The sequence below is a fragment of the Anser cygnoides genome, chromosome 3 (genome assembly GCF_040182565.1).
Source record: "Anser cygnoides isolate HZ-2024a breed goose chromosome 3, Taihu_goose_T2T_genome, whole genome shotgun sequence".
Taxonomy (NCBI): domain Eukaryota; kingdom Metazoa; phylum Chordata; class Aves; order Anseriformes; family Anatidae; genus Anser; species Anser cygnoides.
In genome coordinates this window covers 61306331-61378419 of record NC_089875.1, presented here as the reverse complement: position 1 = coordinate 61378419, position 72089 = coordinate 61306331, and the positions used below count along the sequence as shown (strand labels likewise).

Sequence of the window (72089 nt, the reverse complement as noted above, 5' to 3'; positions counted from 1 at the left end):
CTAAGCATGTTCGTGGGGGGAAAAAATCAGAAAACCTCAGATGAAATAGAGATTTAAATTATCATGAGGCATAAAAGGCAAGAAAAAAAAAAAAAAAAGAAAAAAAAAGTAGCTATGAATGTATTAGAAAAAGAGGAAAACAATTCATAGATCCATTGCTTTATGTAAGAGGAAAGCAAATGTGCCTTCACACACACAGACACAGAAGATAAGTTGCAATCAAGACATTTGTCTGAAAATATATTTTAACAAAGACAGAAAAATACTGGGCAGAGCACAGAAAGAGCAAGTTTATTCTTTCCAAAGAAGATTTAGATAAGTGACTTGCATTGTAGCTGGCAGAGCAAGATGAAAATTACTCTAGAAGAAAACTAGCAAAACTTGGAAGTAACCAGGCTAGCTGATATTGGAACTAACAAAGACACTTTCCCAGATATGAGTGATTTCCTTTGATAACCTGGGGAGGACAAAGGAGGCTCCAGAAAATGAGAAAGGACATACACCTTTTAAAGAAGGGAAAAGGAAGATGTGAAGATGCCAGGCATTATGAACTAATCAGTCTATAAAAATCCTGGAACAAATTACTAAACAATCCATGTAAAGTGCCTTGAAGATAATAAAGTGATAAAAACAGGCAACAAGGGTGTGTCAAGAACAGCTCACTTCAAACCAAAGTAAATTATTTCTTTGATAGGTTAACAGACTTAGCACATAGGGGAGAAAGAGAAGATATGCTGTATCTCAACCACAATAGTTTTGTCATTGTCTATGTGGTGTTTTCATACGGAAGTAGAATCTAGATACAGTGACCATCAGGTAGATCAGACTGGCTGAAAAGTTAGTTTCAAATCTAGTTACCAGCAATTCCCCAGCAAAGAAAGAAAGTATCTCAAGTAGATTCTGCCATGGTTCTTCCAAATCTAGATGTATTTAATATTTCCGTAATGACATGCGCAGTATAAAGGAAATCCAACCTAAAGAAATTTGTGGGCAGCCACAAGTAGGATCACAATTCACACTGATCTTTTTAAATGGGAAGAATGGTGAAAATTTAGTGAACCAAAATTCAAACAAGAAACCTGCCCAATGCTACACAGAAGCAGAACACCACAAACACAAAAGGAGGAACTATCTTGGCAGTGTGGCAGACCAGAAACTGGAGGAGAGACAACAACATCACATGGCTAGGACAGAAAGCAAATCTTGGTTTACTCTCTGCTAGGGAGACTTCTGACAGTGCCCTATCTGTGCTTATATTATGGGCTCCCAAAAGTGTCTTAGCCACATCCAGAGCACACAGTAGATGTATTGTCTGTCTCAATCCTCCTGCAAATCCTGGGAGCCATCCTACTTCTCTTGTTAAATAAGAGGTTGAAGGATATTGCCTGTGCTGGAGAGGTTTGATGAGGCATATTGTATTGTGAAGTTGACAAATGCTACAGATCTGACTTAAAGGCCACTTCAGTTAATACATTTGATTATGTGCTGGTACGAAGATGGATGGTAAAGTCTTTTGGGCATATTCCAGAAGACTTTAGTTACTTCACTGCCAGAGCGATGGGTGTATTTCAAGAGCAGGTTGGACAATAATCTGACAACTACACTTGTTTCTACTTCACTGACAATAGACTTTTGGGGATGGCACCAGGCTTCCATCATTCATTTACCCTCTGTTAGTTTAGAAACAGTAGTCCAGATGCTCGGAGAGGGAAAAATATCTATAACCCTACTTGAGAAAAATAAGTTTGCCAGATTTATAAGCTGGTTTGTGGTCTGGCCCCAACTGTTCAAGTGTTAATATGATAGTCAGTAGTATGTGAGTATTGTTAGAATTGTTGGTGATATTCTGTTTGGAGTATTTTTGAGTTTTATTGTCTCTTAAAAAAAGAGAAAAATATACATTTCTGTTTTATATGTCATCTTTTATCAAAAAAAAGTAAAATTAAAATTAAAAAAAAATATATATGTTAATCAATAAAGTTGGTTTTGGTTTTGGTTTTTACCAAACATTGGTACATATCCCGTTCTTAGGGCTTTATATCAGACCAACATCTACTGAAGTCAAGCTGAGGGGCAGGATCTCCATTAAGCACTGAATCATACCCATGCTTTTTGTCAACTTCACAGTCAAATTACATTTAGTTCTGCATCTCTTTATTTTTCTCTTACAGGTTATACAGAAAAAGACGAGGCTTATTCATGGACACCAAGGTGCCATAAAGATTGATCAAACATAATAAACTCAAATGGTAAGCACAAAGTTTCTGCATCAAAGACTCAAAAGCCTGCTCAGGCAAAACACACCTACATCTTAGCTGAGTACAAACCTTTCCAAATAGCAAGATACTGTCTTTAAATTCAAATACAGATCAACTGAATCTTAAAAATTAGTCTCATGCTATCTGGCCTAAACCCTGGATGACTGAACAAGATAAGGGAAGGTAGATTAACTTCCATGTTAGCTGGTGAGTATCACTGGGACTCTGCCTCTGTGGATATCACTTCAGCAAATGTCATTTATTTTTCATAGCAACCACAGCTTGTATGTGCAAGAACAGGATTAAAGGGGGGAAAAAGAAAGCAATATTTACAGTTGATCTTTTTTTTCACCTAGCTCACACACAGAAGTGATTCATTTTTACCAACAGGGAAAGTAAGGGCACCCCTTTCATGAGTCAGATTCTTTTTCTTGTGGAGTTCTCTGTTTTCAATATTTTATTTCTTGATTTTGCTTTTAATTCCATGTGACAATGATGAGCTTAGCACTGAAAATCAGTAACAATCAAATATGCTTTCTTCTCATTATATCATCCCTAGTAATTTCGATTTAAGTTGCAATTCAGGACTCCTTGTTGGTAATAACAGTCACAAGTGATAAGTCGTAAGTCTTAAGGTTGACTTCAGTCTTTAACTGAAGTGCCTAAAGTTACGGAAGCTAAAAAACGTGCCTTGTTCATCTGTGGTCAACAGAGCCACAGAACCTCATCCAAGCAGGCCATATTTCATAGGCAGATAGACGAGTGCATTTGAGTGCATTTACCTGTAGTCCTTACGGTTTAAAAATCTTGATCAGCTTAAAAAAAAAAAAAACAATATATTTTTCTAATTGTTAACTTGTATTTTACAATTCAGCCCTGATGTAACTCATCTGGGCCTCCCAAATCATACCAGAAATTAATCAGCCATATAGAGGTCAGGCTGAAAGGGCTCAAAAGTATTCACTGACTTTGCATGCCTCTGTTTACGGTTGTCTGGCTTTAAACACTTACCAGCAGGTGTCTAAATTAGGCTATCTAAAAAAAGAAGAACCCAAAATGTGGGGGACTTTTTAGAAAAGATTTCCCCAAGTGCCTTGTTCAAGGATTTTAAGTGAGACAGTGCTTAGTTCAGAAAAGGAAACCAAGGGCCTGATCCAAAATTTACTGAAGGGCACAGTAGGCTGGTACAACTCTGAAGTCTGTGGAAGTGACAATCACAACATATTCCGGATCATGTAATATAAAGCATATATTACAGGGTGCTGCTGCAGAGAGATGGTCATTTTCATATTGAAACTATATATTGCTTTTCTATGCACCTGCCTAGTTACTGAGTATACAGACCTTGTCTTCTCTAAAAAGGAATAGATACACACAAAAAAGTGAAGGCTGTTTTTAATCCAGTTCATTCATGATCTATGCTACAATCCCAAAACCAAGGAAAGTATAATCTTTAATCTTTCTCAGGCAGTCAACAAGTGCCCAAGGAACCTACTGCAATCATTTTGACTGGTATCTAGGAAGTGTACCTATTCCTTTTTTGAATTTTCTTGGACTTTCTGGAGCTTAAAAATATCTGGCAAACCAGCGTCACTTGGATACCAGCCATTCAAGTGTTCTGATGCCAGACTTCTACCTCAGTTTTAATCTCTGTCAAAGACTTACTTCATAAGATTTAAATACTCAAAACATCTTAAACTGTTTTTGTATGTACAGCTCTGTTAAAATCCCTAGCTCCTCCTCACTGGTTAAAAGGGCTTAAACACTCCAATTGTCTTGTCTTCCTCAAGATTTTATCAAAGATTAATTAGCATGGGTTGAAATGTATCCCTTTTTTAATAAAAGAAAGGCTGTTTTTTTTCTTTTTTATGTTATTACTAGGAGATTCAGGATATGAAAATAAAAGATTTTAATGATACAGACAGAAAGACAGTTTTGGAGAAGTTAGACTAACCACCTGATAGTGGCAAAGTGCAAAGAGAGATAAGCAAGGAGGTCAAATGTACATCAGTTAATTACACCTGTGAAAAAGGAGGTGTGGAGAATAGTTCACTTAAGAAACACCGGGGAAATGTAAAAGTCCATAAAACACTGAAAACAGATTGTGGAGCTCCCATCCTTCCTCAGCCATCGTCTTGGAGAAAAAAAAAAAAAAAAAAAAAAAAAAAAAAAGACAGTGTTTGCCTATCTTTTAGTAAAGAAAATCAGGGAAGAAATAACAGGTTATCTGACTCTTTGCAAAGGTTTAAGTAGAGGAAGAGAACTCCAAGACCTTGGTTGCTCTATGTATTTAAATAAGTACAGAATTGACCTAACATTTATCTTTGTAGGAGAAAAAAAATATTTTCTTACTTTCATGAAATCTTTTCTAAAACAAGGTAGCACCTGACTTACAACCACTGGTGAAATCCAGTAACTACACACTTGAAAGGTAAAAAAGTACTGTCATCCTCCTTTCTAGATGGAGAGCTGAGATACAGAGCACTCTAAGGTTGGGTACAAAAAGGGACATAGCTGAGCATCTAAGCACCTAATTCCCACCCTACGGCTACGTTAGCAAGCAGAGCAGCTCAACGGGAATGAATTAACTGCATGAGAAGGTTGAAGGTGGGGACCCCATGTCCAACCGGTGAGCGTTTCAGAAGGATTTAATCGAGAGCAGCTGTAGTCTGGCACCACACACGAAAGGTCCTCAGCACAGCAGTGCATTAGATGTGCTCCTGCTGCACGCACCCAGGTTGCTTCCACCTGGAAGGAAGAACCCAGCTTGTGCTCTCCCGGGACACTCTGCAGCACAAACGGGAGCAGAGGACATGGGGCTGGGTGATGGGGGGAGACACACAGGAAAGGGCCTCACGCTTCATCTTCCTGAAGGCTGGAGCAGCACCTCAGCTGTGGGGGTGCCACTTGAAGCCCCTCGGAGCTGCGGCAGGCACCCCTCACAGGGGACTCAGCCCAGTGGGCTGGCGGCAGGTGAGCCTGCCAAGCAGACTGCGTCCCCAGCGGGAGATGGGTGGAGAAGTGCCAAGGCTTTTTTGGCCAGGCAGGCTCAGGCACAAGCCAGACATCGAGCTGTTCGGTCATGTCCACACTGCAGTATTTTTTTACACAAGCAGACAGAAACAAAAATTTAGGGGCCTGATGAATTTCAGACCACAACCAGCTAAAGTAAGGGTTTCAGGGCCGTGTCTTTTAAAGTGTTTTCTGTTGCCTAATTACCATTTTAGGGGCTTGTACAGCATATTAAATAATTTGTCCGAGGCCACTACAGCCATTTGTGGCAGAAGCAGGAAATACACCTTCATCCCCAGAGGCTCTGGCTAACACCATAACCACACGAGCATCCTTCCTCTTTTGTCCTTCCTCCTGGCTGGTCAGAATCAGCTTACATTCACATAACAGGGATGTTTTTTGATCACAGAGAGATGGCAGCCCACAAGACATCACAATAAGACAGCCTTTGCCGGGAGTGAGAAAATTTTATCACCATGTGGCACACGGTCTATCGAGTATGAAAAGGCCATGGCTGTATGAAACACAAGAAGTCTGTGGAGATGCACAGGGAAGAGAAATGGTGAGGTAAAAGGAACAGCTAAGGAAGGTGTGTGTTTATTCAAAAGTAAAAGAAAATAAAATTCCTAGCTATCCCCCTATTTCACTCAATAGTAAAATTTCCATTGGGTTCAGCAAGACAACTTGTTGACAAGCCAGACATATGACTAAAGAAAGTGGGACATCAATGTGCAACTTGGTGCTGTCACCCCATGAGGCTCTGAGATGCCAACATTTTTTTTCATTCCTAAACAGGAGGAAAATTTAATCTGAAAACAGTTTGATTTAATTGAACAAGCACTACAAGATTTCCACCCAACTTTCCATTCATTATTTTTTACAAGCTGTACTTGCATGAACAGGAATTTCAATCTCAAAATATAAGGCTTGAATTTTCAAAACTCAGGCAAGTTACTATGTTCAAAATCTGCTCCTGATAGAGGAGTCTTGCCAATTAGTTTTAATGAAACTGTGATATCACCTATAACCTCTCACAAGCCTTGAATCAGACCCTTGGTGAAAAAATAATTACATCTTTCATCATAGTAAAAATATCAAGAGATATAAATTAATCAAAAATAATTGATTTTTTTTTCTCAAGGACCGTTCTAACTTGTTGTTTAGTTCATGTTAGTCAAACACTTCATTTGTAATACTCTATTTACTCTGTGCAAAAACAGTGAAAAACAATAATGAAAAATAAATTAAAATTTTTCTCTGTATTTAGAAAAAGCTCTTCAACAGCTCACATTTTCCAATGACAGTGCTAGAGAAATATGTTGTATGTTTTCATTGCATATGCAGGAGTAGCATGTATATGTGCATTGCTACCAACTATTGTGAAGCATACATTTTCTTGTGGTATGTTTGCATAATTACTACAAGGGCTCATTGAATTATTCATCTTCCATTCTTTCCCTCATACTAATATGTCATAAAAATAAATAAATAAGATACCATCTCACCAAAATTATATCAATAAGATGTGGCCTTGGCTTGCTTCAACTGTCTAGGTTTTTTATCAGTATCCTGGCATCTAAGCTTCTACAGAAGGAGAAAAATGTTTCTACTCTCATCCCAGACTGTTGAGCAACTGCACAGGGAAGAGGCTTGGGCTGATCTTGGTTTTACAGCTGTAGCATTAGGATGGGAATGAGTGGGTAAGAGGAATGAAAATGAGACAAGAAGCATGTCTGATCTCATATGCACCCCATGAAAACTGAGAAGAAAATGGTGCTGATTAGCATCTTATTGCCAGGTAAAAAGAAATTGCATTTCTAAATCTGGGGCTAATAGTCAAAATAATGAGGTTTGCTGTATAAAACAAATTCCAAAAGGTTTCTGTAGAAACACCAAAACAATTGTACTGAAACACTAAATATTAGAGTTTCTGATACGTGATGTCAGTTTGACAATATGTGTTATTATTCTTTCTTTTATTGTTAAACACAATACAGACAGCCTATTAGCATTAATGTAAAATTAAAAAAAAAAATGAATGAAGTAAAAATGAAATAGCACAAGAAAACTGAAATAACATATAAAAGCTGATACTGCCAGTAAGGTTCAAACTATTAAATAAATAAAATACCTTGTAAAATATTTGTATTTTGACAGCAGAATGGTATTGTCTGATAAAAATGTCCTGATATTTTGAAGGAATACAATAATTAGGATCATAAGGAAGTGATATATTTGGCTCTAGCTTGTCCTTTCCAATATTTTTTTTTGTCATTTTGGTTTTTGGACAACAAAATGTGCAATTGGAGATACTAATATCTAGTTCCTCTTGTATAATGGAGAAAGGACAAGCAAGGATAGAGTTTTAAAGTATTTTTTCCCTGTGAAGCATATTCATTCCAATATAATACCATGCAATTGCCCATTCCTCTTACAGTCAACAATTCCCTACTAAAGAGAGAAATGGGAGAAAGTATTCAGGGGAAGACCGAGCCACAAGGAGCAGCTTACGCTGGCCCCTGCCCCACTCAGTGCCCCTCTCATGCGCTGCCACCGATGCTGAGCGAGGCGAGAGGACTTCATCTGTCTGCTGCAACCTGAAGGGTCTTCACTCCTGTGTCCTCACTGCAGCTTGGGATGCAGGAGAAAAGGACACCAAGTAGGAAGTTGCTTGCAATCACTCTGCCACTTTTTATGAGATTAAACGTGGGGATTTCCCATCAAGGTGAGGAAGACAGCACACCTGTAAAGGCTGAACATCAGCAGTAATTTGGCATGGCCTCCTTCCTGTTCTGAAACTTGCTGGAACATTTTTCACTTTTTTCAAACTCTCTTTTGTGTTACAGCTGAATAACAATATAAAATTTTAAAGCTGTGAAGCTGTACTTTCCCACCTGCTCAGGTCTTAACATGACTGGACTATTTTTGTTTTAGAAAAACTGAAGAACTGCTTTCATACCTCTCTACCTCCTCGTCTTCCAGTCTCCCTCTGTGATTTATTTTCCCCCGCTCTTTCTGTCTCCCCTCCCTTTCTCTCTCGCGTGTCATGTTGATGCTCCCTAAAAGCTGCCGCTCCCTCCGCACTTCGCTAGCGGAACAGCCTGGGCTTCTCCTGGGCTTGGATCGCTCGCTTGGATGTCACTCTGCTGATAGAAGCCCGGAGTGCACAAAGGAGATAAAACCCATTTCTCTCATATGAAATAACGGTTGGACAAGAGTTGACCAGAATGTGTTCTGAAAGGGCCTGATCTAGTATCCACTGCAATCAATGGAAGTCCTTAACTGACTGCAGTAGGTCTCAGATAAGGACCCATGTTAATATTGTTGCTATTATCATTTGTAACGGAGGCTCTGAGTATTGCTGTACAACATGTTCTGTAAGAATAAAAAAATATGGCATGGTATGTTTCTCCCTGCTGTTTTAAAAGAGCATATACTTCATGCAAATTTTTGCCTGCTTTGTTTTCTTCCTGCTTTTATAGATCAGACTTTCCCTTGTTAGCAATCCTCCTTGCGTTTTGAGCTCCCTCAAGCCTCAGAAGAAAGATAAGAATATTAAAAATGAACAAGGAAGTTTTTCTCACAAATAGTCTAGGCATTTGTGGTGATTAAGTGTTATGGAAAATAGATTTTGGAATAATTCAGATGAAAAAAAGTCCCACCTTATTTAATCGGGTCTCACTTGTATGGGTGACACTGATACCATTATCCTCCATGTTGCATTGTCTTCCAGGAAGAAACAGACCTAAATATCTGATATAAAAACCCAAGCTGAACTTTCTCAGGCCAAAGATGTAGAAGGCTTTAAAAAAGGCATAAGTATTGCTCCCCTTTTAGAAAATTGCCTAGCTGCTATTTAATAAAAATGTGTAAAGATCACAAAAGTCAATACAGCTGTGTCTGCCCCTGCTGACCTGTGTGGAAAGAAGGAAGTGGAGCAGGAGAAACTGTTCTAAAAGAAAGATATTTCTCAGAGAACTTTTTGCTTCAGTAACTTTCCATTTGATTTATATCATGATCATTTCAGTGACTCTCATGAACTTTAGTGGACTAACTTTTGCAACGTCCTCTAAGGAATGGAAAAGTTATTACCACTTGTAGCAGTCCAAAAGCTGGACACGCTTAAGGTAGGTGACGTGCTTTGCGTCATGCAGCGGGTCCATGGCAGTGTGCAATCCTCTTCACTTAAACTCTTAGCCTCACAAGTGATCTCAGCAACTCCAGGAGTACACTTGAGCACCTGAGGAAGTTGTACCTGTGTAAATTGCTGCTGGCTATTGCTACTGAGGTCATCCCATCTAGAACGGAGCTTCGTGCTTTATATTCTGGGCTTTGTTCTTCTCTACAGAGAAGAGGCAGACGTATGACATCATGAAAACAGCCTGTTAAAGAACTGAGAACTAAATTCAGGCTTGCATCTGAGTCTCAATTCCGTCTGTCTAAACTGATGTATATACTTACACATACTCATATGTACACATATTTTTCTGTTGCTTCTAACAACCTGTTTCTTACCCCACTTAAAACTTTACCTCCTCTCCATGATTTTTTACATATCCTCACCCATCACCTCTGAAACTGCCATGCAAAAGTTTGAGAGCTTTTTAAATTGCAGTTTGCATGCTCAAACCTCAGTACAGGAATGAGGCAACTAATCTACAAACACTGAAGTCAGCTACTTCTTATCTCTGTATCTTGCACCTTCTCCAAGTACTTTGGCTTGTAGCTTTTACTTTATTTTTTTTTATTTTTTTATTTATTTTTTATTTTATTATTATTTTTAAATCACAAATATAATTTTAATTGTAAATAATATTATTTATATATCACCAGTAAGGATTCTCTATATTAAAAGTTATATAGTCTTAAAATTACATTTTCAGTTAAGTTGATGTAGTAAAATCAGTTCAAAGAATGTGCAATTCATATACATTTTATCCAAAATGGATAGTTAAGCTAAATTAATGAGTCACGCTGAACAATATCAATAGCTTTCATACTGCGTTTTGCACTGTTTTCACTAATGTGCTTTCCAGCGTGATTTCAAGCTAAACAATTTTAACAACTTTAACTCTGTAAAGACAAAAACCTAAGTCTGATCTTAGCACTCCAAAGCACTAAAATGCTGACAGTTACTGAATAGCCAGACTGGGAGGAATTCTCACGTGGCTACCAAGTTTTAACACAAGGACAGTTAAAGGTAAAGAAGCAATCCCTTAGTTTGCAATAGGGTAGTAAATGGAGAGCATTGCTTTGCTGATCACAGTTTTCCTAATCAAGGAGGAAAAAAAAAACACATGATGAAAGCCTTGAAAGCCTTAGGAAACTGAATTGTACTGAACTGAATTTATTTTTATGTCCAAATAAAGCTCTAAAAAGTGGTAGTGCAGCCAAAGGGAGGCTGTGAAGTATTTGCCAAGATGTAACTCTGTAAGAACAATTAAAGTTGAGACAACCTGGTAATTGTTATTTCTGAAAAGGTTTGATGGATGGCTTTCTAGTCATACACCATTGGCATCCTAAAGAACACCACTGAGATGACCCTAAGAAATGTCAGGCATTTAGCAAAATATTTGAGACAGACATTAAAAAAGTATTTCCAAGAAATGACACGACACAGAAAAGCATAGCAACCATATATAATCAAAGCAGTAGGCAGTACCTAAAGTCTGATCTTCATCATAGATGTGCTAGAAATGCAAAATGTAGGAAATGCCAGAGGAAAGGTCATTTTTTAGTTGTGTGCCGAACAAAAGGTACTAAGGAGGAGCATGCAGGACATTCTTCTTAGGCTCTATTACTTGCGTTAGTAGCTGATGAAGCCTGGAAAGTGGGCTTCCAAATTCAAGGTAAGTATATGAGCTTTAAACAGTTAAAACTAGTTTCTTTTGTCAGAGCTAGTATACAAGGATCTTCATTACTATCCAAGCTAAAATTCACCAGCATTGCCCTAGATAGGTAAGGGGAGAACCAGCCTTGAACAGGCACTTTAGAAGGGACAACACACATCCCATTCGTTAGGATCCATCATATGGGAAGGCCACAGGGTCACAATCAGTTGAGCTGCACCATCATGACAATACAACTGCTACAGAAGTTCAAAGGGAGCGTTTGAAGAATGCGTGTCTCTCAAAACATGAGGCAAGGACAAAATGCTGGAGAGGTAGCAGTGCTCTGGCAGCAGCGATGCAGAGCACTAGACTTCATTTATTGACAATGTCTGGAAGAACTAGCCCAGAGATCCCGGCACCACAGTAACAGCTCCTGCAGGATGAAGCAACACAGCATACAGGTAGACCAAAGTCAAAGTGGCAAAATCCTGGAAGGAATGCAGTGCATTCAGGTAACCACCCTCCCAAAGCCATCATGCAGATAGATATGTTTCCCCAAGATATGGTATCACAAGTGGACTTGGGTAGGCGTTCCTGCTTGCAAATTCTCAAAATTATTTTCCTACTTCTCCATTTGGCCAATACTTTAAATTTTGAAATTAATCTTTGGTACTGGCAATATTTCCCCACTTTTTGGCACAAGAAGCTAATTCAGGAAGGCCTGAGCCATCTGTACTTCTGTACTGAGTACCAATCTGAAATGCGTGATTAAAGGAGGTCATGAAGGTTTGAGTGTTTCCTTAAGGTTAGTAAGTGCAAAAGTGTTTCCTTGAACAAGGGCCTACATCACCATTACTAATTCAGAGAGAGCAGGAGGTAACTGCAAAGGGAGAATATCTTCCGCCTGCAAAAGGAAGTAGCTAGTGCATTTCATGCTGCTCTCCTGTGAAATGAGACCAGACGAAGACATGTATTCTACAAATGAATCTCTTGTGAGTTTCACTGTTGTCTACAGCAACCCTGAGGTCATCCTCTGCAGTCAGCTCATCTATATCGAATAGGAAAGGAATACAGAGTGATGGGTCTTTTCCAACACCCTACAAGAAAAATGGTGTTTCAGTAACCAAATGCCTTAAAGATGTTTCCTGTAAAACAAAAAGTATTCTTGGTGTTGCTCCTTTCCATGTAAAAGTAGAACAGTCCTCTTTATTTCCTCTTTTGTATGAAATCATGTAAAGTTTCCATGACTAGTTCCTTACACAACATTTCTACTAGTAAGCTATTGGGGTAATATACTCCAAAGTCAGGCATGACATTGTCCTACAAAAAGTGTTCATAACAATGGATATCCCAGCATGTCACCCACTTACAGAAACAAAAATCTAAATATATTTATTCTGTGGAAGAAAGTAAGGCCACCACAAGGTCATGGAAATCTACAAGCCATTGTTCTTTGGGAAAGTCAAAACAAACAAAACTACATTTGCCTGACCAAAACCCGATAAAACAGAGAAGAAAATCTCGAAATACCATGCCTTTTTGAACAGTAGTGAGTCACAAATTACAAGCAAAATTCATATTCCTCTATAGGGTAAGGGTAATCCCTAAAACCTGGAGAGGAAACTGAGAACAGAAGACAGGAAGGCCCTGAGGCTTTTAGAAACTGCTGAAAAAAAAACACAACACTATTTCCATAGTAGGCTGGAACACGTAAAAAAAAAGCCAGAGACTCTCTGAATTCTGACATATGAGTAAGGCAGTACAGAAAGGGTGATTTTCTGATAATGCCAGCTTTGTCTGAGGAAGGCCAGAACAGTGGATGTCAATCATTCTGCACTATAGAGAGACAAATAGCCAGTTGGGCTAGAATATTAGCCAAAATACTTATGAACTGTGTGATTGCCAAGTGCAACTAAAATGTCACTGGAAAGGTTAAGAGTATGTTTTCTTACTGGGGAATTCCAGAGGAACTATTATTAAAAAAAAATGACCATGGTTTATAGGGCAAAGTTTCAAAGCTTTTTTGGCAAGATATAATTTCCACCGCTTTATCACCAGCCTTCAATATCCTCAAGCAAAGGCAGAGACTGGAAGAAATGTGCAGACAAGATGATCCTTCCTTGGCACAGCTACGTACAGATCAGCTCCTGTTATGTCAGCTAAATAAAACAGAATTCACAGGGAAGCACTTGCCTTCTCTGTGACAGACGCTTGAAAAAACTCTCATCTGTCTGTTCATCCATCTATTAGTAGAAGATAGAGGTTGTACAGACTATATTATGACAATGTCCAGTCGTCTCTGAACCATTTAGATTTAGATGGGAATTTAAGATGAGGAGCAAAGGTGAACAATATCTGCAAAATCACAGGAAAATTTGTCTCAGCAAAATCATTAGCATGTTTCCACAGAAAATGCTGAGGTATTATCAGGAGTGCCTACAATTGCACATTTAAACAGAAACAGCAACATTGCAAGGCCCAGAGGTATCTGAAGTCAAAAAATCACATGATTTTCCAACAGAAGGAACCTCTGGTAGTGCAAAATGTAAAAATATGTGTAATACATATCTACTTCAGTTGAAGGTTTTTATCCCTCACAGCTGAACAGTCAAAGGAACCTGTGAAGTATGAACTGGTATGAGATTTCTGCCCATGTTTAAAACATCCTTACAGCAGCTCCAAGCAGTGTAATCAGCTCAGGACACTTATTTGACCAAGCCTGAAAACTAGGGACGCACCATTTAAATATTGTCGTTGACATCAGTTACATTAGAAGCATTCAAAATGTTTCTCAGTTCTGTCCAGATTCCTCCAGAAGCACATTTCTTCTGAGCCAGGGTAAATGCCTTCAGCTTCATTCTGGATCTCTAGAAGATGCTGGTACCAGAGGAGAGAATGTGTGTGTTTGTCTGTGTGTGACTGTGTGTGTATGTTAGCCTACCACACTGAAATTTAGGACATCTGAGGTTAATTCCTGCCCCTTCCTGTATAATTGTACAGTCCTTACATGCCTGTCAAGACGTCATTTGTCATGGATCCATGCTGGCACTTAGTTGGTGTGTTGCCACAGCTGGTTTCTGGTACCTCATCCTAAGAGCTGTCCTACTATCCAGTTATATTTGTGCAGTGTGTGGGGGTATAAGCAGACATTGGCCTCTTCATTGAGTTAAAGCAACATCTGACAAGTTATAGATCAGTAAGGAGGGATGCTTTACTTATTCATATGCACCTCCCAGCAATTTAGCTGGTGCCTTAATTGTCTCATTTAAGAAAAGTGAGTTGCCTCTACTTGCCATATTTCTACCCACTAAGCACTAAGGATCCACCTCATTTTAGCATTGTCAGAGCTACGAAAGTTTTTGCCTCCTTTCTTCCTCCTTTTATTTTGCACAGCTATCACACCCAGTGCAAGACTGCCTTCTCATAGTGACCAGTTTAAAAAGAATCAGATTCTCAAGAAGATGGAATTGTTCTGTAATGTTTGCTTATGTAAAATTGGTGTGTTTAAAAAAAATCGCTCCACAGAGGAACTACCATCATACCTGTCCTTCTCACTGACAAAAGAGAATATCCCTGAAAACTGCATTTTACCTGAAACTGGAATAAACCATTTTAGTGAGAGTTCCATGTGAAAGCATACAGAGAGGTAAGACACTAAAAAATAATATATGATTTAAAGTGAACAAAAAATGAACTCAGCATAATGAAGTTAGTACACTCATGCTTTATTCTTAATGAACAAAGTAGTAAATATTTTATTACAGACTTAAGACTAATAGGTGACTAAGTAAAGGAAATTTTTTCCAATAATAATGTTGCATGACAACTCACTTAGCCAGTTCTCACAGGAAGAAGAGGAAAAAATATCCACCTTTGACCTAAATGTATGGACCAGAAAAGCTGTATATGGCTATATCTGATCTTTATCTAGCAGTCATATCCCCATCAAACTGAAGTCCAAACAATTGCACCCAAAGCAAGTTCACCTCCGAGAAGAAGTTAAGCACTCTCAATGCTCAGTTTCTGTAGCATCTCCAAAAATAACCGAGAAATCAGAACCCAACTGCTGACCTTGTGGTACAACAGGCAGATGATGATCCAGCTCCCTCTTCACAGCTCTTTGTGCTTGACAGTGCTGACAACACTAGAGCTTGTTTTTGTCAATATACTATCCAGATATGACTCAGAAGACATATGGAGAATAGATATGTATACTAGCAAGATTCAATTTTTAAAGTCACTTTTCTGTTCATAACCACACTGAAAAAAAAAAAAAAAAAAAGAAAAAAGGAAGAAAAAAAAAGAACACAACACAAAACCAAACAACAAAAACGTGCAAAACTGACAAAAACTGTCACTAATACTGTCTAAATCATTAGCTGGTCATCTGCTGGCCTTTAACTTCAGTGAGGGTTGGAAAGGGGAAAAGTGCTTAATGTGTGATTCTGGAAAACATCTATTCAGGGAAAATTCTTAGATTAAAAAAAAAAAAATCATTACTTTACAAAAATAAAAAACTGAAAGATTATGACAGTTGAACACATAACTCAAACGTATTGGTTACCACTAAATAAATAGATAAATAGATAGATAAATAAGTAATTCAGTTTGCTATGGAGACTTTTGCATCACAATACCTCTGGAAAATAATAGCTGCATATACATCGGAGAATATGCTTTCCACTTGTGCAGCACACCTTTGAAGCTGTATGCATAATGTGGCCATGTACTGGGCGATCTATAATCCATACTAGAAAGCAACAGTAGATGGCCTACTTTTCACAAAAAGTGAGAGCTAGAGAAAACCACATTGTGCCATAGGGAGGGGAAGCACATGCGTAGCCTTCATTATTAATTGGCATACACAGAAAGAGCAAGCAGAAACAAGACTAGTAAAAGAAAGAAGGGAATTCTCCCTGGAAACATATGGGAAGCACAACACAAAAGTAATAAAACATTAAAGAATAGAGATACAAACACCAGTGTGTCCAGAAAGTGCAATTATTAGCAATGAACATAATAAAAGCACTGGAAGTGTGACTGCAAAAGATAATGGCTTCTCTTACACGTGTGAGCGAGTGCACAGCAAGAGACTAGGGTATCTAAATAAGAACTGTATGAAAGAGTCTTCCAAGTATCGTTTTCTATATAACTCACCACCCTTCACCGAAGGGAGAAGTAAAGGAAAGCACAGAAAATTCCATTTTGACACCTGTCTTCTAAAGCTGTTTTCATTTTCACAATTTATCTTTGTAGTTCCTGCACAACGGAGCTACAAAAAGCAAACACTTGCAGCAAGTCAGTCCTGCAGTAGACCTTCTTTTCCTTTCACTTATGCCACTGGTTTACTGCAGCAACTCCTCTTCAAAATCGGCAGTAAGGCTCAAATCCCTAAAGAAAAACAAGCAACCAGCTTCTGTTTAGGCGCCCTCTGTTCAGGAAGCTGAGCATACTGCCTGTTCAATGCTTTTGACTATCCTTTTCCTATCTGGTTGAGCTCTCAAACCACAAGTTTCCGAGTGCTGTCGATGAACATTTACAGGGTACCTCAGGAAATATTTTTGCAGGTCCCCAAACCATTTGCAACACTGGAAAACCAGTGCATGTGAATGAATGCAGATGCAATGGTGCTCTCAGTTTGAAAATTTACTGCGAAAAAGCACTTTGTGAGTGCGCTTTGAAACAGAATACACAAAGTTTGTTGGCCATGAGTACTCAATAAGAACACAGTGATTGTTTCAGAACAATAGCAATCACCTCCTTAACCACTTAGCCTTACTTCTAGTTAGGATCCAGCACTTCTTTCAAAGCTAATGGTGTGATGCAGGAGAAGTTTAATTGAATGAAATGGAAGTGGTTACGGGCACAAGGAAGTCAGGAAGGAGCACGGCGCTATTTGGATACACAGTGTTACTGCAAACATAATTTGACTAGCTCTTAAACAGCAGTGGGTAACAAGGGTTGCAAGATATAAAAGGGAGGTAATTAATTTCGCCTTGACCTGAAATGATTACTTTTCTTGCCAATCTTTTGGCACCTCCTACTGACTAATATAGAAAGGAGTGACATTGGGCCTGAGGATGTAAAACAAACACAGTGCGAAAGGAAAAGTTTTACCATGCAGCCTACATTAGGCTACTACAGCAACAGGGCAAGTGTGAAGGAAAATTAAAAAAAAAAAAAAAAGAAAAAAAGGAAGGGGGTGTTTGATTCTACTTCATGATACTCAGTTAGTGCAATGCTGGCAGAAAGATTGAGAGGGGGAAGGGTACAAGCATCTAAAATATTGGATTATTATAAGAGGATAATGGACTAAGTGGGAAACAGGGTTTTGTGTAAGTGTCCACGACAATTCTACAAGATGGGGTTAGTAATGAGTTAGCCTATTAAAAAGCCTCTAAGAAAACACACCAATGAGTGAGTTAGGACCGTAGGAGACACATCTCCTTTACTTATCTTCCAGTACAAAATTTTTTGATTCTATAATTTTATTTTTACTGGACTTTATAGCCAATGGGCTTGACAAGACAAGAGGCTGTCCACACTGTTATTTAAACCAGTGTAAATGCAATGTATTTCCTTCCAATGTATCACAGTCAACAGGACAAGATGACAGAAAGACTGCTGTAAGGGGAGGATCACGCCTTCCTCCCCAGTGGTGTGACATGGAAACCTCAAGCAGTGGGCATCTATGAGACATTGCTGTGTTCTGCATTGCACAAGTGGATAAACTTATCTGCATGTGCTTACCTTCAGCAGCACTACTATGGTTTACAGATTAAGCTCAGCTTTCAGTTACACCAGGGTAAACCTAGAGTACCTCAAAAAAACATCGGAGGAGTCAATTTACATTACAAGAGCAAAAATGGGAGAAAAGCAGCAGGCTGGATCCTCTGTTAAAGCAGTGCAAAGGTGCACTTCAGAGGACAAATTTAAAAGCAGCTACAGAACAAAAGCCACTCTCCTTGCCAGCCGGGCATACATTATAGTAACCACACCCTTCTAGGTAAACTGTACATAGAGCAAATCACTTCTTTTGTGAATAGAGTTTACTTTATCATTTTGAAAGGCATATTGCTATGTCTTGACATATTAGAATGCTTAAATGAATCACTTAAGAAAATAAACGTATTTGCCTATGTTTACACTTATTTGTCCTACCCTCTATTATTAACCAAATTTGTCTAATATTTTTATCACATCGTGTTTAAAATAAATAAATAAATAAACACAGCAGTTGCCTTTGAAATACTCGTTGCTAGCAGTAAAATAAAGGCAAGAATACGCGTAGTCTCCTGTGTGGCAAGAGTAGGTGGAAAGGATGTATTGCTCCGGGTGCGCTGATAACATTCAATGTCAGCACCCCACCACGTTGCTAATTTTCTATTGCTTTGAATGTTAGGGACCCGCTAGAGGTTAAAAAAAGATGGAGCTGTAGGTGCAACAAGTGCTTCTTCTTGTCAGCGCTGTGTTTTGACAAGAAAAAACTAATGAAATCGTTCTGTGTGGTACGTTTCCACAACGCGGGCTGCCCTCGCAGCACCACCAAGCCCGCCCTGCTTGGGCAGCCTGCTCTGCGCGGTTCTGCTGATGCCTAAGGAACCGGTGCCACTTGCCCCGAGCCTCATTTTGCACCTACTATACTGTGCCGTTTCAGAACAAATGAAATAACAGCTTCTGTACAACATATGTTCGGTTCCTATAGTACTCTATTTTTGCAGTTGGAAGGCCTCAGGCATTGCTCTCCTTCCAAGCCATACACAAACAAAGAGGGTTTACCACAAAAAAAGAACCTCTGCTGAAGCGTGGAAGGTTTACCTTCACTCCCTCACTCGAGATCCTAATTTCACCAAGTTGTGTCCCTTCCTTTCGCTACGGTACTGTGTAGCTTGAACCTACAGTTGCCTCCCAGCAGCAGCCCAGGTCCATCTTGGTTTCCCTTTACCTTTTAAACCGATGGGATCATCCAAGACTTAGCCATGGAGAACCTAGATGTTACACCTGAAAGAGAACAGTGCTCCTATTCTGTTGGTAGTCCTTTTCATACAAAATTTCAGTTGATTCAGTCTAACCTTATCACTGAATACTTACTGCTACCTGACCTGGGCTAAGGCCAATGTTCACTTTAAAAATGAATGAAGAAATAAGGCAGTCGGCTGGTATCGGCCTACATCATTGCTCTCTTATTCTAGTTCTGTATGAGAACGCGAGGCAGATTTGCAGCGTAGGTGCTCTGGTATAATCTGTGGCTCACGCAGTGGTGTAGCGGGCTCTAAAAGTGCATGTGCTGAAACCATGTGTGAATGTTAAAGATCTAGGCTATGCCGTCCACACGGCTGGAGCAGGAGAGTCAGCAGAGCTCCTCCTTTCTCTGAAGACATGGACATGCTGCAAAGTGTGACGAGGAATGGGAGCCCGGTCCTGCAGGAGAGACTGCAGCCCTAGGCTCTGCACAGACGGCAGTTTCCAGCTGCTGATCTGGTGGCATGGAGGTGGCCACATCTCCTGAGGCCCATCAGTTCACCACACGTTTTGGCCCTGACCAGGCCCGCACAACGTCGGCCTTCAGCGGGGCAGGGGGCAGCCATTCCCACTGAGGCACTTGCTGCCCTCAGGGTCCCCATGGCCACACAAATTGGTGCGGTGACACCTCCAGCTGCCTTTGAGGCAGGAACCCTCCCCGACGCCAGGGGTGCCAGGCATGTGCTCGCAACCAACACATTTTACTGGAAGGAAGATGTTGATAAATATTGTTGGACATAAACTACATCTGCGAGTAAAGGAACCTGGCTACGCAGACTCCTTTAAGTGATTTGGTGCTTGACACAACCAGCAGTAAACTGGTATTAAACCAGAGTAAATCCCCTGCCTCTCTCCCCAGAGTTTTTAATCTACCCTTATCTTATTTTAAGAGCAACTATGTTAGGAAGTCTACATTAGGGGGAAACACACTTTTTTTTTTTTTATTTTGCTTCAGATGTGTTAACAATAATTATTGAAAATATTTCTTGCCAAAATATCAGAAAAAAAAATGATTTTCAATGATAAAAATACCACAACTGCATTTGAAACTTTACAGTAACTACAGTCTAAAAGTGAAACTAAAAAAAGTGAAAGTTGCTTGTTGTTTTTCGCTGCACAATCTGAGAGAAATGCAGAAAGTAAACAAAAAGCAGATATTAACATGCATTTATAAAAATGCTTCTGGCACTCTAAGATGCCTTCGGACCAGAAGGAAAGAAAGGTGAGCATTTATAACACTCATGGTAGAAAGAAATGCTTTTGTGATCACATAAATTGTTAGACAGTGATTTCGCAATATTCCTTTCAGATTCTTTGACAAACGTAGAAAAATTAGGAATAACGCATAGGTAGAGATGGCTCGTGGGATTTTCCAAAGTCTGAAAAGAGTTTATGCAGATACCTCCGATCCATGTGGAAAATCCCAGTGTAAGGGCTTACTATTCTTCTTCTCCCAGATAAACTTCCTTTAAAATTCCTTTTCTATTTGGTTAGCCTTGGCAATACTTGGCCCAGGTCATGCCAGCTAAATGGTAGATCACTACAGGAAGATATTAAGGATGAACACAACACATCGTGGGTTTGATGTTTAACTAGGATTCTTGAAATTTTCTTAACATGCTTTTAACTCCACTTTGAGGTTTTTGTTGCAGCGGAGGTGCTGGAAATCAGGTAATTCAATGTGTATTTACCATTTATATAATTACTTTTATTAAATTACTTGTATAATTTGTGTAAGTAAAAGATCACCAGAACACACAGTTATACTGTTTACAATTGCCCCGTCAGTTGATGCAATTACTATAAATAGGCTCAGAGACATCACTAATTAATGAAGTTGGAAGGGTAATGTAAGAAGCCTACTACTGCACATCTAGGGCATATGATCTTTAAGTTCAGATGCAGAAGGGTGATTTCTTTTCCTTTAGGGCTTTGGCGAGGATTTACTAAAAAGAACCCTCACACCCCAAATTGCCTCAGGATACACATGCTCAGGAAAGAAAATAAAATAGTAGAGTCATGGTTCATTTTTAGCTAAACTTTTAACATTAAAAATGAAGCAACACCAGTGAAGTGTATGTACATGCCTTACTGATTTTAGTGGTTTTTATATATGCAGACTTGGAGAAGACTGATCTTTAAACCTGGAGTGATGTTGTTATTTCCCTCTTTACTTTGAACACAATAAAAATGTGTTTTATTTGCAATTTTAAGTATTTTTATAAACCAAATGTATTTTTTTTCAATCTGGGAAGAAAAAAAAAAAAGTATTTATTCAGAGTCACTGGAGAAAAAATGTAGTCTTACAGAAAACCTTTGGAAGAAAATTGTGCATATTAACAGTTCTCTTGAGAGCAATAGACATTCTTCGCATTTATTCAGCAAATTTACATCCAAATCGGGAAGATGTTGGATTTGTCTCAGCTCACATTGAAATATTGCAAAAATCAGCAGGGGAAAGTGCTTCCCACAGAAGCAGGAAGAAATAACCTTGCACAGTTCAGTTTGTACCTCTGTGGGAAACTGTAGGCAACATGACCACACCATTTCACTGAAATGCACGTTTTCAGACACAGAATAAATAGTACCTACTAACTGCAGATCTAATGCACCCTGCTACAGACTTGTAGCTGCACTGACTACAGGCCCAGCATCAGGCCTCCTACATACGTAAGCAATTCACCCCTGCAGAGCCGCGCTCAGAAGTCTCTCTTTAAATAGCTGCCTGCGAAGGATTTGGGATTAGATCCTAGCAGAGCTGTAGAAGTGTCATCCCCATTAACTATAATGAAAGCAACATTTTGCTCACAAATATATATATATATATATATATATACTCTTGTGGATTATTATCAGCTTTGATTCTGGATCTTTTTTTTTTTTTTTTTTTTTTCCAAAGGAACGAAAGGCAATATTCCCAACACTCAGCTACAGTGTGGACACTGAGATATCTTTTCAAAGGAGCCCATGCAGTTTTTATATCTTCTGTCTGATTTCCTTCATCCCCAAATACTTTACCCAATACTCCCCAAATCTTTACCCCCAAACCACCTCCAAAATAGAGGGATCTGAGTGCCCAACTTCTCTGCTGATGCAGCACACACTTCATAAAGTTATCTGAATCATGGAATCATGGAATATCCCGAGTTGGAAGGGACCCACAAGGATCATCGAGTCCAACTCCTGAATCTGGGTTCAAAACAGAGCTGAGTTAGTTTCCCAGTTCTCCCAGTGCCATTAGCATTAAAGCACTCCCTTCCTGGCAGAGAAACGCTGTGCAAAGACGGGAAGATTTCACCGCACAAAGCACCTTCCCCCCGCACTTAGTCCCCTGGTGCAGCAGACCCATTTCACAGCTAGGCAAATGGAGGCCGGGAGGCGGGCAGCTCCCGCCGGAGGTGTGAGCAGGGCGAAGCAGGCACGACACGCTCATCACTCGGGACAACCAGCGATCCCGTGAAGACGCCTCCTCACGGCTAGGGGAGACGGGCGGGCAGGGCAAATCCCTCCCGCTGCAGGACACACGGGGCCCGAGGGCCCGAGGTGACCCGACGGGGCCGTCGCCGCCCCCGGCCGCCCCCCCGGGGCTCGCCCGCGGTCCCGCGGCGGGAGGCGCGGCCCCGCCCCGGCCCAGCCCGGCCCGGCTCGGCCCGGCCCCCCCCGGCGGCGGCTCATTGATGAGCCGCGAGCCTTTGAGGAAAGGGCGAGAGCGCCGAAAGCGCCGCAGAGCCCCGATTTTTCAAAGTGCAGCGTAGCCTGGGAACTTTGCATGTTTCGCCATTTTTCGCGTCCTGACTCATTTCTGTATCAAAAAAATGTGCTCTTTGGAGCTCGGCGGACACCCACCGCCTCTCCCGAGCGGCGGCGGCACATCCACAGCGCCTGGCAGCGGCGAGGGGAACTAAAGCAAAAATCCCCCGCGGCACGGGCAGCACCCCACTGTGTCCCCCTGTCCCCCCCCCCTGCGTCCCCCTGTCCCCCCCCCCTGCATTTCACACTTTCCGTCGGGGGGCGAGGGCTGCCGCGGGCAGCGCAGCAGGTGCACCCGAAAAGCGCCCCTAGGACCGGCGGGGAGGCACCGAGGCACCCACCGCGGGTCGCCGAGCCCCCCCCCCCCCCCCCGGGAGCGGGGCGGGGATCCCCGCTGCGCCACGCGAGGTGGGGGTCCCCGTGTCCCCCCGACGTGCCCCCAGCGAAAGCCCTCCCGACGCGGGGGCTGCGGCCGCACCGTCGAGGGGGTTGCGGGCGGGCAGCGGCGGGAGGAAGGGCGGGAGGCGGAGGGAGGTGGGGGGGGGAGGAACGGGGGGGCCCCGCCGGGCGCAGCGCCCCGAGCCGCCCGCCCCGCGCCCCGCCGCCGCGGTACGGGGCCGCCGCTCGGCGCCAGGCGCCTGCGCACTGCAGGGGCGCCAGATTTGGCGGGAGGGGGAGTGTCCAAAAGGCCTTTGTTTGATGGCATCTCTGTTTACAGAGTTTACTCTTTAATCTCAACCTGTTTCCTCCTCCTCCTCCCGCGGCTCCTCGGCACTCCGGTGCGCGGCGGCGGAGCGCCTGGGCGCAGCCCGGCAGCAGGGCGCGGGCTCCCCCCCGTCCTCCTCCCCCAGCGGCCGGTGCGAGGATGGCCCGGAGACCCCGGCACAGGTAACCCGCCTGTCACACGGCGCCGCGGACACCTCGGACCGGGGGGGCAGCGGCTCGGCGGACCCCCGACCCCCTCCCGGCACCGGGGCACCCCGCGGCACGGCAGCGCCGGGGGCCCCCCGCCCCGAAGGCGCCGGCAAAGCGGCGGCCCCCGGACGGGGCGGGCGGTCCCGAGCCCCCCACGCGTGCCGGGGGGACCGGGGCTGGGTGCCCACGGCACGGCGGGGCTCTGCGCCCCGCAGCTGCCCACCGGGAAGATGTCGGGCGCAGGTAGCGCGTCCCGTCCCGTCCTGTCCCGTCCCGTCCCGTCCCATTCATTCATTCAGTGCCGGCGGGGTGGGACGGCAGGTGGGCGGCGGGCGCGGGGTTGGACTCTTTTTTTTTTTTTTCCCTTTCCTTTTTTTTTTTTTTTTTCTTCTTCTTGGCTTGATTTTGCAGCCGCGGCCCCTTTGCCTTCAGGAGCGCCGGTGCGATTGCGCCCCGCCAGGTTTGGCTTCTTCCCGCACACGCCGCTCGCCACATGCCGGGGCGCGGCGGCGCGGGCGGGCGGCTGCGGGAGCTGCGGCTCCGACGGGGCGCTCGGCGGGAGCTGTCACCCGCGGCTCGCCTCCGGGACGGGGGCGATCCCGGCCTCTCTGTGCCGTGCCGTGCCGTGCCGTGCCATCCCGCGCCGCGCCGTGCCGTGCCGTGCCGCGCCAGGGGCCGGGGGCAGCGGCGCCCCGGGGGCTGCGGGCTGGGCTGGACGGGACAGGACGGGACGGGACGGGACGGGACGGGACGGGATATAGATGGATGGGGTGGCCGCATCCCCCGCTGCGGGGCGGTCGCGCAGTGCGGGCTTGTTGTCTAATTAGCCGGGGACGGCGGGTCGGACACGTGGAGGCTTTTTCTCTTTCTCTTTGCAGCCCGGCATCCTCCCCGCTTCCCCTCCCCTCCCGCCGGGCTGCGTGTGACAGGGGAGAAAGTGGTGCTCCCGCCTTTCCCTGCCCGTCTGCGGGCGGCATTCGGGACCTCGGGGCGCGTCCCTAAGGGAAAAGGGGGCTCGCGGGGCGGCAGCGGGCGCAGGGCCGCCGGGCGAGCGCCGGGCCGTACTTTCGGTGCTGGCGGGGGGGTGCCGCCGGGGCTGGCCATGAATCAGCCGGGCTGTCTCTCCCGACAGCGAGGGGCAGCCGTCGCCTGCCTCGCGGGCGCCTCCCGCAGGGCCCCACCGGGTGCGGACTCGGCCGCCGGCGGCGGAGGGAGCGGGGGCGGCGGGGCCGGGGCTGCGGCAGCACCGCGGGGCGCGGAGCGGAGCGGGGCCGGCGGCGGGAGCGGGCGCGGGCTCTGCCCCGCGGGGCCGCTGCCCGAATTCCTTCAGTCACGGGAGCAGCGGCGAGTCATTTCCTCTCCGCCCCCCCTTTTTTTTCCTTTTTTTTTTATTCTTTTCTTTTTTTTTCATTTTTTTCTTTTTCTTTCTTTTTCTTTTTCTTTTTTTTTTCTTTTTCTTTCTTTTTCCCTTTCCTTCTTTTTTTCTCTTCCTTCTTTTTTTCTCTTCCTTCTTTTTCTTTTCTTTCCTTTTTTATTTTTTTTCCTTTCCCCCCTCCCCCCACCCGTAACGTTGCCCCCTTCACCCCCTGCCGCAGGGAGCCGCGCCCGGGGGGGCAGAGGCGCAAAGCGACGCTTCTCCCAGCGCCCGCTGCTCCTCTGAAGGTGCCGGGCGTCCTGAAACCCCATGGCCCCTCTCTCCTGCTGGAGAGCACGGGTAGCACGGCGGGGCTCGCTGCGTGCCGCGGCGGTGCCCGCCAGGCCCCGGTTATTTAAATAACCCGGCTGCCTCGCTGGCATCGCGGCGGGATGGCTGTGCCCCGCTGCGGGACGCGTCCCGGGTGCTTTTACCGCCTGCGAAACTCGTTTTCAAACCGATACTTGGAAATGGAGCCGCAGAGCTTCCTTTGGCATCCGGGCAGTCGCCCAGCTGTCTCCGCGTGCCGCTCCGAGAAGCGAACCCGCCGTCCGTGCGGGCCCCACGGCGCCGCGGTGCCTGCGGGGCCATGCAGGCTGTGGGGCGGTGGCACCGGGGCGCGAGGCAGGGGCACCCCGCAGGGGCCGGGGGGGAGGCCGGTGGCGTCGGGGCGGGCACCGGAAAGCATCCTGCCGCACGCAGGGTTCGGGGCACACGCCGCAGGCCTGAGGGCTGAGGGCGTGATTAGCCCCGCGTCGTTTCGGAGAGCCTACGCTCAGCAGCTTGCGTCTGGGGAGGTGTCGGCATCTTGGCTGAACAGCCCGTGCCTCCCTCGCTGCAGCTCGACTTAAAACGTGATCTCCCGACAACGGGATAACAGGGGAAACAATGCCCGGTGGTTACCTGGCGGAGGGTACGGTGGATTGTTTTATTACAAAACGACTTGATTTGAATGTCTCAGTCACACCTAAACATGCCGTACCGTACCCCACCATCAGATACATCACAGATAGCTTAACATCGCCCCTTTTCTAGCACTGTGGTTTCCATCGCTCAGTTAAAGTGTCAAAACTGCTGTTCATATCTTAGAAGCTGGAAATAAAACATTTCCCACCAGAGAGACAGCTCTTGTTGCAAAACACTCCTTTAGTTAACTGGGTAGAGCAAGGGCTGTTTGTGAAAGCAGTAACAGAGTCCTTTCTGCCCATGGATAGCCTCTGGGGAAATCCCTTAGTCATGAATTAGGTGAGTAGCAGAGTATTTCAAAAACACTATGAGGTATTTAGAAGTGGAGTAGAGGTAATAAAGTCTTAAGTTAGCAAACTGGGTAGTATAAAATGGCTCAGTCATTCATCTGTTGGTTGCAGGATATTAAATATCCTTGTCCTCGGCCCTTGTCTGTCTAGACCCATAAATGGCAGGCACGTTTTATATTCGTTTATTGCACATTAATGCTACCACTTACTGGCTTTACTTAATTAGAGAAACCTCTGACTTCACATGTAGGGTCCATAAAGATAGTCTCAGACAAGGTTATTACTGGTCAGCTTTTTGTATTTGTACACAGTCTATCTTACTTGGGAACAGTAGCGCTATCTGTTCTATTAAACATAAAAACCCCCTAATATTTTTCAGAACGCGTGGCATGAGTTAAAGATTTTGAGTGTGTACTTGTGTAATGGACACAGCCTCTAGTTCTCTTTATTGTCCCAAACATTGTATTTTAATTTGAAACCTTCATTGGTTGAAAGTTTGCCAAATGTGTAATTCACCACTGATCTAACAGTATGAGCAGGTCTAAACATGCACAGCAATAAGAAGGTTGCCAGCCCTTTGCTTGTATCTGTGGATACCAAAAACAGCAGAACCAGTTCGGAATACTAGAACAACAGAATGCAGAACAAAATCTTGTTGTGCAAGTTTTAAAACTTTTATCTGTGTAACCTTTGTAAAGATTGTAGTGTTTTTTGTGTGCTTTGTAATTAAGCAGCTCAAGTCCTCATGTTCCGCTCTGTGTCTCCCTGTGTTTCCTTCTGCAGTATATACAGTAGTGATGATGATGAAGAAGATGTCGAGATGTACGATCATGATTATGATGGTCTGCTTCCTAAGACCGGAAAACGTCACCTAGGAAAAACCAGGTGGACCCGTGAAGAGGTACATACGAGTTAATTCATCTCCAGCATGTGAAAAGCCGGAGAGAGAGCAGGGATCACGTTCTTCTCTGAGTTACTTATTTGCATGCCAACTTCAATGACAATGTCATGCACATGAACAAGGATGTTTTCCACCTATTAGTTACATTCAGTGCTTTACTTAGCTTTGAGGATCACTGTTTTCTTTTAAATAAAACCCATAAGCGCCATTTTTTTAAAATGGCCACCAAGGTCTATGTTACAGGTATCTGAGTCAGTGCAATCCCTGTTGGAGAAACAGCTCAAGAGTCACCTGCAGCAATGCTGGGCTGTTAGCGCTGCCTCTTTTTGTTTGAGAATGGTTGCCATGCGAGGACTGACGTGTGCTCAGTGTCCCACAGCAGCAAACAACTGTGGCAGACACTGCTGCAGTCCTTTTGTGCCATTTGAAATTTGCACTTTAATTGCGGCGTTATGATTCTGAGTGGAAATAAATTAAAAGCTGGAAGAAAGAAACCCAGCGGTACCAAAATTGAGCATTCAGAATGTGTTTTGCTTCTGAAGGTCAGAATGCGTCTTAGTCACACTACCCTTGTGCTGACTTTCCAGATAAATTCTGGTATCAAACTCCTTCGCCAGGTGGATGTCCTGTGGCCATTTAACTGGTTTGAGCTTATTGTGAAATACATTAATACGGTTATTAATTTATGTTTTGACTTTCTCCTCTCTGACAATGTATATTGATATATAAACAGTGGGAGGTCACCTCTTGTAAGCGTTTTTTATTTTTTTAAATCATAGCCTACTCTTGCAGAGATGGATGTGGTCGTGATACAGTGTGGGAGGAAGGGATGGCAGCATAGCCCAATGGCCACTTTCCTGTCACATGAACTGGGAGCAGACTGGGAGGCGCTAATGGGGAAGGGGAGGGTCGCTGCCCTTCTCTTATCTCTTGGGGCACTTCTCTCTTGTGTTGCACGACCTCGATCTTTCCCAGGACATGACATTGCTTTCTTTTGTCTTCAGGGTCTATATTTCTGGCCTTACTATTAAAAATACTGGGACAAATTTCATGCTCTTGCAAGTATGCAAAACTCCCTCACAACGATCAGGAGCAAAAAGGAGCCATTAATTTTATTGCGCATTCATTGTACGCGGACCAGCAATGAGCAAATTACTGGAACTCCCATTACTTGCGAGACATTTAAAGCTTGAGGCTGTGATTTTCAGAGGTCTCCAGACAGCTGGGTGCCTGAGTGTTACTGAATTTCATTGTTTTTCTGATGCTTGGCATCTAAACATCCATGCGCTCCTGTAAATCCAGTACTAGAGTAACAGTTACATTGCTTTGAGCAGTAAAATGGGAATGTCAATGCAAGCCAAACAAGAGCACAGAAAAAGTCAGTCTTTCTCCTACAGCACAGTAAAGAACCTACCAAAATCAATTTCTCCTGATCTAGGCAATTAAAAATATGAGAAGAGTACAGACCACCTCTCCTTACTCTCAGGACATGACCGAACAAAAGAAATAAATGCATAAGGAGCTAAAAAGGGGCCACTTTTTTTTGAATACATCTCATCTGCATTTTAAGAGATTGCAATATTATTTTTTTTTTTTTAATGATTCAGGATGAGAAACTGAAGAAGCTTGTGGAGCAGAATGGCACAGAAGACTGGAAAGTCATTGCCAATTTCCTTCCTGTAGGTGGACATTGGTTTCTGTTTCCAGTTCTAGTGACAACTCTTTATCAGAGGTTTCCAAGTAAGGGAAGCGGGAGTGGCTTTTCACAGTTCTTTTTTTTTTTTTTTCAGGAGATATAAAACCTCCACAGTTGGGGACCTCAGAAGTTTGGTTAGAATATTGAGGAAACCCTTACCTTAATTTTCCTTGCATTTCTCAGGAGGGGTTGGGAAACATCAGACAGGCTACAGTGGAGGGTAGGGAGATGTTACACAGTAGAAAGTCAATAAAACACTGAAACAAAATGTCTTAGCACAAAGGAAAAGTAGCTTTGGTGAATTATAAGTGAGTGGATTAGAAAATAATTGTTTTGTGAACACTTCAGCTCTTGTAGAAATACTACATGTGAAAGCATGACAGCTATTGTACCAGATGGTGAAGATACAGCTTGTGTAGTTGTGGCCATACAGTCATAACTGCAGAAACTATGGAAATATTATCAAATTCAGTGAGCAAGCTGATAGTTCGGCACCTTCTTCTTAGACTTCCCAAGTCTTAAGTGTTTAGTACAGTACAGACCTACTGTACCACTCACATGTCTTCAGTTCAATTACAAAACTCCCACGTGTTTAGTCATCGTAGCTGGCAGTGGAATATGTCGGGGACAAGTGTACCTAGATAAGAACATTATCAGTCTATGTTCATCTGTTTCAAAGAATGATCTACTTTGCATGTTTTACATTTCATTAGAATCGGACAGATGTTCAGTGCCAGCACCGATGGCAGAAGGTACTAAACCCAGAACTTATCAAGGGTCCATGGACTAAAGAGGAGGATCAAAGGGTAATCAGTTTTCCTTTCCATCTGATTAATACCTTAATAATGGATTCCATGTTTTGGGGCAAAACTCCTAGAGACTTTAGTGGTCTCACCTGTAATGTGGCCTAAGGCAGGACTGATCCTTTAGTATCAATGTTGAGTATTTGTTTGCATTGTGATTTCTGAGTTTTCTACACAAATTAATTCATGTTGCTTTACAGCACTGTCACATAGAAATGCAATCTAGAAATGTCTTAATTATTGCCAGATTTTTTTCCTTTTGGGTAAAAGTATAAATGGGAAATGGGGAACCTTAATCATGTGTTAGTTTTACCTTGGCAAATTTGAGAAATGTTGTTGAAACTGTTGCTCCACCACAGAAAAAAACAAAAATCATTGATTCATTATGCATCATTAAATACAGGCAGTTTTTATGTCCTTCTTTGAAGGTAATAGAACTCGTGCAGAAATACGGTCCAAAGCGCTGGTCTGTCATTGCTAAGCATTTGAAGGGAAGGATTGGAAAGCAGTGCAGGGAGAGGTGGCACAACCATTTGAATCCAGAAGTGAAGAAAACCTCCTGGACAGAAGAGGAAGATAGAATTATTTACCAGGCACACAAGAGACTGGGAAACAGATGGGCAGAAATTGCAAAGTTGCTGCCTGGACGGTAATGATATATACCTTCAGCTTTTAAATAGGAAAAAAAGGGAAAAGCTGCAGGTCTGAGCAGGCTGTTTCAGTTGCCTCGGCCTGCACATTATACATCAAAAATTTTGGAATCAAAACCTGGCAAGCCAGTGACATCAATGTGTGTTTGTCTCGGTGGGGAACTGTACTATTTGGTCAGTATGTGGAACAGTACGATATTTTTACGTGCTTTTAATGTTTGCCATAGTCAAAAAAACAGTAAGTAGAGCAAGACCATGACAGTTTCCTAAATGTATGTGCAGTCTTATTTTGTGCTTTCAATTAATCGACAAGATTTCAATTGGTTTAACAGTGAAGGATCAGACTCTGCAAGTGGAACTTTACGATCAGCTAAGGGTATACCTGCAAAGTGACATCCCGTTTATTCAAAATGGTTTAAGAGAAGGCTGCTTCAAACATGTGTAATTGCTCATGAATCACCCAGACATTTTTGACCTGTTAAAAATCCACATATAAAATAGGAGAAACTGACTTTCTCAGACTCCAGTCGTAGAAATACTTGTCTCATTGAAAATATATCCACAAGTTGTGTGCAATTTCAGAGATTGTGTCTTATATGCTCTGTAGTAAAAGTGACTCAACATCAAGTGTAGTCAAGCAAATAATGTAAGCAAAAGAAGGTTTTCCCTTTCCATTTTTATTCCTGTTACCTGGCAAAACATTTTCAAGATGTAACTGTAATGCCTGAGATCATGATATCCTTTTAAGTGGGCATTCCATAAGTTTCTTTTGCCTCGAAGAAGAAAACAAGAAAACAGTTGCCACTTGGAAAGTTTTACTGTAGCCTTCACACACCACAGATACTGATGTCTACAGTATCGTGTGGTGGTGATTTTTTTTCAAGTAGAGGAGCTGTTGCTAAGAGTACTCTTACAGTCTCACAGAACTGATAAGTTTGCTTTTTCTGATTCATGTATTTGAGAATTTGAATCTCAGTTTCCCTGCAGCTAAGAAAAATCACAACAGCTTTGTTTACTGGATTTGTGTACATAGGACAATGTTGTCATTGTCTAGGTGACCAGTTGGAAAGTTTTTTGGGAGTTAGTCTTTTCACAGCTGTGCTCCGTATCCATAATCTTTCCTCCCAGCAGTGGAACACAATAAAACAGTAAGACTTACAGAGATGACGTTGGCAGTCTTCAGGGCAGTCTCAAAGGGTTGTTGGCCTTCTCTGTCACCTTACCTCATGGGAAAGAGGTGAAGCTGAAGTTGTTAATGTCTCACAGTTTGAGTACTTCAAGCTTAGAGATGGCTTCAAAAAGTGTATAAACAACAGTACCCCATTTGTATTTTTCCCTGCCTTTTATAGTGAGCATCTTTCCTGAGAGGCTGAGAGTAGTGTCTGTAAAGGTCAGGGCCAGAGAATGGTCAGGGAAGGGCTCGAGGTTTAAACAGAAATGCTAACAGCAGTTTCCTGCCCGTTCACCTCAGTCTGAATTGGAAGCACTTGCTTTTAGCACCCCTCACTTTTAACATTGGTATTTCTGTTGCAGGACTGATAACGCTATCAAGAACCACTGGAATTCCACCATGCGCCGCAAGGTTGAGCAGGAGGGTTACCTGCAGGAGTCCTCCAAAGCCGGCCACTCCTCGGCAGCCGCCGGCTTTCAGAAGAGCAACCACTTGATGGCCTTTGCTCACAACCCACCTTCTGCCCAGCTCCCGGTGGCCAGCCAGCCCCCGCTGGGCAGTGACTACCCCTACTACCACATCACTGAGCCACAGAACGTAAGCTCCCGAGAAACGCTTCTCATTTTTGTTTTGCTTTGTTTAATGGGTGGGTGCGATTTGGCCGTATCTGATTCCAGGAAGAGCGAAGGGTTTTTTCCCGGTCTCCGAGGACGTGTTTGAGGTCAGGCAAGGATGGCTTTGACTTAAGCACTGATGGGTCTATGTACACTTCAAATTGACTGCTGGTGTTCAGGTGGTGGAATCAGGTTTAGCGGTTTTAGTGTATTGTAAGCAATAGAAATGTTTTGAGTACTGTTTCTGACAGTGGTGAATATATATGCATTTTGAAAATCAGTTGAATCTGGTTAATTCTGTATTGTATGTCAAAATCTCCCACGTTCACTTTAGTCATATTCTGTTTATGGGTTGTCTGTCAGAACCAAGTAAACAAGTATTGTTTTTAATCTGATTCCTTTCCTATTAGTGATTAATAATGAAACAGGCCACTGCTTTAAACACTTACATTGTAGAGTTTTAGACGATAATAAATTGCATCTTTTGCATTTTCACTTCAATTTAGAAAAATCTTACAAATGCATCTATAAATTATTCATCTTTTCTCATTCAGGAAGGGTACATACTTCATATATGAATTTTCTTTCTTCCTCTGTAATGCTCACTGTCATATTCCTAAAAGCTGTTCATTTTGCTTGTAAATGTTTTTGGATTTTTTTTGCTATTTTGTCTCCATAGCTTATAAATTTTAAAAGCAAATTTTTGTTTAACACAAATTCACAATGCCAGCAGATAACAGTGTCTTTTGTTTTTTTGGCCTAGGTCCCTGGTCAGATCCCATATCCAGTAGCACTGCATGTAAATATTGTCAATGTTCCTCAGCCAGCTGCTGCAGCTATTCAGGTAGATAATTTGAACATCATTTCGAGAGTCAATTTGTTAAACATTTGCTAAGTCAAAATGCAAACATCTTACATTAAGGAAACATTTTAATGTAATATGTGTGGAGAGAAAACGGGGAAGGTGGGGGAGTTCTGACAAGGCTAATAATTGCTTTTTCTGAAGTGAATTTAACACACAATAGTTGTCTTCTGGTGTGGTAGCTTTCACTTTCTCCATTTCAAATGTCTGTACTGAAATTCAGCAGGGACTTTGATAGTGGAAAACACAATTGACGTTTGTTTCAACTTTGAGTCTAATTTGGCTATTATAACCACAGGACGGCAAGCCATAAGCATTTTAGTTGCTACATCCTATCAGACCTTTATCTTTTCTTTTCCCTTAACTCTTAATTTCAGAGACACTATAATGATGAAGACCCTGAGAAAGAAAAACGAATAAAGGAATTAGAGTTGCTACTAATGTCGACTGAGAATGAACTGAAAGGGCAGCAGGCATTACCAGTAAGATTGTCACTGTGTGCTTGGATGGAGGGATAGCAGCATTACCCCAGTGCTTGTCTTTTTAACTTTTTACTCCCCCTTTGCCTTCGATACTAATCAAGGCTCTATATTTCCGTTTTAAAAGGATGAAACATAGCACATGTATATTCTGTATCTGCCTTGTAAATTCTTTGATAAAAAAAATCAATTTGTGGGTATTTTACTTTGCAAAATGGGAGCAGGGCTGGGCTCTGTAATATTACCTAATATTGGAACCGTGATGATCGTACTAAAATGAAAAATCCCACAGATCTGAAATCAATAGGATCTGCATTTCTGAAAGTGTGCAATGGTTCATGTGATGAAAATGTAGTGCCTGTATGTTAGATTTTTCTTCTCTGTTGTACTCTTCTCTGCAGCTGTGTTTTATACTTTGTAAGCTTCAGACTTGGTGCATGTTTGACAGTTCGTTTTACTTCTCCGAATAGTGTTAGATCCTTCATAATTGCATGTGTGGAACAAATGCTGGCTATTACTGAATTCTCACACTTTGTTGTATATGCCATTGGATGTTAATATGTGAAAAACCTTACTTAGTCACTTAACACCATCACCAAAGCCAAGAATCTCCCCAAATTATTTTTGAAGATAGGTGATAGCCAGCAGTTTCTTTTTTTTTATATATATATTTTTTATTTTTGGGTAATATTTAAATTAATAGTAAAACAACTGCATGCATGATACGTTAGTTTGGCCACTTTTTAACTTTAGTTAATATTTTGCAATTTCTTCTGTTGCATGATCACACTGGAAAGAAACTTCTGTTAATTTGTTCTTCTGCTTTCCTAACCACGTTGATTTGACAGCCTCTTCATTGCATTGGTGTAAGCTGTAGCGTTAGACAGGGATAGAAGAAGAAAAGGAGATAAGCAAACAAAAGCAACTCTAACTCTAAACCCTTTAGCCTTTTACAGTGCTGAGTGCTCACTAGGGAAATCCTGCCGTTTCTTGCTTCTCACAGAAAATGACTTGCAGACAGCTTTTGAACTTTTTGGAGTTAACACAGTTTGAATTGATAATATGTTAGTCATGATACATGCTCATAATCCTGGAAGTAAATTATGAGGTAACTTTGGGATAACAAATAAGATGCTGATATTACTTAAAACAAGATCTTGCACTGATGAAAGGAAACATCTTGACAATTGTTTCATAGGCATAAGTTTTTAGATGATGATGCAACTACTTTTATCTTTCCTCCAGTGGCATCTGACACCTTGTGCAATTTCATTGCTAAGTTCCTTCTGCCTTTTTCCCCCCCCCCTTTTTCTTTTTTTTTTCCTTCTTCTTTTAGACACAGAACCACACGTCAAACTACCCCGGCTGGCACAGCACCACGGTTGCTGACAATACCAGGACCAGTGGTGACAATGCACCTGTTTCCTGTTTGGGGGAACATCACCACTGTACTCCATCTCCACCGGTGGATCATGGTTGCTTACCTGAGGAAAGTGCATCCCCCGCACGGTGCATGATTGTTCACCAGAGCAACATCCTGGATAATGTTAAGAATCTCTTAGAATTTGCAGAAACACTCCAGTTAATAGACTCCGTAAGTAGAACTGCCGCCTCAGGTGAATTTGTGTGTGGTCAAGGAGTAAGGGGAGAGGAACTGGGACCATCCTAAAAGTGTTTTTTTTCTTTGTTTTTGTTTTTTCTTTTTCTAAGTAACTTCTAACTGCTACAAGATCTGAAGCTTAGCTTCTGTATAACGACACACGGTTGCTCATAAATGAAGCCCCCATTTGTGAAAGCGTGTGCTTTTTGTGGGTGTCACCCTTTCCTGCTGCATCTTGTTATTGGGAGTGTGATTCTTAGCAAACTACACAATAGGAGTTTGAAACAGTCTCTTACTATATTGCATCTCCTTAAACTAAAATCAGAGACACTGTGGAAGATTTTAAACACTGAAACAAAACTTTTTTCGATTTGAAATGACACATGCTGTAGGTTTATGTGTGGCTGCTCATGTATCTGCATCCTTTTCTAAAACTTTTTGTCGTAGCATCAATAGCTGCTTCTCAAGACTTAAGGAGCTTGTCCTTGCATATGTGAAGAAAACGTGGATTTTAACTTATAGGCAGCTGAGTGACATTGACATGTCTTCTTCTCATTATGGTCTCCAAGAAACCGTGTGTAACAGGCGTGGTGCGTTGAAATAGGTTTGTTGGTGGCACCCTGCTTCGGCTGCAGAGATGGCTGCTTCACGCAGTCCCATGTCCCATTCAGCATGTCCAGAGCAGTAATGCTGGTTTAGAGGAGACCAGTCTTGGTTTAGAGTCCAAGGCGCTCATTTCTCTGTAATGATTTTCTGTCTTTGTACCCTGCAGAAAATGCTGGACAAGCAGATAGTAAGGACCTAATTTGACTCATTGTTTCTTTAGAAGCTCAGTTGCCAGCAACACTGCTAGGGTGATAGCTTGATATGCTTGAGGTATCGACCGAAAACACACAAAAGCCATCAGAGTATTACGACTCGAATAAACAGGGTCAAGTGGAAATGAATTGGGAAAGACTTTGCTGGTGGTGGTTACTGGTATATCCTAGCGCTGTATTTTCATGAGGTGGCACTATACACTGTCTTATAGCTCCGTGCCTCCCACGTTGTTTCAGGATCCTTCATCATGGGGTGATCTCAGCAGTTTTGAATTCTTTGAAGACACAGACACTTCGGCTAGCAAAGCTCCCTCAGGCAGAGCCACACAGCTTCAGCACAGAGCGGCCAGTGCATGTAGACCTCCAGGACACCCCACCACAAACCTGAGCAAAATCCTGTTGAGTCAGGGCCTTCCTGGCTCACCAAAGTCCTTGTCTGCCTCACAGGGCAGCCCGGCTCCGTGGGTGCTTCTTCGCAAAAGGAGAGGGCACTCCAGCCCCTTAGCCAGTGGCCACTGTAGCGCCTCGGTACTGGCTGACGGCAGCAGCTCAACTCCTAAGCGCTCCCCTGTCAAAAGCCTGCCCTTCTCTCCCTCGCAGGTAGATCAAGACTTCTGCACAGATGTTACTAATTCTCAAAAGTCACCGCAGTGTTAACAATTTAGAAACTAATCCCTTGGAACAAATGACTAATTGCCGTTGCGCTTGTTGATTTCAGTCCGTGTTTGAATCTTCTCACTGCTCCTAGTCTTCACCACTGGGTCCAGATCACCAGCAAGCTAACTGTTGATTCTCTTCTTTTAAATTCATCTGTGGGGCTTGGGTTTTTGTTTGATTGTTTGTTTGCTTGATTTGGATCATTTTTGTAGGAGAATACAATTGCTTGCTTTGCTTTTGCTGTTAACTCTTTCAACTACCAGAGTTTAACATTTCTGATCATTTGTAATACTTTCCATCTCTGTCCACTCACAGTATGATTCACATTGACATAGAAAACCCCAAGCTGCATTTAAATAGCATTCAGGTTGTGAGACAAACTGACAACAACCAGAAAATTCAAATCGTGGCTCGCCATCCTCAATACCAGCCATGTGGGGTAGAGTGGAGTAGGAATGAGGAGAAAATTGGCCTCTTAAAATTGCCTGGTGTGCACTTTGAAATTCCTGTCCATTGTTACTTTGTTTCACAGCTGTGGCACTATTTAAAAGTGTTGTGTTTTGGATTTGTTTGTCTGTTTCTGTTGTTTTTGCCTTGGTTTGGCGTTAGTCCTTAAAGTCAGAGAAACACTATTGCATGAAGGTTACCAAAAGATTGCAAGTAATGATCTCCCACTATATCCCCAGTTATGCATTAGGTATTTTAATCATGTATCGTTTGCCCAGTGAAACGATACCACGACACTCACAGATTTGTAGACACTAGAAACGGAAGCCACATTTTAGGTTACCAAGTAGAACTCAACGCAGAAGCGATTTTCTCCAGACTGTTACCACTGCCTCCTATTCAGTCAGCTGTCTCCATTCCAAAACATTCCATGCAGCCATCACAGGCGGCAATTTTCATTTTATGCTGTGACAGTGGAGCACTTTGTTTTGAGAGAGAGATGATAGGAAATTTTGCTTACTGTCATAACTGCTTTATTTACTACTTCAAAAATTCCTAGATTGTCCTAATAGATCTTTGTGGATTTTAGCCCCATATCCTGTGAGTTTCTTTTTGAAACATCCCCTACTCATTTTCACTTGGTTCTTACCTCGAGCAAGAGGTAAGACTCTTACCTTACTGCTCTTAATATTAATTACAATATATGTGCAGAAAATAAAAATCAGGTTTTTAAGATTTCTCTCGTAAAGTAATGGAGAAAGTTTCTGATTGGAACAGAGTGTCATTTTGTTTGTAATTTCCCAGTCTGGAAATGCTAGTTTTTGCTTCCTGAATGCTCCAACGTGAGTACAGTTTTGTCACATAGTCTGATACCCCACATGCACCTACCCATATTGTAGAAACAGGAGATTTACTTGCAGCAATGAGAGGGAAATGGTTTCTTTTCCTTCTGTTCAATAAAGTCAATTTAAGAAGTCAGCCTTGCAATCTAGATGGTCTTGCTGATTTTTCCTTTTCCTGCCTACAGTTCTTAAACACCTCATCCAATCATGAAAATCTGAACCTCGACAACCCTGCGCTAACTTCCACACCGGTGTGTGGCCATAAGATGGCTGTTTCTACCCCATTCCACAGGGACCAGACTTTCAAAACTCAGAAGGAAAATCATGTGTAAGTCTGTAATCACATTTTGTTGTCAGATTCTTTAGGGTTAATTTTTTCAAGTTTGCACACAACCAAAGTTCTGGGTAACTGTATGCTTCCTGTGGAGATGTGCTCTAATACATTCAAATTTTTCTTAGTTTGGAGTAAAACTTCCACTGTATAACTTCAGAGATAGGTTATTGTCATTCACATAGACTCACAAGTTTTTTTTAAACAAAGCCATTCTGCCTTACCACAGTTAAATAAATGTTCTTCCAGAAAAGCAAAATGGAGCATATGATTGCTGGAAAATATTTTTCAGAGTCTTATCACTGTCGTTGCCTCTATGCGTGTCTTTTTGTAAGGTGCTAATATTTCTAAGCATGTTCCTTTAAAGTTTTTCTCCCTCTTTCTAAAGTTTCAGAACTCCCGCAATCAAGAGGTCGATATTGGAGAGCTCTCCGAGAACACCCACTCCATTCAAAAACGCACTTGCAGCTCAGGAAATCAAATACGGTCCTTTGAAGATGCTGGTAAGAAGGAAACAATGATAAAAGTTGCTTTGATATTAGTGCAGAGGGATGTTCTGGGACTTGCATGTAACGTTTCTTCCTTTCAGCCTCAAACTCCGACTCATCTTGTAGAAGATCTGCAGGACGTTATCAAGCAGGAGTCGGAGGAATCTGCGATAGTGGCTGGGCTACATGAAAGTGGACCCCCTTTGCTGAAGAAAATCAAACAAGAGGTAAATCAGAAACTTACCTGAGGCAATTTAATTCAGCCCTCTTTGCTGAGAAACTTAGACTAATACCATTTTCTGTTAAATAGCTGTGTCTGTTTTTCTTTCATGTGAGCCCCAAGATCTTAGTGTCGGTTCTATATAGTGTACTAGGCATGCCTAATTCATCTCCCATTGATTTCCATAGAAGTCTTTCTGCTGTTTTCAGCAGGGGTTTGCTTGGGCTGTTCTAATGCAGTTTTCATTTGAAACTTAAAAAGAAAAAAAATTAGACAGGAATTTGGATTGAATCTTTCTAATATTGGTGAAAACTATAGAAGAACCCCACAGGGACCAAGCTACATGGAGTGACTTAGAAACCTGAACATTTGAGGATGTTGCATTATATTACTTTGTCACTAAAATTCTAAAAATACATATATTCTCAAGCCTTTTTAGGGGATTAAACTCTTGAATACGGACAGAGCACTGAGTGCAAGTATTCAAAGTTTTATTAGGAGAGGATTTTTTTTTGAGAACCTTGAACATGCTTTTCAACAAAGAGCAAGGTTGCTGTAAAAGAAAGTACTGTAAATGTGTTGTGCACAGCTGTGAAGAATATTTGTTCGATTTGTTAAACAACTGACAGATATATCTCCTTCTGGTCAGTTAGATACTGTTTTTTTTCATGGTTCCTTTCCTGCTTTTAGGTGGAGTCTCCAACAGATAAAGCTGGAAATTTTTTTTGCTCGAATCACTGGGAAGGGGAAAACCTGAACACTCAGCTCTTTACACATGCATCTACTATGGAAGATGTGCCAGTAAGTGCGAGCTTTCACACCACTAAATGATTTTTTTTTCTGTTTTGCACCCCTTTCAGTTCTTAAAAGGAAAAGATTTTTATGGTTGACCTTTCTCACCAGTAGCCCTTACTAATTACATCCATATTGTTTTCCTGTATTAAGCACATAAGAAGCAAAATTGTGCTCTTAATTAGATCACTGTGATGCATATAGAAGGCCGCAGAAGTTGCAGTCCCTGAAAAAGGCCTTAGTCTTTATAAAAAGCGTGCACGCGGAGGGCATCTGTGCCTGCGTATAGAAATGAGTGGGTCACAGAGCTAAAACTGTTAAAAGAAGAAGACACTCTGTTTTGTTTTGTGCAGAGAAGACCTGGCATGTCTATGGTTCCCTTTGTCCCACCAGACTGCTTGGTGCTGCTGTTGTTCTTGCACTCAGGAGTTTCAGGCTGAGGTGTGCTCCCAGGCGGAGCATGCGTTTGTGGCGGTTCAAAGTCAGGCCGGGTTTGCTTTTAATATGTTCAAATTCAGGTTGTTTTCTTGAGTTCCTGACAACGATTTTTTTCTTTCCCTGTTCAGAATCTTCTTACCAGCTCCATTTTAAAAATGCCAGTGTCAGAAGAGGATGGTAGTTTTCACAAAACATTTGCCGTACCTAGGAACAGGCCACTAGCTAGTCCACTGCAGGTAACAAAAAATACCCTTTATACATATATATATAAATGTCCTTTATGTATATGTATATATATATATGTATGTATATATATGTATGCCTAATGCTCTCTGACAGACTGATTTTAGGCTTTTGGATAAGGGACAACATTCAGATGAGCATGGTTGAGGATCTCACCATGCTTGTGGATGCAAGGAGATGGTGCTCAGAGCAGTGCTGGGGAGCTGAGCATGGCAAAGCCCTGCACATGGGGTGCTGCATCTCAGCAGGCTCCGGTGTTGCAGGGGTGGGACAGTCCCTGGCTGGCTTTCACACCACGCCAACCATTACTCACCAAAGCAATTCCCAGGCACGGTGCGGGAGCTAATGTGGGCCGGAGGCTTTTTCCTGCAGACTTGTTGGATGCGGTTGTGCTGTTTTGGAGAGCGGGAGGGTTTGATAGTAGGGCGCTGGCCAGAACTTGTCAGCCAGCCTGGGGCGGGAGGAGGGACTCCGGCAGCCCCGGTGCACAGGTTCGGGTGCAGCCGGGGCTCCCCGAGCTCTAGCTCCGGCAGCACACTGGAGGTGCAGGAGCCTCCTAAATGCTCTTTGTACGTCCTGAGGCCTCTGAGCTGAATTAAATGCGCGACACTTTTAATGCAAGACAGATGTCAGGCTGGGTTTTGGGCAGGTAGGCTTCTTCCAAGTGCTAGCAATTGTATACATTTGCTATGCTTTTGCTATTACATCGGGCCTGATCCAAAGCCCACCACAGGCATTAGCAGCCTTTGTGTCAATTTGTGTAGACTTCAGATCAGGCCCTCCAACCTCTTTCAGAGAACAAAATGCAGTGTAGATAATGATTAATTGTACTTCCACCACAACCCTTATTTTTGAGGTGGATGAATAAGTGATTTTACATCCCTTCTCCACATGGGTGAGTTGAGGGAGAGCGAGTCATTCCCCAGAGTGAGTCACTGTCAGACTTTTTTAATTTAATTTCCTTAAATTATAACTCCACAGTTCCTGACTTTCAGAAAGACAGTCCACGTGGCTAAAATTTTCTTTCCCCTCTCTCTCTAAAATTTACAGTAGGGGTTATTTGCAGTAAAAAAGAATGAACAAAACCTGGTTTAGATTAAGCATTTCTAGCCTGGCATTATAAAGATATTAAAATTTCACACATGTCCCCGTTTTTGCATTTCAAACATCAGTAATATATGCTGATGGCAGTAACAGACCTGTGTGAGAACTGGATTTTTATTTCGTAGGAATTCCGTGATTTCATCACCTATTTTCCCTTTGAAATGTGAATGAAATAGCCTGAAATTTAAACAAAGCAAACCACTTCCGGATGAAACATTACAGTTTACTGTGGAGCAGGTTTACATTTTGCATTGTAGAGTCTTTTGGTGAGAACAGCTTCGGGGAGCAGGGTCGGTGTCTCCCCTCTGCAGGGGGGTGTCCACAGGGGCAAAGACTCACACTCACACTCGGTGATTTGCTCTTTGCTCACGAGCTGCACCACGGTGGGGGTCCAGAGAAGGGTTTGAAGAGTCACCCTGTCCCTGCTATCTGAATTCAGGGCAGTCGTCTGGGGACTGACCTCGAATCATCTCGTGGCGGAGCAGCCCAGGGCTCCCACTCTGTGGGCACGTGTGCCTGGGCTCTCTGGTGCCTGGCCACATCCAGCAGGCGGACCCCAGGCTCCTCAGTAGACTTAGGGCAAAATTTTCAGGTAGCTAAACAGAACATGGCATGGGTTGTCCTGTTACAGGGTGGTTGCCTGCGCTCTGCCTGTAATAAAAATGAAGCATCTGAGGCGCCTGTAGAGTAGGATCTTTTGATCTTGGGTATAACAATGTTATGTTTCCTGCTATCTAAAAATAATTTCTTTACAAGCTGCTATAAACGAAAGGGCTTGTTTAACCTACTCTTCTAACTCATGCTGGTTTTGGCCAGGAAGTTTATACAAATAAGGTTGTGGGCTATTCTGCATCCCATTCTTTAGTCCTTGGTCAGGAAAAACCTTTAGTTTTGCATGCTAAAAGTCAGGTATTCTCATTGTTTGGATAAAGATGACTTTTGCTTAGGTAGAACTGAGTTAAAAAGGATTTCCCAACTCATCTCAGTGTTTAAAAAGTGTTGAACTGAAAGAAAAAGCAGTTGTAAAAAGCCCCCAAATGAATACTTAGTTGCGACTTCTTTGTGTACCAGTATGAAGGTAAAATTATTCTACTTGCCAATGAAGAAACACTGAGTGTTTCAACTGAAATGTAACCTAAACAAAAAAAATGAGGTTAGAGGCATATGTGTCTGCAGCATAGACAGGTTTTTCAGAATGAAATACAGTCATTTCATGACAATGCTGTACTGGGTGTCCACTGCTGCACAGTCTTAGTGCCACAGCTATGAGGGGGAATCTTCTCCCCCAACAAAGCTTGCTTGGCCCCAAGAGGGGAATTTGGTGTCATACAGCACCAAAAAGAGCTGTGGTCTGGATCTGATTCATGCCAGAACGGGTGCGCTGCTGCTGTGTCCCTGTGTTTCTCCCCATCTATGACAGGGCAGCCATGTGCCTATCTTGAGGACACAGCCTGTCTAAAGGGTGCAAAGGTGCAAAGCAATTGAAAATGCTGGTATTTGCACTTCATTTTTGACTTGTAGCATTTTGTACGTGATCAGATTTTAGCGTCTTACTGTTCTGTGCTTTCCATCTTTTTGTTGTATTGCCCATGTACACGTGTTCACACACACACACACGGATGCACACACACTGAACTCCATTGAAATCCATTGATTCCATGCAGGTAGAAATGAAACACCAGGGAACTCATCAGGGTGAAATTTAATTGTGGCTGCATATGTTTACATTGCTGCTGTTAATACTTTGGGACTGATCCAACAATTCTTACTGAGGCAAATTCTCATTGACTTCAGTCCAAGTACGAACTATAGCACTCTTTCCACATTGGGATGTGTGCATAGAGAGGGAAGAGAGAAAAAGCACTACACTTTTTTTTCCCCAATACTCTTTTAATACACTTTGTTCCTAAAATTCTATTTTGTTTTAAATTTCAACATACATAAGAGGGAAGTAGTATGTTACCAGCCTGCAACATTTTTCATTGTTTTAGTAACTTGTACCGCATTTACTTAAAGAAAAAGATTCATGGCTAGCCATAAGCTCACCAAAGTGTTTGATTACTTACAAACATTCAAAGCAAACTCTTAAAGATATTTTCGACTGCATTTTGGATGCACAACTGATCATACGCAACTTGGTAAATGATAGCTGATGACCGTATCAGTTGGCATGATGTGATTCACCATCACTTGAGAGGAACAGCGTGTGACATCATTTGGCAGGCAAGGGCAGGATATAATGGCACAGGGAATGTGGCAGTATCAGTATTACTTGTCAGAACAAAGGGAGAAAATGTCCTTAAACCCAAGGAGTTTGGGGTTCATCCTCATTTGATCCCCTCTGTGTAAAATGCTGGGTGTAAAAGCATCTGTGTGTAGAACCTTTCTAGTAAGGTGTGAAGATTCAGCCTGCATTTTTGTCCTGCAGGGCAAATCTTATGGTTTTGCATTGGGTATTCTCTTTCTGGCAGGAACAGGAGATGTCTTGCCATCCCCATGTGTTGCCTAAGCATGGAATTAGTCTTACACTGCATTGCATGGATCCCAAATATTTTTGCTTTATAGTGGTAGAGTTAGTTACAACCAGTGTTCTATATTTTTGTCACTCATACCACGCTCAGTTTCAATGCAGGGAGATTTTGGCCTCACTAGGAATTTTTTCAAGGGTTAAGATTTTGGGGTAGCGTATGAAGCCCACATCGAGGCAGACTGATGATCTATACAGAGCATTTGCTTGAATTGCACCAAATAAGTGGTTACATAAAAACTATGTTTCTGGCTGTTCCTGTCTAAAAGTTATGTTTTATTTCTCATTATGTTCTGTAGCCAGTCAAACAAGTAGCAGTACATAATTCAAACTATCCTAACATAGACATTTTAACAGTTAGAAAAGTAGGCTAAATTGTAGGCCATCCACCTAACCCTGCAGGCTATCAAAAGACACCATGAAATGGAGCCTTTTAAGAAAATAGCGCTGCTTTGATATCTTCTTCCCCCAGTAACAAAGGAAACAACACAAGGTAAAAGCCCTGCAAGCTAAAGAGAATGTTCTTAAACCCATAGCTCCTGTCACTTTCCATTTTTTAACCACAGACTGACACGTTTCAGCTCGAATTTCCTGACTTTCAGCGGTTTATGTAACCCTTTTCTTTAAAGAGTAAGTTTAAAGGATTTTAAAACAGTTACTTGGTTAACCTTTTCAAGAGCATGAGCTGTCATTAGCCCTAATTTTCTCCATTTAAAAAGCAAGTTGTGGAATTTCATTTACAGCTAGTTGGAAGACAGAGCTTATAGGCGAGGCAGCAGGCTCTCCTGCAGCAGCAGACCTCAAGAGGAGCCTTTCTCTGGCTTTCCTCCATGCCTCTTTTAGGCAAGAAGATCTCAAAGTCTCATACTCTGCTTTGTTTAATCTAGGGAAAGGGGAAAACATGCTGTGTTCAAGCCCTGTGAGTTTCAAGATTTACATAGCAAAGAAAAGTAGCTGTGAAGTTCTCCCGCACCAACGTTATCTGTTCTCTCCCGATCTGTACAGGAGCTGTGCTTTGTGCAGGTGAGGAAAGCAAAGGGAGGTTGGCAGGTACAGGTCGGTCATTGCAGGTTTTCTTCCCAGAGCAGCAGAATTTAGGTTGTGAACAGTTCAGGAGTTGTAGCTGCCCCGAGCAGGTGATGGTCTTGCAGCTTTCAGAAGCTGCGGAGCAGTTGCAGAAAAGGGAAGGCTTGGCAGTCAGCCATTTGCAGCCATGTGTTCTCATCTGTGAATAAAAATAAAATTACTTAAGGTCCAAACTAGAAAGGTACCGAAGATCCTAATGTGAGTTGCAGGTGCTCAGACCATTTCCATCTCTCCCCCATTAGTCTTACTTAGAAAGCTCATACTTCTCAAACAGGAGTTTTGTCTGAGTAAGGGCTTCAGGGTTAAGCTCTTAAAAGCACCATCAAATAGCTCTGCCTAGCACTGGTATCAGGCTTTTAATAAAAGCTGAAGAGTTTGGCTGTTTTTTTCTTGCACATGTAGCAAGCTGTATTTCTGAACAACTGCAGAAACCACAGAGTTTGGAGAAAGGCTGTCCCACGCCCCAGAGAAAAACTCGCAGAAATAGTGCTCTGCCTTAGGAAATGGAGTGGGGTAGTAGAGTTCTTAGCTGGTCTTTGCTGTCTGCTCGTGATCAGTAGAAGAGCTTCCCTTGGTTCTGCATTCTTACGGAGTAGAAAACCAAACTGTTATACACTGTATCCATCACATCCTGCTGGGAAAATCCTTTGTTTAGGGCACTGGCATTGATTGTTTCAGTGCTTAGGAAGGAATATTGCGTTTCTGTTGTAAGCCTTCTCTTCTGTGGCATGTTCTGCAGATTTGGCTAATGTGACGCAAACGTATGTAACACCAGCAACTTTGCTGGAGTTGCTGAAGACATCTGTCAGCGCAGCGGGGATTTAAAATCTGTCTTTTAAAATATTTCTTTGCCCAAGCACTCATACAGCACTTGCAGCAGTTGGCGAGCTCTGCAGGGCACTGCTGCAGTGGCGTTTGGTTTTGCTCTCCCCTCACAGGCAAGATATCATGATGCAGGAACTCTCCTACAGCGCTTGAAGAGGCGGGCTCGAGTGCAGAGAGTTCGAAGAGCACCTTTCCAGAGGCTTTTCTTTCCTTACTCTGGTCTGTTTTCTCTAGATGGTCCAAGTTTTTATTTAAAGTGCTTTAACTGGATATCCCAGTTACAGCTCTGACAGCTTGTTTACTGTTCACATCTGCCCAAGGGCAGTTGAAGGCACATTACAGGATAAGTGAGGTAGTCCTGCTGCCAGGAGAAGGATGTGCTGGTAGGATTACTGAGGTTAAAAAAAAAAAAAAAAAAGAAAAAAAGAACCAGGGAGAACAACATAGCTGGAACTGTACCATGGGTCTGTAATTTTATGCTATGGGAACTCACAGTAGCATACCTTCTTCTTCCCTTACTCCCAGTTTTAATTTTAAAAACTGCTGTGCATGAAAGAGAAAAATGCAGCTATGGAAATACTGGCAGACAAGGCTTAAATTCTTTTAATTAACAGCAAAATTAAGAGTAGTGTCCTGCTCTTTGAGCCAATAAAAGACATATTTGGAATGAATCATACTGCGGAAATCCCTTTCTTTCCCCACTGGCTAGGGATTTAGGTGCCAAAAGGAACACCTCACTCTTAGACGGCTGAATTTAAGTGGAATGAATCCCCTGAACTGATGAAAACATGCACATCAGTTTCAGTGGGTTTGGGGTCAGGCCTTTTGGCTTCTAATTACAAAGCTTCTGCATTTCCATCCATTGATCTGCAGAGTTGGACCTTTAAAAGTGCTAGGGGAGATAAAATGAGCTTTCTCCAAGAGGAGTGTTTTAACTCTGTTTCTGGGCTGTTTTCCTGCATGCCCCTAGCTTTTTGCCCGGTCCTCTTCTCTTCTGATGAGTCTGGGAAGCGCCGTTGTCTGCAGGGCACTGACGCTTTCTGGTAGCAGAGCCCTGTCGATACGCGCTGAGACACTGACATGGAAGGAGACAACGTGTTTCTCAGCCTCTAATTTTGCTTCCCCTTTTTGCTCAGTGATCCCTAAGCTGCGGGTGTTCAGCCCCGGAACCTGGGTCGTGAGACCCAGTGCTCCCTGCCAAGAGTGGAAGCGGAGTTTCTCGCATTCAGATGACTTTCACACATGCCTCCGGCGCTGCGCTGCAGGGCTGGCAAGGCAAAGGCATTGTGCTTTGTTATGTGCTTGCTGCTCAGAGCCAAGACTTCACACAGAATATGTTTATTAAAAATGCCTACTGTAAATGTTATGTGAGTTCCCCGGGATAAAATTGAAAATTCTCAGTAAGTAGGCTGCTTTAGTAAATACACCACTTTGGGTCAAATTCTGCATTTGCCATCTTCAGTGAGACTGGAAAGTTAGTCTCGTTTTATACATTGCCCTAGGAGGAAAAAAAAAAAAAGTGTAAGGTATTTCTGGGAAAATAATACCAAGGTTGAAACTCAGTGAGGCAGCCTGCCCCACACTGTCTCTGCAGCAGAATTTCGTGCAGGCAGGAGTTGGGGATCCGACTGATCCTCCCATCGCTTCCCATGCCAACTGCACCCTGATTCCCCGGGGTGCTGGGACACCCTGGGACACCCTGGGAGAGGGCAAGGGGTTACAGCCCATGCAGCTTCTGCTGCTCCTCTGACATCAGGCTAAGCGAAGACCAGGCTTTAGGTGGAATGAGTGACATGTAGCAGCCTGCTGAGATGTCGGAGATAGCAGGATATTGATTTTTTTTTTCTTTTCTAAGCACATGGCTGTTAATACAAAGAGCTCAGTGTAGATACTAACAATTAAGCCTGATTTATGAAACTGGGACACTACTTGCCTGAAGTTACTTCCAGTTTTTAAAAACTGGGCTTTTCCTAATATGTTTTCAGTTATTTAGGGGACTGCTGATCTAACTTTTTTAGACCAGTGCTTTGAAGCTTTGGAAGATCACAGGGAAACATTGGCTGGACACAAATTTCTGTCCTTCAAAATGATGGATATTTTGGAACTACCAATTGCTTTTGAAGTGCACAGACCAAATCTGACTTCTAAGTGAGACTGATGGCATTGCACCAGTCATTACCTTGATACCTGATTGACGCAAATGTCTCTGAGATAATATGGGAAAGTGCGTTAGTCCCACTGAGGAGCTATAGGAGGTTGCAGGTTCCCAGCTGATGTAGGCACCTTTGTAAAAGTTACCCTGGAAGCTGTCTAAGCAAAACATAAGAGAAACTGTGGCATGCCCCATGCGTGTCTGCAGCACACAAAAAGTGTGTCACACCTGGTTTTGGCTGTGGTGTGTACCCGAGGCTGAGCCACAGCACAAAGTATACAGCCCACTCAGGCTGAACAACACCAGAAAGAGGTGTATCATGTTTGTTCACTTCACAGAGGTGGCTTTCTCACAAAAAGCTGCAGAAACTAATGATTTGAGGTCAGGCCTTGTTCTCCTTCACACAGAGAACTCCTGCTGAAACTCGGCAAGAGTTTTGCCTGCAAAAAGATGTCAGGAGCAAAGGCAACATTTGAAACATGTCTACAGGGAAGAGAAAGCCATATCTGGGGAATCACAGAGGACTAGCATGCTTGTCCCCATCTTGGTCGTGCTTGTTCTTTGGTTTTGTCCCTTTTGAGCCTGTAAGCTCTCCAGAACAGGGAACCTCCATCCTTGTGTCTGTACCAGTGCCCTGATTAGGGCAAGTAATGAAATTTATCTACATTTTGTATGTTGCGGAGCCTTTTGACCATACATACGTCCCAGATAACACTGTTTACAGTCTGAAGAGCATTCTCTGACAGCGTAGTTTAAGGATCCTCTTGCACAGCTAGCAACTAGAAGGAGCGTCATAAAGAGCCATGGGTGCGTCAGGACACTTCTGCTCTTAGCAGACAGTTTGCAGTCCACTCATTATGCTTCACCCAGTGTCCTAGTTATTGGGAGGGCTTTGGCCAACTTGTTGAGTGATGTAGATCTTGAAATGCAAAGATGATTCCGTTGAAAGCAGACAAAAACAGATTTGTCTCCTGATTTGTCTTTGTTGGTTGATCTTGGGCTTAGACCTTCTTAACCTTGAAGAGTACTTTGACCCCCCTGTTGGCAGGCAACCTTCAGCTGAGGACAGCTGTGTGCTTTTTTGGAATGCAGGGCGTTCATGCAACTGCTTCTATATAACAATCTAGTTTTTATTTAGGGCTTAATGAATACCTCAATGTGGAAAAACAGATGGACTGAGTAAGTGAAAGAGTTCAAGAAATAAAACAAAACACGTGTGTGTAAGTGTGTGTGTTATACTGGTAAATTCCAGGAGCTTTGAAATTTCTTTACTGTTTATAGCTCAAGGCAATGAGAAACATCTCGCATGTGTAGTGAGTAAATAAACACACTGCACACAGCCTTCTGTGCAGATATGTTTATCTCACTTTAACATTATACTAAATGGTGTCTCTAACCTCCATAAATACCACAAGAAGTAAAATGGCTTACTTGATAATTAAAATGCTGTTTCTGCCAAGGGTCCCCCCGCGTCTCTTCTCTTTTGCCAGAGGAGCTCTGCTAATGGGCACGTGCTAATCGCTGCGCACAGGTGAAAGCAGCTTTGAGCGCAGGCCTGTTTGTTAGCTGTGGTCAGGCCATCGGGATCATCGGCGTAGTTCGGGGAGTGCAGAGGCATTGCAGCTGCATCGCTAGAATGAGGGCTCAGCAGTCATTTTTCTGTGGTTACTGCACCAAGCATAACTGAAGGTTTTAACCTGCCTGTGCCCTGTTGACTGTAAAGTCCACCTGCAAATAAAGTGCCTGTTTAGGCCTTTAATGGAGAGGAAAGATGAAAGGCGAGGCTGTAAATGTGGACTTGTAGAGAAGAAACCGAGTGGGAACTTGGGAGGTTTTGAATCCTGGCTCTGCTGGGTGGTCTGGTCTGCCCGCCCCTCAGGTCGCAAGCTGGGAAGCAGGGACAGCATGTTTTTGGCTCTTGTGTCGAGGCTTCACTTTCTGTGGAGATGGCACAACATCCGGCTGCAGGTTCGCGCAAATCTTAATGGCAAGTTTGCAGCTCAAGGGACGCAACCAATTCACTCAATGTTCACCCCAAATCTCCCCACTGTTTCCTTCCAACTCAGCATCTGAACAACGCTTGGGAGTCGGCGTCCTGCGGGAAGATCGAGGACCAGATGGCCCTGACCGATCAGGCGCGCAAGTACATGGCCGCATTCCCAACCCGGACTCTGGTGATGTGAAAGGGCCGACGGACTTCTCTGGAGAAGCATTATGGTTGTCAAACACTCCACGTTCGCTGGGAAGTCCCTGTTCCTCTGCGTGAAGACTTTCATTGAATGGGAGACAAGCCTATCTTTGTTGTGGTACAACAGTTGGGAGCAGCACGAAGTGCATTTAGTCACTGAGCATATATATTCTTGTTGGATTTCACCCAACTTAAGAGGATTTTTTTTTTTTTTTGAGTAAGTGATACTTGCCTAAATTATTAGGTACTAAGTTTTAATCAGTAATTAATGATCTTAAGTGCAGACTTATAATACAGGTAATTTTTTTTTGTACTTTCTGAGATCAAGCAGACCTAATGCACCAGTATTGTTATTTCAGTGATGTGCTATCCAGGGGTGGGGTTTTGTTTGTTTCTTTTTTATTTTTTTATAATAAAGAGCAGGTACTCAAACAGATTTATTTTAAATCACTGAACAAAATGCATTGGTGTAAAATACCGAAGTGAAAAGCATTACTACACACGCTAGTCTGTGCAAAGGGGGAAAACTGATCCAAGATCGTGAATGCTCAGACATCCATGCCTCTTGAAATACTCTTTCATCCTGTTTATGGTTCTAGACCATTATACATTGTGTGTGTCTGTTGGGGGGAGTTAATTAGCTTGCTTTAAAAAAATATTACTGTATGAAACATAGATTTATGAGAAAAATTATATTTTTATTCAGTAATTTAATTTTGTAAATGCCAAATGAATACTGTGTTTTGCTGCTACAGACCTTAGCGTGTAGACATGCTGCTAGTGTAAAAGGAGCAGTAGAGCTTTATATGGAAAGAAAACAGATGTTGATGTTAGCTAATTGACTATGCACTAGCATTTCAGACCTTTTTATTTTAAATTTTTTTACATCATTTATATTTTTCCCTTTTTTTTATAAGCAATATTTTTGAACACTGTTCCTGGGAGATTTTTTTGTCTGGATGTGTTGTTTTGTTTCTCATTGGTTTATAACAGCATGCATTGCACCTTCACATGTTTGGGAGAACACTGTCTTGTTCATGTTGTCTGTTTTGTTCCATGTCTAGCTAATTGTTCCCTAACTTGGGTCTTGTGTACTGAATCAGGTTCTTAGAAATACATGGTTCTTTGTACTGCCATACAAAACCTTTATCGATATGGCAAAACACTGATTTTATTTTTTTTTATTTTTTTTATTTTTTTTTAATAACAGCCTCTGACTTTGCTGCCTTAATAGCATTTGGTGCAGCTTCATCTGCACTTAATTTTTTATACGACAATGTACTGCCTTGTAGATAAATAAAGTGTGTTCTTTTTTACTTAAACCCGCATGGTCTCCTAATCTTGTTTGTCTTTAATGTTTTGGCAGTGTTGTTATAGGCAACAATCAAGCCACGAAGGTTTTTTTCCAGCACACTTAGATAAGTGAGGAAGAGAGTTTTGCACACCATAGGTAGCCTCAACATCCTCAATTCTCATTGATTGTTAACGAAGTTGAAGGAGCACAGCACAAAACAGTAGCTGGCAGGTTGTGGGCTCAAGGTCCATCTGTAGGGACACCAAGGTCCAGATAAGCTTCAGCTGGTGGGAGGGTAACTGCAGCTTGCATGCAAAACTGCTGTTCTACCAAAATACTGGTTAATCTATTCCGTCATTTAAGACCATCAGATCAAGAATCAAATGAATAAGAGCAAAATATTCTGGAGCTCCAATGCTGTGGAACAAACTTTTTCACACCTGTCTTTCTTAAGAAACCAGAGGTGAGAATATACTTCAAAACCCCACTGCATTGTGCTCCGCAGCAAGTTACTGGGCAGACCTGAGGACATTCAGCTCCAGAAAAGCTAGAAAATATAAACAATTGGCTTCTTAAAATAATGAAAGAAGCATGCAACTTGCAAGGAAGAATTTTCATTTTATTTAGGAGCCTTAAAATGCATCCTTTGCTGAGGTTTCTGCAAGTGCTCCAAAGTCATTCCTGAGAGCAGACTACAGCTCTGTGAAGGAATCAGTTGAGGTCAGTTCCAAAAGCTCTCTGAAGGCTGCTGGCGAGGGCTAGGGTGCATCAAAGCCCCATGGCTGTTTGGGGGAGAGCTGTCCCAGTAAGGACATATAGGAATATTCTTTGCAGCTCTGCTGCTGCCGTGCTCATACAGAGCATCCCAGGGAGCATCACACTAATTTTAGAAAGGGGAACCTGAGCTTTCCAGGATCTACTTTCCAGGTTGGCAGGAGGAGTGGAGGTGGGTAGATGGAGAGAGGGACCGGTTTCCAAGTCTATGTAGTGGAGGGACCCAGGGAGAGGCAGCCCCTAGGTAGTTTAGGAGCTGTTGCTGCAGGCAGGCCCCCAGAGCAGGGTATGGATTACAGAGGAGAGGAAGTCTGCGGGAGCGCTTGCATTTGTGAAGGTTGTGGGCTCAAGCCGTAGAAACACTTGTGCAAGATGCACGAGGGGACTGCAGGGCTTCATGGGGTGCAACTTGGGAAGAGGGAAAGGTCTGTCTTTGAGGCATGCCACAGCTTAAGCAACATGTTGCAGCTTAAAGGGAAAAAAAAAAAAAAAAAAAAAAAAGGAAAAAGAAACACCAAGCTTACAACAGGTCTTAGAGGCAAAGTTCTTGCTTTGTGAGGCTCCAGCTGTAACTGCACCAGGCACGGCAGAGTTCAAGCAGGTCATTATCCAGCACCCTGTGCAGAGCAGTGCCGGGAAGCATGGAGGCTCACTCTGCAGGTGCCCAACAAGAGGATTTTCTTCTTCCTATGCCTTCAGCTGATTTAAAACACATTTTTAACATGCAAAGTCATTGCAATAATTTTCTTGTTGATGGGCGCACTTACCTCTAATATGGAGGAAAATGTTTCTTTTTCTCCTCTCTCATTTCACTGAAAATGTAAACCACTTGCTAGATTAAGGGTGATTTGCATATGATTCTGCATGCATGTGGCACTCAGCATGAGCGAAGGAAAAGGCTTTGTTTGAATGCTGTAGCCCAGGAACGTGATTATTTTTCCTCCACCAATACTCGGTAAATTTCCTTTGCAACAGAAGTGCCACCTCCTACAAGTATTTCTCACACAAGTATCCCACAATGTGACTGTGTTCTGTTTACAGTCAAAATACACATCTTTCTTTCAGAGGTCCAAGAGGTGTCCTATGTGTCTGTTAAACTCTGTATTGAGTATTGACAGGCAGGCAAGATTTAACCTGAGTCAGGTCCCTGTAAATGGTCTTGGTGATAGTTATTTGGCCTTGAAGTGGCCCTTTTTGCAGGTGTATAGCCATCCCAGACTCATTTAAATCTAGAGTAACCTACCAAAATGAAGGGAAAACAGGTTCAGTCAAGTTCTCATTTAATGGAGGGTAGATATTTAGCTCAAATTCCTATTAACCTTTCTCTTCACTGTAATTACAACTTAATAACGTTGTAAGTGGGAACTCTTTTGATTTCTGAAAAGAATGTAAATTATCATTTCAGCATGTGCCATTAATTAAAAACGAAGAGGCAAAGGAGCCAGGGCAAAATTGAAGGAAAATACCAGACTGTGAGGTGTTTCCCAGCTAGACTATATAATTCTCTAGCTTTCCTCAGCACATAGTTCCTCAGTAAAATATACTACATGCAGACAGTCCGAGGGGTTCAAGTCCCACAGGTCCTACCTATGTGAAAGCTATCAGCCTAAACTGAAAAAGTGCCAGAGCTTGGAATGTTTGGGGAAAAACAAACAAACAAACACACACACATGCAAAAAACAAACAAACAAACAAAAAAAAAACACTACAGCTTGAATGAATGGGACAGACATTGTCATTAGGAGCCAAAACAATAAGTCTGCTGAGGGTAAAGCACAGAGTGCAGCACTGAATATTCTGTAGCAGAGACTGATCTTCCAAAAAAGCCAGAAAAAGTTTTTTTCTCAGTATTTGCAATCTTGATCCTCATCCACACCAGCTAAATCAATGGCCATCAACACTCCCTCAAGCCTACACAGCCAGTCATGTAGGCAGAGGGTGTTTTGCAGGGTTATAGGGTTATATATGTTGATGATATATGCTATCATTATAGTCTTCACTTCCTCTTACTCCTGCCACATTCAATTGCATTTCTGCCTTAGACCTGATTTGGGACAGGGATGATGACAAAGGACAGAAAGAAAATCTGTTAATAGAAATTTGTTTAAAAAACCCTATCCCCCAAAGTGGAAAAGAGAATGTTAAAATACTTCAGTTTGGGAAAGAAGGAATGATTCTGAGGCACTGTTTTTCATCTTACTCGTTTCCTTTTTCCCTGGCTTGGGTGGAGTCAGTCAATAGCCCAGATGCTGCTCACGCTCAGCTGGGTGGCTTTTTCCCTGAGCAGCCAGGGAAAGACACTGGGCACATCTTCCAGTTACTGAGATAATGTCTTGGTTCAAACAGAAGCTGCTGTTCCTGACCAAATGTGCTTGTTCCCTTTGTTTGATTCTTTTCTTTGAACTTGACTTGGATATTTCAGACGTTTTCACTGAAGACCCCTGGTACCATTGTAAACTCATCTATGCTTTCTTTGCTCTTAGTGACTCATGCAGGTAAGATAATGAAGATAAATCATAAAGGTCCAAATTCTGCCTTCAGACGTGCTTGCAAGCTGGCACTGGATATACAGCTCATTGTTAAAGGCTGGAAAATGCAGCCACTCCACCATTATTTTTCCATAAATTATTTGTGATAATTTTACTTTTCACAATCCTTCTTGACACCTAACATTTCTAGAAGGCATCTTTCCAATCCACTTGAGTATCACAACAACTGTTGATGTTATTTTATTTTTTAATGAGTGTCTGCTTCTCAGGCTGCATGGATTCCCATTTATGGGCTCATCCTACTTACACCTAAGGAAATTTCATTCCATGGAGAAACAGCTTTCCCTACCCGATCAAGTTACTGCTCATCAGTACAGATGCAACAGGCACTCTTCACACACATCTGTCAGAGAAGTGTTCACCGACAGCGAAGAAGAAAGTTTCAGGAAGCTCTCCCCAAGCAGGTTTCTACCCTAACCATCGAGACCACCTCTGTATCTCCCAGTTCCTGCCAGCCCAGCTGCAAGCCCGCCGTGGCTGTCCCGATAAAGTCAGCAATGTGAGAGTCTTGAAAGTGTGCATGCAGGTGTGCTTTCCTGCAAGCCCTATCTCTGGTCGCTGCCTCTAATGTTTCATTAACTCTCTCATCAGTGTGCATCAATATAGGAGTTATCTGAACTCGGAGGGAGGCTGTAGCTATTTAAGCAATGGGTTTTCAGCATCTGGGTTCCTATTAGCTCTAGGCGGAGACCTCAGAGGCACCGGCTCAGCCTTCCTGTGCAGATAAAGGTGTGCACTGCACCGCTTGCATCTGCTGCTGGGTGGGAGATGGAAACCCTCACAGGATTTTCAGCTTGTACCTGACCAACCAGTGCTCACTGCACATCACAATAAAATAGAGAAATAGCCATGGTTTGCTTCAGTCAGAGGTCTAAAATATCTTTCAGTGAAGTAATGAAGAAAGGCAATGATGCTTTTCTTTTTCTTTCAGCTCTGCTCATCCTTGTGGCCATCCTTGGTCTTCCCATAGCTGCTTCTGGCAGACTCAGCTCCATTTCAAAGTACATTCCCATCACTGGGTTTGGCCCAAACCCCACTAAAAACTATTTGCAAAAAATAGCTGGTTTCCATGACCTCAGTGATTTCAAGCCCATACTTCGTGTGGGTGAAGAATACGGATTACTCCCTCCTCACAGCTGACAGGTCCCAGCCACCCCTCTCTCAGGAGACAGGCCCCACATGCTTAGGCCTGTAGTCCTGGTACCCCCGGGGTAAGGGATTGCCCTCGCTGAACAGCAAGCTCAGGTTATAACTCGAGTACTGCCTTCTGGTCAAGCCCCATCTGTGCACCACGGCCTTTCACTGGGGTGACTTTGCCTCTCATGGTAGGATCTGACTCGTCACCTTCTCAGCAGGGCCCAGGACAGGGACGATGCCTCCTGCAGCCCAGTCAAGGTCCTGTGGTGGCTCCCCATGGGGAGACCTCCTGAGTTAACGATGATTAAGGCACGCCCTTAACTTTTTCTGATCAAAGAGGTTAGAGTAATCCTTTCTTCACCAACCTCTGATTTGTGGCCACATCCTCTAACAGAAAACACATAACAAACGCCATTCATATGGCGATAAGCTACAGAGCCAACATGACAGTCAGCCCGCCATCACCGCTCTAAAAAACATCTCTTTCTAGCTCGGATTTTCATTGCACCTGTGGCACAGCTAGTTCGGATCTCACAAAAAGCCCCCCAGTTACAAGGGAGGAGTGAGCCTGACACACACCTGCCCCACAATTTTGCCACAGGCATCATAAAGCAGCAAACTCACTTACATGATGATTAAAATAAGCTGCCAGATTTTTTTTCCTATTGTTAAGTTGTCACTTCTAAGGCTTGCTACACAGTCTGACATACAAAAAATAGCTGTTACCATCCTCTCTGGCACTGGATCAATGGAACAACCAGGTTTTTATATGACAGCTTGAATGGATAGAGTGTGAAATTTAAATGATACCTCGGTTTGCCTTCCTAACTGTCAGAGGGGTACAAGTTCTTCTTCCTTCCTCTTTAACACCAGTAACTGACTTTTTCTTTTTTTTTTCTTCTTCTCTGAAGGATTTTCAATAGCAGAAATTGGTCTATTGTTTAAAGGACAGGAAGTTTTCCAGAAGGCCTTAAGAGCCCATGGGCTCTTAAAGCTGACAGTGAAGGTGTTATATCTTCAGCCTTGCTATGCCAAAGCAGGTTTTTACACCCTAATCCAAACTTCCCACTAGATCTGAGGTTTGGGAATGCAGGAAAGCCTGGTGGGTACACACATAGGTTTGGTCTTACTAGTTTTCTATTTGCTGTGCATGTAAGTTGGCAAAGGGCAGGTTGCCCTAGTTCTGGAGCAATGCTCCAGAAAAGTATTACAGTGATGGAGATGTTATGAGAAGCTGCATGTCACAAAACAATGCAACACAACATTTTGCCCTTGCATTTTCTAAGTCCCTGAATCTCCTGAAGAAGTTTTCATTCAGATGAGAACTGCTGTAAGTCAGCAAAGGAGAAGCATTGACTTGCCCCAGGAGGTGATCTTTTTCTGTTGTGTTTACTCATGTTAAGTGCATGCAAATACAATCATCTCTCTATATATATGCAGTTACTTAGCTGTCTAAAAACTGTAAAGATGTTTTACTGAGGAGGCCCAAATCATTACTAGCAGGTTGAACGTATCATAGGTCTTATATCACATGCTTTGGTAATGGAGACTCTTGGCCACCAGAACAGAAATCGCAGAGGATAGAATTCAGACATACATCAGACTCATAAAAAGAGAAAACGATCCAAACAAGAGGTTGCTGTGAGAACATCTTCTGCGATGAGAACTGAAACTGCAAGTCACTGGTTTTCATTGAAAGCAATGCAACCAAGAGTCTGAAATCAGTCATGTCCCCCAACTGATGAGTCGTCTGAAAATCTGCCACCTTCCAGAATACATGGATCTTGAGATCTCTCATCTTGCTCATTTGTGATCACAGATTTATGTAAAACGGTATTTCTTGTTTAAAAACAAATAAAAATAGAGATTCCAGGGGGAAAAATAATGTCTGAAGTTGTCCAAGACATTTTCTTTCACCCAGTGAATAATAGATTAATTTTTAAATTTTTAAATGTATGTTGCAAGTGATTTCACACAAGTCCATTTACAGAGGTTTGTCTAGATACACTGCAGCTTAGAGTGGACTGGACTTAATTTCACAATCATGTTTTAACCTAATTCATGCATGCCTGATGCAAGCATTTCAACTAGAGTCAATGGGAGTAATCATGTGAATAACACATGAAGGATTCGGCCTGAAAATCCCTACTACCATCATTTGTGGGTCAAGGTTGGTCTGCTTGAGGAAAAGCACAATGCAGTGACAACAGTGAATGGCCTTTACATGGTCCATTTCCGAGAGATACAATGATACCACCAAACCACCAGGACTGTAGGCACATAATGAAAAGTGACAATGCAGTCATTTGTGAAGGATATAAGACAGCCACAGTAGTTAGGGCAACATTTGCATAATCACATTAACTTTAAGGACCTACTTTAAAATTGACCTAACAATGGTTGTCTTTGTTTAAAGCCACAGCTGTCCATGCTGATCTGACAATATGCTTGGCCAACTTGTGTTGCAGCCATCTTCTTCAGGAGGATTGAGAAAGTTTGACTGAAAAAATCATGGGCTCCAGGACATCCTGTGAATGCTTGGCCTCCCATCATGGTTCCGGTATCTGGGAATTGAAGGGTTTCAAAAGTGTACTTTTTTCAAGCTGTTTTGTTTTCATTGGGACTGAAGTAATATATTGACATGGCTTTTCTTATTTTTCAGTATTGATCATAAAGGTTGTGTAATAAAACACACGCAGACTAGTTGGTAAAACATAGATGGTCTAAGCCTTGGTTATTTGAGATATGTATGAGTTACAGCTAAGATTTGAAAAGGTCAGAATGTTTTACTCAGGGCATGACGTTTCAGCCACATGGTCCTTGTACGCATATGAAAGAGTGGACTATTTCTGTCTTCATATGTACTTTGCACAGTCATTTTCCCCTGCAAAACTGCTGATATTTAACCAAAAATGTACCTGGGAAGGGTTCAGTAGAAAAATATTTACTTAAATTATCAATACATTTCACGCTAGCTGGCCATATGCAAAGTTATGATGAAAAAGCAGATTCTTAATACCTAAGATTTCTTTTCTTTGTTCTCATTAGAAAGGCAGCCTTTGTCCACCTTGAAAAACATGTTTATTTTAAGTATTTTCAGGATTCTCAGTCAAGCAAGGTGGTACTGGATTAGCTGCAGGGAACTTCAAGTTTCAGTTAGAGTGTGTCTTCTTTGAATAACGCTAACCACAGGTAAGAGAATGACTAGAACACATACTCTAGACTGGAAAACAAATAAAGAGAAATGTCGAAGAAAAAAAAAATGTTGTAGCAGAAACGGTTCAGCCCTTTCTGAGAATGAGGTTGAGGAAAATTAGTTTTTCCTTGCCCTGTTATGCCTAGTTAGCATAGCCCAGCATAAGCTCATGAACTTTAACTGACTTTTTGTTTTGCATTGCATATACCTGTGATTAAAAATCCATTTAGACTCCACACTCTCACTTGGTCTTAAACCATGATACCAAGTTGAAATTATTTTTATATCATTTAAAAGGGAGAAAGAAGCTCTCCTGCCTCCACGCTGTGGATCTACGACTTGAAATTTTACAAGGGCATATTGTTTTTGATTCCCGCTCCCATGCAGATCCACACAAATTTGAGCAAGTCATGACCTCTGAAGATTTAATTTGGCACACGAGTGGCAGAGGCTCACTACAGCTTGACAGCTTACCTCCTTGCGGAGCCCCTGGGCAACGCGCACCAGCCATTGGAGGCTGCAGCTGGCCATCTGTGACCGTGCTCCTCGCCTTCTGGGGCTGCTGCAGCATCACACAGCAGCTCAGCTCAGCTCAGCTCAGCTCAGCTCTTTCCATCTCCCAAGCGGCCTCCTGCTGCCCCTCGCTGAGGCTAACGGGGAAGGATGTTACCTGACACAAGTGCAGAGGGATACAGAGCAAAGCAGGTACAAAGACAAGTTGGAAGCAATGGGAACTACTCGCTAGGATCCATATGTAAATGTGTGTATGAGTGTGTGCATGCACATAAATGTGACTGTGTAATGAAGATTAGTATTATCATGCACATAGAGAAAAGTGGGGAGTGAGAGGAGGGTGAATTAATTGCACAGAGAACCTCAATTCTGACTCCCCTAACTTTGAAGTACCACACTCCTAAGCCTTAATGGTCTTTTAATTTATACTTTAAATGATAATTTTTGTTTTGATTATTCAAAAGATGGGCAACGTTTTACACTAACACTTTACATTCAAGCAAAGAAAAGTAATTGAAAAGATGCAAATGCCTATAATGAAAAGATATGCAGAATGCACTTCTGTGTTAAGCACAGGTAAAGTGAATAAGCATATTAATATAGGCAAAGCTTCATTAACCACAGTGTTATTTAAATTTCAGGCACTTAGTACATCATGAGGATCAGCATTCTTTCCTCATACTCATATCTGAACATATTAAGTCTACTGGAATAGTTCAATATCATTATGTGAGAACTGCAGATACAGCAAAGATAGGGATGAAATCTATGAAACTTCTTCAGAAACACCTATACCGTTTCAGCACTTTTATCCTGTTTCAATACTTCAGAAAAAAAAAAAAAAAGCACCACTTTGGGTCTGAAAGAAAATACAGATTTATATCATTTAGACTCACAAACATTCATTTTCCCACACCAAGGAAAGCCTCAGAGGTGAATACTGCTGTAAAAGAAAATGCAATGGTTGTGCAGTACTCTCTTCTGACAGTCAAAATCAGCCTTTGGCAGGTTAAATGATGTAACACTTTCATTTGATCTTATTTTAGGTATCCCCTATAGCAGTCCCTTTATCTTAAGTTAATATCAGGATTCATTATGTAATTTTTACTTTTGGAAATCAGCAGTGTGCTACTTATACAGTCCCATAGATTTGGTTATTACCAAATGCAGTTCTATTGCAATGAGTTAACCATATATTTAATTATGCAAAAAGTCTTGCATATGTTCATGCAAATCAAATAGTAGAGATCGAGGACTGAATAGATATTTTTCAATGTGACAAGAATGACATGAATAGCCTTGGGATTTCTGTCTAGTGACACTCTTAGTATTTCACAGGAAAGATTAAAATGTGTAGAGCACATAGGTGTGAAGAACTTGGGAATCGATCAACATGCTGAGTAAGTGGAGTGCCAAACACCTTCCCATCATTAGACATGTCTGGCACCACATGTCTATCAAGAATATTTATGCATTCACACAACAAAACACAAGGAAACAGATGCCATTCCAGCACACCGTCACATACAAACCCATACATACAACAACACACAAAACTTGCCTTAAAACAAAACTTTACCAAGTGAAAGCCTAACAATAAAACAGCAAAGCTTTTAACTCAGACCTTCTCCACTAACTTGGTTAATTCAAAGTTTGTACAACCAAAGAGGAAGTTCTCTTCAGAAAATCACACTTACCTTTTGGGCTTGGTTCATTTGAGGCAAAAACCTTTTCATTTGTATAAGTGATCTGCATTCATGTAGTTCAGTTACTACTATTTGCTAGAGTATTTCAGGTTTCAGCTCCACCAATTTTACACAGACTATGCCACTTCCACAAAATCTGTGTGTGCATTTGGAGAGCAATTTGAAATGATGTCAAATAAGAGCTCACAACCACATAAAATTGCCTATTTACAAATAGCACCTATTGGAAAAAAAAGTACAGACAATAAATGTCACAGTAAATTCAACCTGTCTGTAAGATGAGAAATAACTAATGCATCTGGACATAATATGAGGCATAGCAATAGCATTGTAACTGCTTTATGTAATTCCCCAAACAAAAGAGATATAATGAGTCATTTATCTAAATGGCATCAGTATTCTGCCAAACATAAGATAACACTGAAGAGTGTGGATAGAAAGTTCGGAAACCCATTCAGATACGATGCAACATAGGATCATGTAAGCGCTCATCAGCTATCATGAAATGTGACTCATTTACAGCACAGTAAGACAAGGTTTATAGGGAGAGCAATATTTTTTATTAGACTACTTGATACAGCTTCTTAGACCAATAGTTGAACCAATGCAAATATACCACAGACTTTGTTTTTCTCTGTAGCAGATAGCAGAATCTCATCCATGTCCTTAAACAACCACAGCTACAAAAACATTCATAAATTACATGAGACACACGGGACAAAGTGGTGTCCCATGACTACATGTGAAACTAGCATTGCGAACTGAGTATTGACCAGACCCTCCTACACAAAGTTAAATGTGTCCTTAACACCACAGGTGAGAAAGTCCAAATATCATAGAACACATAGGAGCACACTGCCTAATAAACCTGATAAGATCCTTGGTTCAACTATTATTACCTCTTGCCTTGCACAGCAGATGGTGGTGCCTGCTGTGGTACAGACAGGTGAGATGGTGAGATCCATCTACAAACCAGCTCAGTACGCAGGGTACTGCAGGTCTTGACATGTGAGATTTTCTTAATCTTTCTTAATACCAAATGCTATTCTGTAGCCACCTACCCATGCTATGTACATAAAAATACACTGCTTACAGGAAGATGAGCATGCGAAGGTCATTGTCAGCTCAAAATAAAATTAATATAAAAATAACATCAAGCCAACTACCTACTCTAGAGCCCTCACATATTTCATTGCAATATGCATGTGCGTTATTTTCAGCTGCTGTAACTTGCTGATCTCCATTTAGCAACTTCTGTATTTTTTTCCTCTTTATAAGGCACTTTGAAGGCGTGGGGCTATACAGCAGTGATGTAAAACAACTATCTTAGAAAACAACCTACATTAAACATCTGTTTGTATCATTAAATAAAAAGGGCAAAAAATCAGATGGCTTTTGTTTTTAATAGTATTTCCTAAGCCCACACAAACATTACATAGCTCTCTTACTTTTCCATTGGATATCTTTCTTCCCCCTGCTAAAGGTCCTTTCATAGAAGCTGTTATCCTAGCAAGTCTTACGCTTTCCTCACATAAATACCTCCACTCTTACTATGGCTGTTAAATTGTTGCTTATTGTTACCACAAGAGCAATTAAAATATCACGGAGAGACTTATTGTATGACACAATGTAACACAACCCCAGAAAATTCCCATTGTGCCAAGAAAATTTGCTGTTACCAGATTTATTTAAGAGTACTGTATTGTCAGGAGAATAGATCCAGCATCTATAAAGGGTCTCTGTGTTGTCCGCTGCTCTACTACTGGCGATGAAGGTGCCTTCAAGGGCAGATGAAACCATTTATTTTCATCCTACACCAGCACATTATGACATAAACCTATAGGGTCTCTGTGAGAACTTCTTTTCTGAGCACACATCAAGCCATACATTTAGTTCCCCCATGCAATCCTTTGCCTTGTATTGGATTATTGGAATAAATACAACAGCACTTGTGTCAAGGAAATGCGCTAATGATATGGCATGGCATGTATTATAAAGTGGCTGCTTGTCCCTTCTGCATAATGTCGCTCAGTTTGGGATTCCTTTCGGGATTGTGTCTTCTAAAACAAAGACAGGGAAGTGAAGGGAAGGGAAGGGAAGGGAAGGGAAGGGAAAAATGAAAAGAAAAAGAGAAAAAGAAAAGAAAAAGAGAAAAAGGAAAAGGAAATAAAAAGTAAAAAGAAGAAGGAAAAAGAAAAGGAAAAAAAAAAGAGGGAGGAAAAATTCTCAAGCTATTTCTTCTGAGTTGAGAACTCCACACCGTGGCTAGGCACACAGAGCCTGCCGTCTGTTGTGTGCTTTGCCATGCTGTGTGGCAATGCAATAACCTTGATCCCTGGGGAGGTGAAGCGGAAGTTGGTCTTCACCATTAAATTTTTTTATAGACAGCAAAGTCCATCCTTCCACCTGCATCCAAAGCACTGAGGCAGCTGGCAGAACAAAGCGCTAGAGAAAAATAGTTGACCAGAATCTATCTGAAATTGCCAGCATACAGGTGCAGTCTTGTTTTTCATCTCAGTCGCAGCAGTCCCTAGTGACTGTCAATGTTTTACTGAGACTAATTAACCCTTTTTTGCCTAGGGGGAACCAACTTAAAAACCAACACCAAAACAAAACAAAACAAAACAAAACAAAAAACACCACCCAAGCTTAAAATTATATGAGTAAAGAAAGCATATCTAGTCCAAAACAGTGCCACAAACTAAAAGGTTGCTACAAGGGTGAAAAAGAAACAGCCAATGTATGAGGAAAACTTTGCATCTTGGGATCGCCGAGGCTGTTCCAAGCCTGTTGCTTCTCACACCTGAATGAGGAGGTAAACAGAGAAATCACCCACTGCTGAAGCACAGCCAATGCTTGAGTGTAAAGGAGGAGTTGTTAGAAAGGAATAGTAAAACTAAACAATAAACTTGGATAAGTACTGTAGACAGGAAGTCAGGAAATGTAAACAACTGAGAAGATAAGAGAAAGATAAGAATTTGAGGATAGATAAGAATTCCCAAAACTCTAGCTTGGCTGAGACGTCAATATTAAACATTCCTTTGGATCTTCATGAAGAAGAAGTGGCCAAGGAGCTTTCCAATCTTTAACCTTCTTGCTCAGAGAAGCCAGGAGAAATACAAATGATCTGTGAAAAAGACAGGGCCATTCCTTGTGATGCAGTTTCTTGTGCTCCTTCTCGGCCCAGTTGTTCAGGTCCTAAACTATGGGTTTGCATTACTCCCCCAGGGAGATTATTCCACAATCCCAATGTTAGGATTTTTCCATTTACATGTAGTCTAAGTGATGCTTCTCATTTTCATCTTATTCCTGCTGCTTATAACTCTCCCCTGAAAACAAAATATCCATCATTACTTTTTACAAGTTTCAAATATGTACCTCATTTTCAATCACTGAAATAATTTCATTCACTTCACTCCAGCCATCCACTGCAGCCACAAGGAGGAGAGGTTCTCACCTCCTGCCACCATCACCTGCCACCACAGTGCAGTCATCTTGGCATGATGGTCTATTATTCCTCTTCTAATCACACAGTGAGCACGTCTGACTTCACTACCAGAGAACTTTTGTCCCTTGTGGAAAGTATATTTGGTCCAGGTAACTTTTTACCCCAACACGAGTTTTTCTACTTCAGCGTTATTTATGACCCGATCACACTTTTGATTTGTCACAAATAGAAATAAACTGACAGCTTCCCATCCACCGCCAAAAAAAAAAAACTGAGCTAGACCACGACAGAAAGGCCAAACAGGTTAGCAGCCTCTGGGCTTACTTTCACCTTCTTCCTTTGGTATGACCACATTAGCAGGAGAGGCAGGCATATGCAGGAAAAATAAGGGAGACATTCACTGCCTTGCTCTGTTTTTCCGCCAAGCTTTCGTGATTTCTGTGCCTCAGTTTCCAGGGTGGAGATTACAGAAGAGTGCTCTGCAGCTGGTCTCCAGCTGTGACAAAACCCAAACTCAGACCTGCCAAAGTCTCCGTAGCCATAAATAAGGCTGTTTTGGTAAACAGAGTAATGCATAGTGCTGGGACTAAAAGGACAAAGCCTGGAAGGCAGGGCCGTGATGCAATTGCTTGACCACCTTTGGCTGGGCCACACTCAGACGTCTGCTGCTGTGCCCTTTGTACCTTCCGTACCCCTCACTTTGAAGGGTGCTATGCATGGACTCAGTTAAAGAAAAATCATTTTCCTTGCCAAAAACACTTCAACAGCAAGTGTTGAACATAGTATTGGTGACAAAAATAGAAAATACACTTGGAAGGCATCTCAAGAGGTCACTATGTTCATCCCCATGCTGATAGGCAGCGTGAAGCCTAAGAGACATTTCTACAATAGAGTTATTTAACCTCCTCTTACATGTCTTCAGTGGGGGAGACGCCACAAGTTTCTTCAGGCCTCTTTGTTCTTAACAAAGTGTTTTATTCTGAAAGTCTTACCTGCATCTTCATTGCTGCAGTTCAAGCCCATTCCTTCTTTTTCAATTGGCAAAACACGTAGAGAATAGTTTCTTATTTTTCTCTTTGCAGGAATGTTAACAGTTAAAATTAACAAATGATCATCCTCTAATGCAATGGAGTGCGATTTGGAAATATTAGTCTTTGGGAGCCTTCAACTGAAATACTATGCAGCTGAGTAACGCAGTATGACAGGATGTGTTCCCTGCCTGCAAAGGGCTCCCAAGTCCAGGGCTCAGGACCTGACTGGATTCACTGTTAGACTGAAATTCCTCAGCAAGTGGAATTCTGAGCTCGCAGAACGACTTCCTCCCATTCATAAATCATATCACTTTGCATATATTTGAATGGTCAAGCCTCTATTTAGTCCCTGGAATGATTTGTTCTTTCATTAATGGAGACTAGATGAAAGCCGCAGATAACAGCTCATGGTGATTGAACATGAAGCACAACTCCTTTATTGTACAGGATCTGCAGCCCGAGCACCATGGCAATAATCTAATGATGCCAAAACTTGGATGCCCTTCAAATGCTTTGGAACAATAGGTGCTGTCAGCATGACCTACACGAGGTACCAGCAACTGAGCAGCTGGAGCCTGGGTTACCCGTTCCCTCTTTCCTTGTGGACGGTGGGTGAGCGCAGCACCTCCGGGGGCACCCCGAAAGCTGGCCGAGGACCAGCATCACCCAGACCCAGTGCATTTGGGCTCCTCCTTCTTACCCAGACCCCTAAAACCTGTCTGCCACTGGTACCATGGCTAAAACTCATGCAGAGGTGAATCAGGTCCTTACAGAGCAGTTGTGCCAAGCAGCTCCCACTGGCTTCACTGGGACTTGCCCGGCAATGAAGCGTGTAAATATTTACGCTTTCAGAACTTCCACGTTTTAAAGTCAACCCAAGGATCAGCCAGGGTAAGGGCTGTGGGGTGGAAGTTAATACCTAAAGCTGCTCCACTTTAAAGTAGATGGTGGAGGAACCTTTTCAGGGCCATGTGCGCCACTCGCTACAGACAGTAAGTCGATTGAGTGCGTTCAGCTGTGCATCAGGCCCTGTAGAAGAAATGTCCAGCTTCCACTGCTTGCCACCAAACCCCAAGTTATTTTAATGGCTGGTGGGATTACTCAACATAAATGCTATAAAGTCCATATGTACTCTGTTTAACATAAAATTAAATATGTTCAGCTGGAGTGAATACATTTTACTTGCAGGCAAAAAGTGATTTCTCAGCCTAATACGCGGAGTAAATTTGGCGCTTTCAGGGCGTTTGTGGGAATTGGAAAGGGTGGGGAAAATAACCCAACCTAAACATGGTGTAGTTAATTTCCTGACTATTATTTCCCTCTTTTCTGCTAAATGGTTGCATTCACTGACTACATTATTTCCTGAATAGAGATGGTGTTAATTCTGAGCTGTGGAGAAAGAGTCCTCCATTGAGAAAAAATGTGAGATCATTACAAACCACTCACTGACTGAAATCACAAAAGAAGAAAAATGGACTTGAAAAAAGGCCCAGTTCTATAACAATGAAACATTTCCAGTTGGACTGTGGTATTTATTTTAGTTTAAACATATTGCTCAGTGAATTATTGAACTGGAGGTGCATAGGTCAGAACCCACCAGGAATCCCCTCCTTTCCTATCACAGTAGTAGGCTGTTTGTTTTCCAAAACCCTAAGTGGTTGCAGCCCATATCTGTCCAGTTTCAACCTAAAGATACTTACAATCCTTAATGAGGGTGTGCTTACCATTGGGATGAACACTGGAATTGCAGCACGACCCTCTCATCTTTTGATGCTGCATTATTATTTCACATATTGTAAAACAGGCACTGTCTCCTCACTCACTTGTTAACATATTTGTGTTTTGTTACCAAATCAGCACACCATCCTGTATGCTAGGCGTGCATTCCTGTTTGTGGGGGACAGCAACTTGTGTCCTTTCCTTGCCAGCTTATCCACCATTTATCTCCTCTGTCTGTTTTGATGGTAATTATTACTTATGAATGCAAGAAACCCGAGGGGAAAAGAACCTCTCTTTCCTTGCCATGGAACATACTTCAAGGCTTTGAGTTTTTCTGGCCAGACTCCCACCCCAGATTTTTGGAGCTCCGGTAGGGTTTGCTCTACAGTCTCTGATAGCTGCCAGGGGAGAATGTGTTGTCATAAGTAACAGTCGCCAAGTACAGCTGAACAATCCTCCCTTACAAAGACAGGCCTTTTACAGAGCTTTTTCATCTCATGTCTGCTATTGCCAGCCCCCCCCCCCAAAACAAAATCAATACAATTGCCTATCCAAGCCATAAGACTGAAAACCATCAGTTTACAAAACTATGTAAAAAAATCCTCAAAACTTAGTCCCATCGTAAGTATGGACTCTTTGCCAACTACTTACTGAGTCATACAGGTGCGTGACAGCTGAACCTTTGAGATTCTGCTAGACAAGGGCCTGAGGACTGTACATTGTCAAGGCATCCTTACACAGATTAGCTCTCCGGCTGTCTCCAGGAGAAATGTTAGTATCTTCAGCTAAAGGCAGGGAACTTGAGGTTGGGGTTCAATTTACCCAAGGCAATGTCATAAATCACTGGAACAGCACAATTAAAACTGAATAGCCATGGGCTCATGAGTTCTGTAGAGAGATTCAGGGTCAGGATTTTTGCTCCAGTTAAAGATTTATGACAGAGGAGGTAATGAATAAAACATTTTCACCGTCATTTTTTCTCACAGAGCAGTTAAGCACCAGCACTGATCTAGTGGGTCTTACAGATGATATTTTAGAGGACGAAAAAGGCAACTAATAATAATACATGTAACACAGAGACGAAAGGAAATATATGACCATCTAATTTAAATGTTCCCAGAAATACTTCTTGCTCTGTCACACCGCTGTCAGATAAAACTAAGCTAGTCCACAAAAGAGAAAGAAATAATAATAACCATGCTATGTAAAAAAAAAAAAAAATCACATAGACATAGATCATACCAAACATAGGGCTGCCTAACTTGTTGCTTTCTGTAAAAACCTACACATGTTTAAGCACCGCTGTCATGCTTCCACTGCTGGGCCCGATTTGTCTACAGGTTTCAATATGTGTTGCCCCAAACTAGAGTAAAGTATTCCTGCTGATGCTTCACCAGCATAACTTGGAAAGAAAAAAGCATCTGATCTTACACATCTTAACCTTGCTAATACCAACACCCAGACGGCTTTCTTTAAAAAAAGGCATAGTGTATTGTTGATTCACTTACTTTGTTTGAGCCTACTGCCCCTAACATTTTTTTGTAATAAAACCAAAATACATTTCATATATTTACCTTTGGTTCCTTCTTCCTGTACTCTGCACAGACCTTACTGACTGTTATTTTAGTGATTTGCATCATTTGTTCCATTTTCCAAAATCATTTTTAATTATGATCACGCCCTACAGACAGCTTGCAAACTCCTGGTGTCACGCACAAGTTTTATAAATACTACTGCATCATCCAACTCATTAATGGAAATAGTGAATAGAAGTGACAGAGAACTGACCTCAGGGACCTCCCTTGCAATATCTCCCTGGTATGATAACTAAACTTGGGTAAGTCTTTTTTGAATACAGCTTTTCTTTTTTAATTAGTTATGCATCAACTCCTTATGATAGTTTCATCTAGACCATATTTCTCTTCTTTGTTTACTAAAAATATCATATGAGACAGTATCAAAAACCTTACCAAAATCAAAATTTTTCACAGTCTTAGTGACTTAGATTAGTTATATTACTGAAAAAGCAAATTCATTAGAGTATTCAATGCCAGTGTTTTTCATACAAAGATTTTTCCTAAAAACAGTCTTTAAATTAGCACAGAAGTTCTCTCTAAAAAACTTTCAATACCTTCTACATTTCCTGTGACATTGTAATTACTATTTTTTAAAAATTACTGTAGAATTGCTGCTGATATTTTTATTAAATACTGATGAAACATAGGATAATAAAATAGGTCATTGAATATTTAGACAACAGTTAAAGATTAATCTGATTTAAGTTAAAAATATTATGAAAAAAGTCATGAAAACAGATGCAAATTAAATCCAACAAAATGGAAACAATCATTTCAACGTCTTCTGTGAAATCGTTTGCTTGGTTTTCAGGTAGCACTGAGATCCCAACAGCTTTAAACTCAATTTGGCCGAGTACTTTTCACCCTACAGCAGACACTTCAGCACGTTAGGACGGAGGCAGTAAAAACCAGTTCCATTCACACCTTTCCAGTCAAAGAAAATTACAAGGATAGAGGCAAACAACCAGCCAACCAACCTAAACAAGAAACCCCGAGCTTCAAAAAGGCCGGTACAAAATAAGGCAGCTCTATCAATATTTGCCCACATTTGCCCAGGAGTGAAAAAGTTCTTTGAGCTACACGAGGCACGAGCGCTTGAAGAAGTGAGTCACCCTGCGGATGGATGGCGGGGTGTCCGTCAGAGGGCTGCGTTGTGCTCCGTGCCCGGGCGGCTGGCACGCTACCACCCCTCCCGTCTCTCCGTTTCAGCTGGAACGTTACAGAGGAGGCGGCAGGCCAGCAGGGAGCAGAGAGCGGCTGCGAGGGAGAATGGGAGCAGCACCGCCGATCCCATGTCCTGCCCGGAGCCCTTCATCTTGCGTCAAGTCACAATGGAAGCTCCAAGTCACAATGGAAGTCTGCAGGTGAGGTTAGCCACCACTCAGTGGATGTTTCGGGTAAAAATATATTCTTCAAATTTGGAACCTGTGTTAGCCTATTGTGAGGCCCTAAGAAAGGTCCTAAACTTGCCTGATTTTAGGTTTAGGAACAGATGGCAATGCTCCAGAAAAAGAACCAAGAGTTCAAACAAATTAGGAACAGGTTTCCTGGATGATACAGAGCTAAGTTTCCAATATGCGTTACCAAACATTCAAAAAAGGAACAAAAAAAGAAAAATCAAGCATTCACAGATGTTGTGGTGCTACTCTCAGCAGGGGAACCCGGCAGAGTTCAGATGACTCAGTGAAGCAACCTCAGCCTACAAAAAGACTGAATCTTGGCAGTGTCTGACCTGTGTGTCAACCCCGCTGTGCTACACCACTTACTCTTTCCTCTCCATGCAAAACTCGTTCCCGGAATTAGCAACCTGAGCTAAACATCAGGTTTATCATGTTTGGTGACAGGCCCAATCTAAATGCACTTATTGGTTAGGCTGAAAGGGATTTTAGTTTTACAGCATTTTCTTCCAAAGCTCACAGTTTTTCATAGCCTTAGGAGGAATCTTCATTGTTAGTGGTATGACCATCAGCATTACTGGTCCCGTATTGCATCCTGTTTTACTGGCATGAAAAAACACCAGTGAATGAATGCTAAGTATTGTTGTCCACCCCCTACTCCCTCCCCAAAAAAAAGCTCTCCCAATAAACCAAAATGAATCAAGCTGTTGCTTGACAGTCCGAACCAATCTGATGGGTGTTGGGAGGTGGATCTCAGTAACAGGTAGAGCAGGAGGCAGAAAACCTTAGACTATGTCTACACAGGTCTCTGCCCTTCATCACAGCATCTGACCAACAATTAGAACCCTGGCACTATCAGAATTCTTTTTCCCCCCATGAATTCAGGCTGTTCACAGACCTAATTTCGGGCACCGAGTCTGTATCTCTTGGCACACAAACCTGATGTCAAAAAACTGCCTCGAGTGATTCTCAGCAAACACCAGGTGCTCAAGTTTCCAAATGTGACCTGAAAACTTTTGGCTATTTTGTTGCCAAAGAGTACAAAGAGCTAAATTCCAGCAAGGCTGAACAACTGGGGCACCTTGGGGTCCCAGGCAGGAGTTTACTCCAGCAAATAGTGCCTGCAAGGCCGTGCCCTTCGCTGCACAGCACGGCAGTGGAGGGCGACGTGCAGCTCCACGCCTTCTGCCAGCCTTTACAAGTCAATGCTGCGTCATCAAGGAAAGCCACCCCAAAATATTTATTGTGCCAGAGCATTCTGCCTCCATTAACTGAAAGACATTTTTAGTCACCCTCAGCTGTAACCTGGGCTCGTCAGTGCCGGCCATGCTGCTGGTTCAACAGGAGGAGTGGTGG

At 42.3% G+C, this 72089-nt stretch overlaps 1 protein-coding gene across 6 annotated transcripts; it reads left to right on the top strand.

The window, feature by feature from the left end:
- The first annotated feature begins 23546 nt into the window (after positions 1 to 23546).
- Positions 23547 to 50767, top strand: MYB (MYB proto-oncogene, transcription factor). 6 transcript variants are annotated; one of them, XM_048075699.2, is made up of 16 exons: positions 23547 to 23761; positions 27242 to 27359; positions 28967 to 29038; positions 29769 to 29861; positions 30287 to 30507; positions 32042 to 32276; positions 33057 to 33137; positions 33533 to 33637; positions 34971 to 35228; positions 36500 to 36652; positions 38184 to 38326; positions 38718 to 38832; positions 38919 to 39044; positions 39728 to 39838; positions 40396 to 40503; positions 50271 to 50767. In XM_048075699.2, exons 1-16 carry the CDS (start codon positions 23739 to 23741, stop codon positions 50385 to 50387), a joined length of 2079 nt encoding a protein of 692 aa, XP_047931656.1. In that variant the 5' UTR covers positions 23547 to 23738; the 3' UTR covers positions 50388 to 50767. The 6 variants fall into 6 exon arrangements, with proteins under 6 accessions (XP_047931656.1, XP_047931654.2, XP_066850354.1 ...); XM_048075697.2 differs by having other exon boundaries at positions 36290 to 36652; XM_066994253.1 differs by lacking the exon at positions 28967 to 29038 and having other exon boundaries at positions 36290 to 36652.
- Positions 50768 to 72089: the final 21322 nt, after the last annotated feature.

Coding starts and splice junctions, on each gene's coding strand:
- MYB (XM_048075697.2), top strand. CDS start 23,739: ATGGCCCGGAGACCCCGGCACAG. Junction 29,862..30,286: donor CTAAAGAGGAGGATCAAAGG/GTAATCAGTTTT, acceptor CCTTCTTTGAAG/GTAATAGAACTCGTGCAGAA. Junction 33,138..33,532: donor CAGCTGCTGCAGCTATTCAG/GTAGATAATTTG, acceptor TCTTAATTTCAG/AGACACTATAATGATGAAGA.